At 46.2% G+C, this 72,089-nt stretch overlaps 1 protein-coding gene and 1 pseudogene across 1 annotated transcript; both read left to right on the top strand.

Annotated features, from left to right (window-relative positions):
- Positions 1-34,288: 34,288 nt before the first annotated feature.
- Positions 34,289-57,976, top strand: LOC125507347 (E3 ubiquitin protein ligase DRIP2-like; annotated as a pseudogene).
- Positions 57,977-59,652: 1,676 nt separating this feature from the next.
- On the top strand, positions 59,653-63,517 carry LOC147972861 (uncharacterized). Its single transcript, XM_087523796.1, has 6 exons — positions 59,653-60,029; positions 61,809-61,911; positions 62,272-62,415; positions 62,487-62,537; positions 62,706-62,778; positions 63,093-63,517. Exons 1-6 carry the CDS (start codon positions 59,888-59,890, stop codon positions 63,312-63,314), a joined length of 735 nt encoding a protein of 244 aa, XP_087379922.1. The 5' UTR covers positions 59,653-59,887; the 3' UTR covers positions 63,315-63,517.
- The last annotated feature ends 8,572 nt before the right edge of the window (positions 63,518-72,089 follow it).

Raw genomic sequence — 72,089 nt, 5'->3', positions numbered from 1 at the left:
ATCATATAGGTCGTTGATCCTGGGAGCGGATACTTGTTCTTTTTCGTGACCAAATTAATGGGACGATAATCTACAACCATCCGGTCCGTACCATCCTTCTTCTTGACGAAGAGGACGGGGTAAGCCCAGGGAGAAGAACTAGGACGGATGAAACCCTTTTGCAAGGATTCATCGAGGTGTTTCTTAAGCTCAGCTAGTTCTAAGGGTGCCATCTTGTAAGGTCTCCTAGAGATTGGAGCGGTTCCTGGGATAAGATCTATGACAAACTCTACATCTCTGTCAGGTGGAATACCTGGCAGTTCCTCTGGAAAGACATCCGGAAAGTCATGGACTACCGGGATATCTTCAAGGTCTGGAAGAGGGTTGGCATTAAGAGAATAGAGTTGGCGCTTTGCAACTCTAGTGGAGACAGTGACTATCTTGCCAGATGGGTGTGTAAGCTGAACAGACCTTGTGTAACAATCAATCTTGGCATAATGAGCTCTCGTCCAGTCCATACCCAAGATGATGTTAATATCTGTAGACTTGAGGGCTATAAGTGATGCGAGGAATACAAGTTTGTCAACAAGGATTTCATTACCATGGCTTATTCTGGTGGTTTGCCATCTAGACCCTGGAGTTTGGATTTCAAGTGGAGTTGGCATGTCAAAAAATGACATGTCGTGCAAGCGAGCATAGCCTTCAGATATGAAGGAGTGAGATGCTCCGGTATCGAACAGAGCCGAAGCTGGATGACAGTTGACAAGGAGTGTACCAAGAACGACATCCGGATCATCATGAGCGTCTTTAGCTGAGACGTGATCCACACATCCACGTTCAGTGGGAGCTCACTTGACACTGATCATCTTGCGTGATGGCTTACCACGGCCAACAGACTTGTCAGGCTGGGGTGGAGCATAATTGGTTTGAGAGCAGTCGTGTGCATAGTGTCCTGGCTCTCCGCATGTGAAGCAAGTCCCTGATGTAGGACGTGGACCCACATTGACAAGCGGTCTACCGATAGGCCTGGATGGAGCATATAGTTGAGCTGGGTGAGGCGTCACATAAGAAGGCCTCGGTGTATAACCGGGTGGAAGAGAGGAGTTCGGAATCCAAATCCGGCGCTTCTGCGAAGTAGAACCGGAAGAAGAACCCAAAGGTGTGCTTACGAGACTCCTCGTAAGTGAGTTGAGCTATCTCCGCATTAATGGCCTTGTTCACAAGATCCTAGAATGTATTGCAATGATGCAAGTGGAGATCACGACGCAACTTGGGGTTGAGACCCTTCCGGAACCTAGCCTGCTTCTTGGCGTCGGCGGACACTTCTTCTGTAGCATAGCGAGCAAGGTTCTCAAACTCTGTACTGTAAGCATCAACAGCCATTTACTCTGGGTGAAACTACAGAACTCTTCTCTCTTACGGTCAATGAGAGCCTGAGGAATGTGATGCTCGCGAAAAGCCTCAGTGAAATCTCTCTAGGTGGTTATCTGGCCAGCTGGAAGCATAGCCTCATAGTTCCGCCACCAAATACTAGCAGGACCTTCCAGATGATAAGCAGCGTAGGTGACCTTGTCATTTTCAGCTACGTTCTTAGAACGCAGCTTGTGTGTGATACTACGTAGCCAGTGATCTGCATCGAGTGGTTCAATGGAATGATGGAAGGTAGGTGGTTTCAGACAAACGAAATCATAGATGGACGCTGACTCTTTGTGCTGATGGGAGGTGTTCTCCTCAATACGTGCTAACAAGCGGTTAGACTCTCGCTTGTTCTTCTCCATCTCTAACATGAACTCTACCAACGAAGACTGGTTGGGAGGATCCTCATCCCTACCATCTCCGTGGTTCCGACTACAAGCAACAGAACTTCGGTTTACCGGTAACATCTTGAAGAACAAAACCAAGGAAAACAAGGATGGATTCAGCATCAACTATAGGATGCAGAAGGTAGCACAAGAAATTAGTATCTCTCGAACTCCTAGGACAATTCCAGCAGCATAACGGCAGTAAAATGCTCAAAATGAGACATTCTGCAAAAGACGGGTAACACCAAACTCAACATCAACACTCAAGGTTCTAAGATATTACTAAACAGACTACATCGGAAGTACTCGAACTGGGATATGACTCTAATCAACCAATCCTAAGAGACTACAGAGTAGTAACACGTGATCTTAATAGACAGAAGAAGAAGCCTAGTTCCTTAACCCCGTAGGAAAGATAAGATGACTCAGATCAGAAGGCCATGAGGTATAAGGAGTAAAAAGAGCCTTACGTTCCCTTCCACAATCAATTCCCCTATATAGCTAAAGAATTTCTAGACGCAACTTCAACCAGGTTGGCTTGTTAATCCTATAGGCGGTCAGGCTCTGATACCAAAACTGTCGAGACCCCGATTCCAAGTCACATCGATCTAGCCGGTAACACTAGCTCATATCACTTTGCGGCCTCATGCACGGTATTCCCACGGGTGTCGCCTTACCCTGGCCCGGGACCGTTTGCGCCTTTGGGCTCACGTATATGATTGTGTCGCTAGCATCCATATGATAGAGAACCCGGGCGGACATGGCTAGTCGTGAACCCAAAGCGGCACTAACCTATGGGGATAGGCATACATGATTCACATCGAGCATGTCGGTCAGCAGCATGTGAATCCGGGCTGTAGCACTAGGCTAACAGGACTCTGGGGAACCCAGGCTGTAGAAGGCTAGGCAGGACTCCGGATGTCACCGTGTGACATTTCCCCGAAGGGACAGACACAGGAATGAAGTGAAACACATGCCGGCCAGTCAAGTGTCCTGAGCAGTAGTGCTGGGCTAGCAGGACTCCGGTGAACCGGGCTATAGCGGACTATTATGGCTCAAGGAAGCACTGGACTACAATTCCCCATAAGAGAAGCTGTCAAGGATAAACAACTAGACTGTCGGATCCCACACATAGGAATACACGTCACACCTACGCATAACATGCAAGTATGTGTTGTACAACATGGCATCACAACATAACGCAAACTCATATAGATAAAGGCCCAGAAGAGCCAGATAGCATTAATACAAACAGGGGTCACATGACCCATCATTCAGAGCATACAAGCAAAGGAAGAATTACATGTTTGAGTACAGACAACTACAAAAGAAAAAGGATGGGAAGCCTGACTATCTACAAGTCCCTCCCAAGGGAACAAGATCGTAGCTGAGGTAACAAGCTACTCGTCGAAGTCCAAGCGGTACTACTAGTGAGACAGATGTCTCACCTGTAAAATATAAATAAATCAAATGTGAGTACAAAGGTAATCAGCAAGACTTACATCAGATCCTATCATGGATGCATTTGTATCAAGAAGGTAATGTGGGTTTTAGTTGCAGCAAGCCAGCTTTGACTCAGTGGCTATCCTGTTCTACAACAACGAGAAACTTCTTTGAGGTGAGGCAGCGCAAACGAGTCCACTAATCACCACATCAATACACTACTATGGATTCATCCTCGTCTCCTTACGAGAATGCCATCCATAGCACTCACACTTGTCTTGAGCATTTTAGAGTATCCACTTTAAGTTGTCTATGTACCATGTAAGCATCCAAGAAGTCCATAACCGAGGACACAGTTATTCGAATAGATCATGATAACCCTGCAGGGGTGTACTTCTTCACACACGCTTTCACCACTTATCACCATATACACGTCATGTATCTCGGCAACCTTCAAGCAGAAGCCTGCTGAGGGTGTCGGCCATGACCTGACTAACCACACAACACTCTATTCCAGGTTTATTGCCTATTCGAGTTCCATCCATAAGGAGATCCGGCCGGGGTTTCGCTCACGGCCCCAAACGATGTGTACAGGGTTCCCGAGCCCACCATGCCGGGTGCCACTCGGTACACCGGGCCACGTCTGCCTAGTCTATCCCAACTCCACCCTGCCGGGTGCCACTCGGTAGAAAAATAGCACTACCTACAAACACCAGAGACTATTTGCTACTCCTGGATAGAGATCAAGGGGGTTAATAAGTCGAGAGAGCTTGGAGCACCCAGAGCCCAATGTGTGGTAGTAGCTAGTCATTGGACAACTTACATAGAATTCATTCCTTAAGGACGGTCCCAATGAGACAACCCACCATGTACTCCTACATGGCCTCTCACCGCTACCTTTTACCAAATCATGTTCACACTCCAATTCATTCCCGATGAATCAGACCTGACATACTCTAAGCAATAGCAGGCGAAGCAAGTTAGGAACACAACATGGCTCAATCAACTCCTACACATGCTAGTGGGTTTCAACTATTTACCGTGGCAATGACAGGTCATGTAGAGGAATGGGTTCAACTACCACAGCATAAAGTAGCAGTTGAATCGTTGTTGTCCTAATACAATAAATGAGAGCAGGAGAGAGAGAGTAGGATTTTATCGGAATGAACAAGGGGGGTTGCTTGCCTGGTAGATCAACAGGGGGCACTGCTCCACTGACAGGTACTCTAGATCGGTCTCCGGAGCAGGACCTATCGAGAGGGAACGTTCTCGGAAATTAGTACACAAGCATATGCAACAATATGATGCATGAACATGGCATGAAGATGTGATGTTCTTTGAGTTAATGCAACTAGCATTTATTTGGTTGAGGTCCATTTGAACCAAGGGTTCAAATGCAACTCCAAATTAAGCTCTTAAATATGCCCTTTATATGTTTCCTCATATACAGTATGTATAAGTTGGTTTTTCATGCATGAAAATGGTACAAATGGATATATTGAATTTTTCTGATCATTTTTCATATATAAATTATTTCAATCTGAGCTACGGTTGAATTTCTATGAATTTTTGAAGTTTATAACAATTTCTGGAATTTTCTGATTTATTTTAAAACCAGAAAAAAAATATTGCGTCCGCATGACAGCAACATTGCGTCAACAGGTCAAAGGCGGCTGACCAGGTCAAATCTGACGTGTGGGCTCCACACATAAGTGTCACAGGTTAAACAGGGGGTTATTTCTAATTTAACTAAAAGATTAAGGCACCAGGGCCCACTGTTAGTGTCACTAATGGGGGGGTTAGTCCTAAACTAATGTTGCCACGTCAGCCCGCCGGAGTTTGGCCGGCAGCGACTATTCCGTGCGGCGGAGGGGCTCGGGATCGCTTCACCGAGGCCCAAACGAGTAACCGAGGGCAGCTACGGGGAGCTGGAGCTCACCCGCATCTAGCGCGACATGTGGTGGCAGCGGGGACGGCCGGAGCTCGCCGGAATGGAGCTCACGGCGGTGGCCGGAGTTCGGCCATCGACGGAGTCGACGCTATGGAGGTAGGAGAGCGAGGTAGTCAGTGATATGGCCTCCTGGGAGCACGCTGAGCACGACTATGTGCTCGGTTGGGTCACGCGAGGTTGCTAGCTGCGGCAGCAACGAACGCGGCGGCGGTGAGCTCACGGTTGCGGCGGGGGTTGCAGATAGGGGCCGAATTTGCTCGCAAGAGGAGAGGGGAAAGATGGCGTGGCTCACAGGGAGTCGGACGAGGTGCTCGGCGGGCTCGGGGACGGCTTGATGACGGCGAATCGACGTCGGCGGTGACCGGATGCAGAGGACGAGGACGACGGTGTAGTTGGCATTGCAGCGTGTTCGGGGCCTCGTGGCTCGTCGAGGAGGTCGGGGAGGTCGAGACGGAGCTCGCAGGCACGGCGAGGGGTCGAGAGAGAGGCGATGGCCACGGCAACGATGAGCAGCGGCGGCGGCTGCGTTCGGTGCGTGCGAGGGAGAGAGCCAGGGGAGGGGATGGGGACGAGAGAGAGCGAGAGAAAGACAGGGGGTAGCGTGGCGACGCCAGAGGCATCCAGGCCACCGAGGGGGCGAGGCAGGCAGGCAGGAGGTGGCCGGCGTGTGCTCGCGCGCCGCGGCCACACGCGCGCGTCCTCCTGGCGGGAGGTGGAGGACGACTGGCACTGGCCAGTCGGCTGGGCCGGCCTGTTGGGCCACTAGGCCAGGCCGGCTGCACAGTGCCTGGCCGCGGTAACCTAGGTAAGCATTTTTCAATTTTCGTTTCTTTTCTATTTTCTGACATTTGTTTCTGATTTATTAAAATACTAAATCATTTTATTTTCTTCTGACAATTTTTGAAGGGGCCTAAGGGATTATTCCAAACCCCCTTACCAAAATTCAGAATTATTGGACAATATTATATATATAGATATATAAATATTTATCCAATGAAAATAATTACTAGATTAATTCCAAATGTCCAAAATAAATATTTATGAGTTCCTAAAAATATTGGTTTGATTTTTATCTCTGTCCAATATTTTCAGAGAGCAACATGAGCATTTTCTTGGACCATTTTGGAGCAATTTTTACTTGGGTCATTTTTAGAAATGATTTCTAAGGGTTTCACAAATCCCCATTTCAATTTTTAAATGGAATTTAAACATGATGCAAACTTGAAGGCTAGCCTAGGTCATACCATAACTAGGGATGTGACATGACATATCTCCTGTCCGACTGATTTCAGGACCAGCTCCTGATTTTTAACGGCTTCCTTGAAGGCACAGACTGCTTGATGGTGGGATACATTTTCCACTGTGTGATGCAAAGTGGTCCACCTCTGAATGTAATCTCTCAGAGTTTCATTCGGTTTTTGCACGCAATGCTGCAATTCCGTTAACCCTGCTGGCCGCTTGCAAGTACCCTCAAAAGTTTTAACAAACACTCAGGCAAGTTCTTCCCAACTGAATATACTGCCTCGCGCTAACTGAGTCAACCATGCTCTTGCTGAACCATCCAACATCAGAGGAAGATGCTTCATGGCCACTTCAACATTGTCACCACCGATCTGTATAGCCACTCGGTAATCCTCAAGCCAAGTGTCAAGCTTGGAATCACGAGTGAACTTGCTAACTCCAGTCACCAACCTGAAGTCAGGAGGAATCACCGCGCCTCTGATGGCTCTACTGAAACACTCTGGACCTGAAACATGAAATCTGCTGCTTGTCAGTTGATCTCTGTCAAGGCCCTCCCTGTGTGCCCTGTTCCTGTCAACTAGACCTTGAATGAGAATAGATCTCGCATCAAAGCATGTCTCCCTTGGGTCGACTGGTATTCTTCGCTCGCCACTGTGAGGGCGTCTGTCATCATATTGTCGGCGCACATATGATCCACTCCTCGGAGGAGGTGTGGGCACTCGACGACGGTCATCACGACTGAGTCGGTGATCATATTGCTCATGGTTTCTGTACTGATCCTGCCGGTGCTCATGTCCCTCATGCCGCAGCGGTGATCTCGGGCTGTGGGCCGACTGAACTGTATCTGCCATCACAGATCTGCTATGAATACTATTCAGTGACCGAGACACTGATGTGTTCTGCTCTCCTGCTGCCCGGAGTAAGGCACGGATCTGCATCAAACCTCCACCAGCCTCCTACTGGGAAGGCTGAATTGACTCTGCTATACGGGATGGAGCTATAAGATTTTGAATCGAAGTGTGGTATACCTGAGGTTGAGGCAGAAAAAGTTGTCGTCGACTAGACTTAGGGATCCGTTGCCGAGCACGCTCGTTGAGTGCACACTGAAGGTTATCCACTCGAGTGTGCTCAGCCAAGTTGGCCAGGCGTGCCTCCTCCAAGGCCCGGGCCTCGGAGGTTTCCCCAACGATGGGCGTGTGAAGCGCAAACATGTTGCGGTGGCTAAGCTCTTCCCTCTGCTGTGCAGAAAGAGGCTCGGGGCGGTATTCCTCGTGGGCGTGTGACGGATCGCTGCCACCATCACCGCCGTCGTCATGGCGGAAGCCAGGAGGACTATGTGGTCCGTCGACCATCAAGACTTCAGCCACAGGATCGCTGCTGTCGCATTCGGATGCGGTCTCGACGGAGCCAGTCAAACAGGTCGTATAGAGTTTCGTCGGGCTCAATTGCCGCGAGTTGTGGGGTGGCCGACTGGCGAGCCACCGCATGTTTCACCCACCGCTCAAGCCGCAACCGACCGGATTGCTTGCGTCGGCGAACAGTGGGCAGTAGAGACACCATGGGAGCCGACCGATACTGGGTCGACGGCTGCCGGAGAAGGATGCCATGAGCGCACGTGCGAAAGTTCGTCGCCTCGCGGACGGGGAGTACCTCGACGTCAAGGGGAGCTTCCTAAAGCCAGGCGGAATCGTTGGCAACAAAGACCAGCGCGCCGAGACGGATCTTGCGGCCCTCATCCAATCCACCGCCGGAAACCATGATGATGTGAATCGGAAAAATCACAACTTCACCAAAAAGTCGCTAAGACACCTGCCCCATGGTGGGCTCCAACTGTCGTGGTTCTACTGAATGTAGAATGGGGGGTAGGTATGAGGAGGCAAGATCCCAGCTATGTTGAAGCTATACACACAAGATTTACAAGTTTAGGCCCTTCACGCTGGAAGTAATAGCCCTACATCTCGGTGCCCGGTGGCAGTCGACTGGATTTTATGTGTGTGATGTTACAGAGGGTGCGAACCCTTGTCCTTGAGGAGGGGGTGGCTTATATAGAGATCGCCAGACCCCTCCCGCCCTTAGTTGCAAAGGGTTTAAGCTACATAAAGATGGGGCATTTCTGGTAATGCTAGTAATAAAGTGACATAAATGACCATTAAGTCTACAGAATAAACGACCGACCATTGCTTTTCAGAGTGGCTTTCGATCTTCTGTCTGTCGAGTAATCATTGCTATGGTCGAGTGACATAGAGTCTTCCGAGTGGAACATTTCTGGTCGAGTGGATGATGGTATCCCTTGAATGCTTCTGACTTCATCTATGACCCTACCCTAGGTATATAGCTTCATCAATGACCCCACTATTTTGGAGGATGTTGAATCTTATTGTGATAATTATAAAAGTGGATTTGGAGAGGTCATGACTTTATTTAGTAATGATTCCACTATTTCGAAAGAGGTTCCAATTGATTATGAGAACAAAGTTGTTATTTATGATGATTATTGTGATGACTTGTATGCTATTAAGAATAATGATAACCATGAAACTTGTCATCATGAAAACTTGTCATCATGATTTTAACATTCAATTGGATTATGCCTAACATGATAGTTATTATGTTGAGTTTGCTCCCCCTACTATTCATGAGAAGAAATTTGCTTGTGTGGAGAGTAATAAAAATTATATGCTTGTAGATCATGAAAAGAATGCTTTATGTGATAGTTATATTGTTGAATTTATTCATGATGCTATGGAAAATTATTATGAGGAAGGAATATATGCTTGTAGGATTTGCAATAATATCTGTTGAAATCTTGAAGATTTGCTTGTTTTACCTTCCTATGCAAGTTGATTCTTGTTCCCACAAGTTGTTTGCTCACTAAATACCTATGCATAGGAAGTGGGTTAGACTTAAATGTGCTAGTTATAATCTTCATGATGCTCTCTTTATGTTTCAATTCTTATCTTTTATGTGAGCATCATTGAAATCATCATGCCTAGCTAGGGGTGTTAAACGATAGCGCTTGTTGGGAGGCAACCCAATTTTATTTTTGTTCTTTGCTTTTTGCTCATGTTTAGTAATAAATAATTCATCTAGCTTGTGTTTAGATGTGGTTTAATGTTTTAATTAGTGTTTTTTTCCAAGTAGAACCTTTGGGAAGACTTGGGTGAAGTCTTTGTGATCTTACTGTAAAAAACAGAAACTTTTGTGCTCACGAGATTAGCTGCCATTTTTTTACTGGAGAGTGCGTTTAGGTTGATTATATTTGCATATGATTAATAGACAAATTCCTCAGGTCCACAAATTTATTTCAGAATTTTTGGATTGACAGAAGTATTCGAAACCTCCAGATTGCTACAGACTGTTCTGTTTTTGACAGGTTCTGTTTCATTGTGTTGTTTGCTTATTTTGATGAATCTATGATTAGTATCAGAGGGTATGAACCATAGAGAAGTTGGATTACAGTAGATATTACACCAATATGAATTTAGAATGAGTTCACAGCAGTACCTAAGTGTTGATTTATTTTCTTATACTAACGGAGCTTACGAGTTTTCTGTTAAGTTTTGTGTTGTGAAGTTTTCAAGTTTTTGGTAAATATTCGATGGACTATGGAATAAGGACTGGAAAGAGCCTAAACTTGGAGATGCCCAAGGGACCCCAAGGTAATATTCAGGGACAACCAAGAGCCTAAGCTTGGGGATGCCCCGGATGGCATCCCCTCTTTCATCTTCGTTCACCGGTAACTTTACTTGGAGCTATATTTTTATTCACCACATGATATGTGTTTTGCTTGGAGCGTCATTTTATTTTGTTTTGTTTGTTGCTTGAATAATATACTAAGATCTGAAATTATTAAATGTTAGAGAGTCTTCACATAGTTGCATAATTATTCAGCTACTTATTGATCTTCACTTATATCTTTTGGAGTAGTTTGTCATTTGCTCTAGTGCTTCGCTTATATCTTTTTAGAGCACGCCGGTAGTTTTATTTTGAAGAAATAGATGAACTCTCATGATTCACTTATATCTTCACTTTCATATAGAGTGCATTGAATACTATGAGAAGTTTCACATTTGATGATTGATTTTAGATATGAAGATGGTGATATTAGAGTCATGCTAGCTAGTTGAGTAGTTGTGAATTTGAGAGATACTTGTGTTAAAGTATCTGATTCCCGTAGCATGCACGTATGGTGAACCGTTATGTGATGAAGTCGGAGCATGATTTATTTATTGATTGTCTTCCTTATGAGTGACGGTCGGGGACGAGCGATGGTCTTTTCCTACCAATCTATCCCCCTAGGAGCATGCTGTAGTACTTTGTTTCGATAACTAATAGATTTTTGCAATAACTATGTGAGTTATTTATGGCTAATGTTGAGTCCATGGATTATATGCACTCTCACCCTTCGACCATTGCTAGCCTCTCTAGTACCGCGCAGCTTTCGCCGGTACAACATATCCACCATTTACCTTCCTCAAAACAGCCACCATACCTACCTATTATTGCATTTCCATCGCCATTCCGAGATATATTGCCATGCAACTTTTCACCGTTCCATTTATTACGACACGCTTCATCATTGTCATATTGCTTTGCATGATCATGTAATTGACATCGTATTTGTGGCAAAGCCACCGTTCATAATTCTTTCATACATGTCACTTTTGATTCATTGCACATCCCGGTACACCGCCGGAGGCATTTACATAGAGTCATATTTTGTTCTAAGTATCGAGTTGTAACTCTTGAGTTGTAAGTAAATAAAAGTGTGATGCTCATCATTATTAGAGCATTGTCCCATGTGAGGAAAGGATGATGGAGACTATGATTCCCCCACAAGTCGGGATGAGACACCGGACGAAAAAAAAGTGAAAAAAAGAGGCCATGAAAAAAGAGAAGGCCCAAAAAAACAAAAAAAAGAGAGAAAAAGAGAGAAGGGGCAATGCTACTATCCTTTTACCAGACTTGTGCTTCAAAGTAGCACCATGATCTTCATGATAAAGAGTCTCCTATGTTGTCACTTTCATATACTAGTGGGAATCTTTCATTATAGAACTTGGCTTGTATATTCCAATGATGGGCTTCCTCAAAGTGCCCTAGGTCTTCATGAGCAAGCGAGTTGGATGGACACCCACTTAGTTTCTTTTTAAGCTTTCATGCACTTATAGCTCTAGTGCATCCGTTGTGTGGCAATCTCTACTCACTCACATTGATATCTATTGATGGGCATCTCCATAGCCCGTTGATACGCCTAGTGTCGGTGTCAAAACCGGCGGATCTCGGGTAGGGGGTCCTGAACAGTGCGCCTAAGGTGGATGGTAACAGGAGACGGGGGACACAATGTTTACCCAGGTTTGGGCCCTCTCGATGGAGGTAATACCCTACGTCCTGCTTGATTGATCTTGATGATATGAGTATTACAAGAGTTGATCTACCATGTGATCGTAGAGGCTAAACCCTAGAAGCTAGCCTATGATTATGATTGTTGTTGTCCTATGGACTAAGCCCTCCGGTTTATATAGACACCGGGGGGCTAGGGTCACACAGAGTCATTTAAAAGGGAGGGGATCTACATATCCGAACTGCCAAGCTTGCCTTCCACGCAAAGGAGAGTCCACCAGGACACGGGACAAAGTCTTTAATCTTGTATATTCATAGTCCAACAGTCCGGTCGAAGTATGTAGTCCGGCTGTCTGAGGACCCTCTAATCTAGGACTCCCTCAGTAGCCCCTGAACCAGGCTTCAATGACGATGTGTCCGGCGCACAGATTGTCTTCGGCATTGCAAGGCGAGTTCCTTCTCCGAATACTCCATAGAAGATTTTGAACACATGGATTGTGTCCGGCTCGGCAAAACAAATTCCACATACCACCATAGAGAGTATAATATTTCCACAAATCTAATCTGCTGAGAACTTTTCACAACGTGACATCATGCCATGGCCCGGTCATTTTGCGAACCGTTTTTCCCAACTAGCTACTACACATATCGCGAGGCGGTTTTCATGGCACGTCTTGTCGAAGCAGAGATCGTGTCCCCTTATCACGGGATCCTCATCAATACGGGTGTGGGTAACCCAACCGCGCCATCAATTACGGCGCTTGGGGAATAAGCGAGTTTACCAGGCAAGTGGGGAGGCACATAGTTTCTTCTGCCCTTATAAAGGGACAAGGACTCCTCCTTTTCACCCATGCCTTCTTCTTCCCGATCCATTCCCCCTCGCCCGAGCTCCAGCACCCGAGAGTTCGTCTTCTCTGCCCACAAAGGCCTTCCGAAAATGTACGGATCTGGAGCAGGAGGCAAGTGGATGGCCTCTAACATCCAGGAGAAGCATATCAAAAAGCTTCGGGAGGCCGGGTATCTGGCCAAAAAAATAGGCCACCGTGTCCCGACAGCAGGACGGATCGTTCCCACTCCGGAACCCTAAGAGAGGGTTGTATTCCTCCTTCACTTCGTCCGCGGGCTAGGTTTTCCCCTTCACCCGTTCATCCGCGGCATCATGTATTATTACGGGATCGATTTTCATGATCTATCCCCCAATTCCTTCCTCAACATCTCGACATTCATCGTCTTGTGCGAGGCTTTTCTCCGCATCTCGCCACACTTTGGCTTATGGCTAAGACCTTTAATGTGAAGCCCAAGGTGGTGGCGGTGAGCACGCCGAGTGCGGGGGCGCCATGGTGAGCAAGATGCCCAACATCACATGGCCAACAGGTGCCTCTAATGATTCTGTCAAAGAGTGGCAACATCAGTGGTTTTACATTACTGAGCCTCGCGGCGTGGAATGGGCCGCTGCTTCCAGAGTTCTGATCCGGAGCCCCTCTGCGGCTTAAGTCCGGGCCCAAGATGGGCCTGAACTGGTCTTCGTCCGACGAACTGTCTATGCTCCAGACGCGCGTTAAAGATATGGAAGACAAGAAAATCGAACTTGTCAATGTAGTCCAGGTGATGATAGTTCAACCGATCCTGCTTTGTCAGTACCGGACTTGCAATCTCTCGGTATTCGATCCGGCCTAGCACCAGACCCTGCAAAAGCTCTTTGGCTCCTCGCACGAAGACATCTGGAAGGTTCTTTTCAAGTCCGACAAATCATGGCCGGACTCGGCCGAGGACCGCGGGTATCAACTGTACCGCCCTGCATGCTCGGTAAGTTTTTACACGTTTTCCCCGCATAACCCAAGGGAAATGCTCAATGTGTTTTTCTCAACTCCCCTAGGGCTGGACGAAGAAGGCGGGGTGGATCCACTGTCCGGCCCCGTTGCCCGAAGAACCGGCCCTCCCACTTCTGACGAAGATGCTGGTCTCAGCGCCGTACAAGGCGCCAAAGAAGAAGGCCGAGAAGGAGGCCAAAAACACCCGGGACGGCCTTCGTCGCCGCAGCACTTCATACACAATATCCGGAGGCTCCAACGTCCATTCTGCCTCCGATGAGGACGAGGACGAGGAGGAAGACGAATCCCCAAAGTGGAGAAGAAAGAAGAGGGCAGCCTCCATACACTTGGAGGCCGAGTCGCCTAAAAGGGGAAAAGCTCCTCTTCCGGAAGAGTCCACTACCGCAGCGGACAGCAGCCTGGTGTGGGATCCCAGGGCCCAGCCCCTGGTGATTCGTGAGTATAAGATCCGAACATGCTTATGCGTCCAGACTCATCACGGGATAATATTTTAAGTTGAGCTATGTTTTCTGTAGTCCGGCGAGGTCGCTCACCGAACGATCCTCATAAGAGGATTCGCTGAGCTCGGATGCTGTAGAGAGCGGGACGCCCCCCAAGGCCCCTTCCCCCAAATATGTGCATAACACTAAGGCTTCGTCCCAGAGGTATCCCGGCCAAGGAGGGGGTGAAGAGATCGTGAAAGCGGCGCCTAGAGGCAAAACTTCGGGGGCCGGAGACATGGGGGAGAAGAGTCCCATGGAAATCGACGGTGGGAGCCATCTTGAATTCGGCTCCCAGCCATACGCAATTCCGGAGACCAATACGGCTCCAGCATCAAGCAAGCGACCTCCCTCGGCTGGAGGGGGCGTGCATGTTCCACCGGCAATCTCTGTTCAGTGAGAGGTGCCGGATGTTTTGCTGGCGGCGCTGAAGAGTGCCTCCATCGTCGATGAACATCGTGCCCTGATGGGTGCGATGATTAAGGAGATTCATTCTGCTGAGAGTGGACTGTATGATGCCTGTATCAGCCTTATAAGAGGCTTTGAGGTATGTTTTATGATGTTTCGAAGAGTGTCATAGTATGGATAGTAGCCCCCGATACACTGTTCGGTCAAGACAGGACCGGACAGATGAGCAATTTTATTTTCGCAGGAAGACTCACTTAATGACATCTATCTCTCTTGTTTTATAAGCAGGCGTCTGCAGCGGCTATTGCCTCTCATGCTACGGAGGTCTCCGGACTGAATAAAAGTCTGGAGCGGGCCAAAGAAGAACTTGGCCAGTTGAAAAGGCAGTTGGAGGATAAACAACGTATGCGCAAGCCTTGTTTGAGATCAGCGGGAACAAATTTTCAGTATGATAACATATGTTTCATTATTTGTGCCAAAGGCGATGACCGAAGTCAAGGCTCTGAGGAGGGCTGTTGCTGAGGCCGAGGAAAAGGCAGCCGCAGAGCAGGCCCTTCGTGAGAAGCACGACGCCAGGGTTATTAAAGCTGAGCAGGAGCTTCAAGAGTTCGTGAAGAAATGCGAGACCTTGGAGCTGAGTTTAACGAAGAAAGAATCCGAACTCGCCAGGGCTCATCAGGCCGCACGTGATGCCCAGGGGGAAACCCAAGGCGTCCTGCAGGAGATCCAAGAGGCGAGGATAATCGCGGCGGGTAAGGCTTTTTTCCATGTAAAGCAAGTATTTGAGGAGAAAATCATGTATCTAATTTTGAGTTCAAATTTCTCCAGGGGTATTTGCGGAACTGCCCCGCAGCATATCGGATGCCGCCCAATTCTACCGAGCTGAAGAAGGGAACACTTCGGATAAGCTCTTCTGGTCACAGTATCTAGCACCGAATTATCTGGTGCCTTTTGCCGACCAACTGAAACAGCTGATCGAACTGCATAGGGCAGCCGAACTAGCCATGAAGGATTTTATTATCCGGCTATGGCCTGCCGAGCAGATTCCAGGCAGCTACTTCGGGCTCGTGAAGCGGCTGTTGAGTGCCTGCCCTCGACTTGACGTCATCAAGCAGTCAGTCTGCATAGAGGGTGCGCGAATGGCCTTCGCCCGTGCAAAGGTGCACTGGGGGAAGATGGATGCTCAAAAGCTGATGACCGAGGGACTGCCAGAGGGGAAGGAGCACCGCAAGCCCGAATTATATTATGAAAGTGTCCTAAAAGGATCCTGCCTAGCGGCAGAGCAATGCACCAAGGATATTATATTTCCATGAATACAATCATGTTGTCCATTGTAATGTTGAACGAGGTCCTTTCTATTATGTATTGCCTATTATATAAAAGTTTATCCTCCTGCGTGGCCGTCTTATATATTAAACCTGTGAGTTGGCCAGTCGTCGGCTTCTGCCCCCACGTAGGAAGTACGGGGGTCTTCGGGATAAACCTGATCAATCTTTATCCCAGTTTTGGGTCCTTCGAAGGAGGTGTTCAGCATAACGAACCAAGCAATCGCAGACTAAGGCATAGCCTAGTGGTGGGAAGGGGTTGATGCCTTCCCACCCACCCAGGTTCAAGGCTTGGTACTTGCAATTTTGGTTTGTTGCACCAATTATACTGTAGGGGGTTCCCTTATAGTCTTTCTATCAAAAAAACGAACCAGGCAATCGGACTATAGGGCTTTATCACTCTCACTTAGCCATAGGAGCTTTATAAAAGGAAGGTAGGCGCAGCCTCTGGTGTTCGGAAGACCGTACGAGGGGCTATATAAGCATGCTGCATTGGTTATGGCATTATGCGGGAGAAATCCTTAAATATTTTACATCCTCTCGAACACCTAACCAGCTGTCGCCGTATCATGACAGTCAGTTTTCGGCTTTCTCTACTGAGGTGCTCGTCCGGAAGAACCGGGACACAATCGCAGTAGTTCTCCATGTGCCACCTTAGGCGATATAGCGGAACATAAGGCAGCAAAACATGGGAGCCGGGCAAACCCAACATTTGACCCAAGACATGATTCGGAGCTGATGCATATAATGCTATAAGTTTGGGGTGCCGAACTTCCATGCAGGTGTTCAGACTTTATTGCCGTATTATGGGTAACGCGAAGCCCCTAGCATATTTAAAGCATATCGTGGTGTATAGATACCACTTGATAAAAGAATTTCAATAAGAAATAACAGTAGATAAGCGTTATATAAATCCACATGTTGTATTTGAATAGTAGATCGATGCGTGTGAGTACAGGTAATGGAAGAAGCCGTGTGCGGATCCGGAGTATAGTCGGATGGTCATCGCGGGGAATATCTAAGGATTCCCTTGTGCGTTCGAGCTTCATCCATATTGCCAGTCCTGGTCTGCGCAAAGTTAAACTTGCAAACGAAATGTAAGAAATGCTTGTGTGCCGTATATCGGTTGAGCCGCGGTATGTGGCTTGTCCTGGCTTTCGCTGGAGTGTTTAATTGAGCTATGGACGAGCCGGGCTAGCCTACCGTGAAATATTTCTAAGTCCTTTAGCGGTGTCTTGGAGTCGGGCCATCGATTCGAGCTTCTGTAGGAAGGTTCTACTTGTAGCTTCTACTGTTAAATCAGCGGTATACTCCTTGGTGCCGAGGGAAAGTTCGGCCTTGCCATTAACCGTGATGACGCCGTGCGGACTGGGCATCTTGAGCTTATGGTAGGCATAATGTGGTATTGCGTTGAATCGAGCGAACGCGGTTCGTCCGAGCAGTGCCTGATAATCACTGCGAAAGGGGACGATGTCGAAGATTAACTCTTCGGCACGGTAATTGTCTGGTGATCCGAAGACTACCTCAAGGGTGATGGAGCCTGTACAGCAGGCCTCCGCACTTGGTATAGTACCACTGAAGGTGGTTTTACTGGGCTTGATCACCGAATGATTGATGCCCATCTTGCGCACTATGTCCTGATAAAGTAGGTGTACTGCTACCTCCGTCCATAAGGACTCGCGTGAGGTGGAACCCGTAAATTATTGGGTCGAGGACTAGTGCGGCTGGATTGCCCTGATTAGTGTTAACCGGACGATCCATGCGGTCGAAGGTGATCGGCCCTAGTTTAAATTGTGGGACGACTGGTTCTGTTAGGTCGACATCCCTAAGGATGTGCGTCCGGTCCGGGTTGGGAGTGTAGGTGTCGTTTACCACGTTCACCATTTGTATTTGCGGGGGAAATTTCGTTTGCCCTCCTGTACTCGGTGATCTGGGCTCCTCGTCGCCATCGTCGCTTTGAGACCCCTTATCTTTGTTTTTGGCACCTGACCTGCCGGCTTGCTTGAAGAACCAGCATTCTCTGTTTGTATGATTGGCTGGTGTTCCTGGGGTGCCATGAATTTGGCATGGGCGATCGAGTATGCGGTGCAGACTGGACGGCCCCGAATTGTCATTTGTGAGTGGCCCGTTCTGCTGACTGGATGTAGAGCCCTTAAATCCGGCAATTACTGTCGTATCTTCGGCGTTTCCACCATTTTTGCGGCGCTTGTGTTTGTTGCGTCGGGATTTGCCGTTGCTATCTCTAGCTTCTGATGTGCCGGGGTTGCTTGTTGTGTTGTTGCTACGGGCCAACCAGCTATCTTCGCCCGCGCAAAAGTAGGACATGAGTGTCGTGAGGGCTGCCATGGATTTTGGATTCTCTTGGCCGAGATGTCGGGCGAGCCACTCATCACGGATGTTATGTTTAAAGGCTGCTAGGGCTTCGGCATCCGGACAGTCAACAATTTGGTTCTTTTTAATTGGGAACCGAGTCCAGAATTTCCTGGCTGACTCTCCGGGCTGCTGTTTTATGTGACTTAAATCGTCAGTATCCGGCGGCTGCACATAAGTGCCCTGGAAGTTGTCCAGGAATGCGTCTGCCAGGTTCTCCCAGGTTCTGATGAAGTTTGTTGGCAAGCTATTCATCCAATGCTGACCCAGCCCTTTGAGCTTTAGCGGGAGATACTTGATGGCGTGTAGATCATTCTCGCGGGCCATGTAAATGTGGAGGAAGAAATCCTCTATCCATACCACGGGGTCTGTGGTGCCGTCATATGATTCAATGTTTACGGGTTTAAACCCTTCTGGGAATTCATGATTCATTACCTCATCAGTGAAGCATAGGGGGTGTGTGGCGCCTCTGTCCTGGGCTATATCACGACGCAGTTAATACGAGTCTTGTCTGCTGTGTTCAGCCCGGCCGGATTTGCTTTTAGTATATCCGGTGTGACGGTTGTCATCGCGCGTCGGGGCGCGCCCCCGTGATCCGTAGATCAATCTTTTATGTCCCGATTTGTTTTCCAATACTTCTCGCAGGTCCTGCGTGTTACCCCGGGCCTTGGTATTTTTGTTTGACTGGCGACGAGGTGCGGTCTGGACTTTGAGCTGATATGCCGCTTTGTCTCGGCCATGAGGTGGCCGGTCAGCCGCATCATACGCTGGTGGTGTAGGCTTTAATGCTTCCTCCTCGAGTTGGGGTAGCAACCTGCGCTTTGGGTAACTTTTGGTTGGGCTCTCGAGTCCGTATTCCTCAGCTGCCAATACCTCGGTCCATCTGTCCTCTAGCAAATCTTGATCAGCTTGAAGCTGTTGTTGCTTTTTCTTCTGGCTTTTTGTTGTGGCTATAAGCCGGTGCTTGAAGCGCTCCTGTGGGATCCTCAGGAAAGATAAATTATTCGTCGCCGAGGCTCACCTCGTCATTGGAGAGGGGCATGTAATTGTCATCCTCTGATTCTCCGTCTGCCTCCTGTTCCTTGGGGCTAGCATGCCCATCCTCCCGCTCAATGGCTGGAGGGGATTGTCTTCGTCTTCGTCACTGTCCGCATCGTTATTGTGTCTTGTGTCGGTATCGCTGCTTTTGTTATGGCGGGGCTTAGAGCTGGGCCGATGACACCGGTTCTTAAATTGCTTCTCGAGGGGATTATCCTCCGTTGCCTTATTGCCATCGCTTTCTTTGGAGGTGTCCACCATGTATATATCATATGATGAGGTGGCTGTCCAGCACCCTGTGGGTGGTCGTTCCTATTCTTCTCCTGCATCGTCATCCATAAAGATGTCTTCGGAGCCGACATCAAGCATGTCAGTTAAGTCGTCGACAGTGGCTATTAAGTGGGTGGCGGGTGGGTAATGAATTTCTTCATCGTCCGCTTCCCACTCAAGCTATACATAGTTCGGCCAAGGGTCTCCTGACAAGGAGAGAGACCTCAATGAATTTAGTACGTGGCCCAAGGGCGAGTGCTGAAAGATATCCGCGGAGGTAAACTCCATGATCAGTGCCCAATCAGATTCGATAGGCACGGATGCAGGCGGTTCAGAGCCTGTGGCCGGGGACGAATCCAAGGGTCCAGCAACACAGGTCTCATAGGGGATGAAGTCAGTATTTGGCTCTATCGCCGCTGGGTGTACGGCCTCCGTGGCGGGGTCCATCTGCTCGTCCTCAGACGGCACGAGCTGCTCCGGATTGAGGGCCAGAGTAGCCACAGGTGTAATCTCCCGAACACCGTCCGGCAGCAGAGCTAAGTCATGCTCGTCGTGACTATGCAGCGCACCTGACACGGGCTCGAATCCGTCAAAGATCAAGTCTCCACAGATGTCGGCAATATAGTTTAAGTTTCCAAACCTGACCTGATGGCCATGGGCGTAGCTCTCGATCTGCTCTAGATGGCCAAGCGAGTTGGCCCGCAGTACGAAGCCGCCGAATAAGAATATCTGTCCGGGGAGAAAAACCTCACCCTGGACCGCATCGTTGTCGATGATCGAAGGAGCCATCAAGCCTTATGGTGACGACACACTGGAGCTCTCAATGAAAGCAATAATGTCGGTGTCAAAACCGGCGGATCTTGGGTCGGGGGTCTCGAACTGTGCGTCTAAGGCGGATGGTAACAAGAGACGGGGGACACAATGTTTACCCAGGTTCGGGCCCTCTCGATGGAGGTAATACCCTACGTCCTGCTTGATTGATCTTGATGATATGAGTATTACAAGAGTTGATCTACCACGAGATCGTAGAGGCTAAACCCTAGACGCTAGCCTATGATTATGATTGTTGTTGTCCTACGGACTAAACCCTCCGGTTTATATAGACACCGGGGGGCAAGGGTTACACAGAGTCGGTTACAAGGGAGGAGATCTACATATCTGAACTGCCAAGCTTGCCTTCCATGCAAAGGAGAGTCCCACCCGAACACGGGACGAAGTCTTTAATCTTGTATCTTCGTAGTCCAACAGTCCGGCCAAAGTATATAGTCTGGCTGTCCGAGGACCCCCTAATCCAGGACTCCCTCACCTAGTTGATGTGAGACTATCTTCTCCTTTTTGTGTTCTCCACAACCACCATTCTCTTCAACCTATAGTGCTATGTCCATGGCTCACACTCATGTATTGCGTGAAGATTGAAAAAGTTTGAGAACATCAAAAGTATGAAACAATTGCTTGGCTTGTCATCGGGGTTGTGCATGATTTAATTATTTTGTGTGATGAATATGGAGCATGATTACTTTGTTAGTATGCTTGAACTAGTATTATTTTTATGTCAATATTAAACATTTGTCTTGAATCTTTTGGATCTGAATATTCTTGCCACAATAAAGAGAATTACATGGATAAATATGTTAGGTAGCATTCCACATCAAAAATTCTGTTTTTATCATTTACCTACTCGAGGACGAGCGGGAATTAATCTTGGGGATGCTTGATACTTCTCCAACGTATCTATAATTTTTGATTGTTCCATGCTATTATATTATCAACCGTGGATGTTTTATATGCATTTATATCTATTTTATATGATTTTTGGGACTAACCTATTAACCTAGAGCCCAGTGCCAGTTTCTATTTTTTCCTTGTTTTTGAGTATCGCATAAAAGGAATACCAACTGATGTGCCAATTTTTGATATTTTTTATGGACCAAAAGAAGCCCCCGAAGTAAAAGAGTTGGGCCGGAATAGTCTCGGGCTGTCCACGAGGTAGGGGGAGCGCCCTACCACCCTGGGCGTGGGCCCCTATCTCATAGACGATCTGGAGACCCCCTGACGTGAGACCTACGCCAAAAATTCCTATAAATACAGAAACCCCTAGAAATAAACCTAGATCGGGAGTTTCGCCGCCGCAAGCCTCTTTAGTCACCGAAAACCAATCTAGACCTGTTCCGACACCCTGCCGGATGGGGAATCCCTCTCCGGTGGCCATCTTCATCATCCCGGCGTTCTCCATGACGAGGAGGGAGTAGTTCACCCTCGCGGCTGAGGGTATGTACCAGTAGCTATGTGTTTGATCTCTCTCTCGTGTTCTTGATTCGGAAAATCTTGATATATCACGGGCTTTGCTATTATAGTTGGATCTTATTATGTTTCTCCCCCTCTACTCTCTTGTAATGGATTGTGTTTTCCCTTTGAAGTTATCTTATCGGATTGAGTCTTTAAGGATTTGAGAATACTTGATGTATGTTTTGCATGTGCTTATCTGTGGTGACAATGGGATATCACGTGATCCACTTGATGTATGTTTTGGTGATCAACTTGCAAGTTTCGTGACCTCGTGAACTTATGCATATGGGTTGGCACACATTTTCGTCTTGACTCTCCGGTAGAAACTTTGGGGCACTCTTTGAAGTTCTTTGCGTTGGTTGAATAGATGAATATGAGATTGTGTGATGCATATCGTATAATCATACCCACAGATACTTGTGGTGACATTGGAGTATCTAGGTGACATTATGGTTTTGGTTGATATTTGTCTGAAGGTGTTATTCTAGTATGAATGCTATGATAGATTGAACGGAAAGAATAGCTTCATGTTATTTTACTACGGACTCTTGAATAGATCGATCAGAAAGGATAACTTTGAGGTGGTTTCGTACCCTACAATAATCTTTTTGTTTCTTCTCCGCTATTAGTGACTTTGGAGTGACTCTTTGTTGCATGCTGAGGGATAGTTATATGATCCAATTATGTTATTATTGTTAAGAGAACTTGCACTAGTGAAAGTATGATCCCTAGGCCTTGTTTCTTAGCATTGCAATACCGTTTACACTCACTTTTACCACTTGCTACCTTGCTGTTTTTATATTTTCAGATTACAAAAACCTATATCTACCATCCATATTGCACTTGTATCACCATCTCTTCGCCGAACTAGTGCACCTTTACAACTTACCATTGCATTGGGTGTGTTCGGGACACAAGAGATTCTTTGTTATTTGGTTGTAAGGTTGCTTGAGAGAGACCATCTTCATCCTACGCCTCACACGGATTGATAAACCTTAGGTCATCCACTTCTGGGAAATTTGCTACTGTCCTACAAACCTCTGCACTTGGAGGCCCAACAACGTCTACAAGAAGAAGGTTGTGTAGTAGACATCACCAAGCAACACAACGTAAATAGCCCCTGCACAGAAATAACAGATACTCGCAACCCGACGTGTTAAAGGGGTCACTACTAGGAAAAGGGCTATAGATGGAAATGACACTAATGGCGCACCAGACATGTGGTGCTCCATTACTATATACTAATGGCGCACCATCTGCTGGTGCACCATTAGTGTGGAAGACACTAATGGCGCACCAGGCACACGGTGCGCCACTAGTAACAAAATGTTTTTTTTCATTATTTCAAACATACTAATGGCGCATCCGGGCAGAGTGCGCCATTAGTAGTTAGAACTACTAATGGCGCACCAGCCATAGAGTGCGCCACTACTGTACATTTTTTACTTTTTTGCGCCATTACTAGTTTAAACTAGTAATGGCGCACTGTGCCACGGTGCGCCATTAGTATAAAAATTATTTTTTTTACTTTTTTGCAAAACTACTAATGGCGCATGTCTGTGTGGTGCGCCATTAGTATGTTGGGTTACTAATGACGCATGTCTCTCTGGTGCGCCATTAGTAACCTGGGACCAGCTAGATATTTTTGGACAGCCACACCTACACACTCACTTTCCCCACTTCATTCCCCCACCTCCTTCTCTAAGCTTGTCGGCTGCCTCCTCCTCCTCACCTCATCTCGATCGCTATCCCACCTCGCCAGATCCGGTCCCCCTCGCCGCCGAGCACCCCCCGCACCATCTCCCCCGCTCCACCGGCCGCCGCCGCCGACCCCCTGCACCCTCCCCCACTCCACCGCCGCCGACGACCCACCGCACCCTCCCCTGCTCCATCGGCCGCCGCCGCCGACCCCCGGCCCGCACCCTCCCCCACTCCACCGTCACCGACGACCCACCGCACCCTCTCACCCACACCCTCCCCGGCCCGCTCCACCGTCACAAATGAATGCAACTAAAATTGCAAAAAAAACAAATTTGATTAAATTTTTTCATATTCATAAATATTTTCAAATAACAAATTTGATGATATTTTTTAAAAAATTATTTCTTTTTTTATAAAAAATATTACTGTCATCTCGATCGCTATCCCACCTCGCCTGATCCGGTCCCCCTCGCCGCCGAGCACCCCCCGCACCATCTCCCCCGCTCCACCGGCCGCCGCCGCCGACCCCCCGCACCCTCCCCCACTCCACCATCGCCGACGACCCACCACACCCTCCCCCGCTCCACCGGCCGCCGCCGCCGACCACCGGCCCGCACCCTCCCCCACTCCACCGTCGCCGACGACCCACCGCACCCTCTCCCCCGCACCCTCCCCGGCCCGCTCCACCGTCACAAATGAATGCAACTAAAATTGCAAAAAAAACAAATTTGATTATATTTTTTCATATTAATAAATTTTTTCAAATAACAAATTTGATGATATTTTTTAAAAAATTATTACTTTTTTTATAAAAAATATTACTGTCATCTCGATCGCTATCCCACCTCGCCAGATCCGGTCCCCCTCGCCGCCGAGCACCTCCCGCACCATCTCCCCCGCTCCACCGGCCGCCGCCGACCCCCCGCACCCTCCCCCACTCCACCGTCGCCGACGACCCACCGCACCCTCCCCCGCTCCACCGGCCGCCGCCGCCGACCACCGGCCCGCACCCTACCCCACTCCACCTTTGCCGACGACCCACCGCACCCTCCCCGGCCCGCTCCACCGTCACAAATGAATGCAACTAAAATTGCAAAAAAAAACAAATTTGATTATATTTTTTCATATTCATAAATATTTTCAAATAACAAATTTGATGATATTTTTTAAAAAATTATTAGTTTTTTGTAAAAAATATTACTGTCATCTCGATCGCTATCCCACCTCGCCAGATCCGGTCCCCCTCGCCGCCGAGCACCCCCCGCACCATCTTCACCGCTCCACCGGCCGCCGCCGCCGACCCCCCGCACCCTCCCCCACTCCACCGCCGCCGACGACCCACCGCACCCTCCTCCGCTCCACCGGCGGCCACCGCCGACCACCGGCCCGCACCCTCCCCCACTCCACCGTCGCCGACGACCCAACGCACCCTCTCCCCTGCACCCTCCCCGGCCCGCTCCACCGTCACAAATGAATGCAACTAAAATTGCAAAAAAAACAAATTTGATTATATTTTTTCATATTCATAAATATTGTCAAATAACAAATTTGATGATATTTTTTAAAAAATTATTACTTTTTTTATAAAAAATATTACTGTCATCTCGATCGCTATCCCACCTCGCCAGATCCGGTCCCCCTCGCCGCCGAGCACCCCCCGCACCATCTCCCCCGCTCCACCGGCCGCCGCCGACCCCCCGCACCCTCCCCCACTCCACCGTCGCCGACGACCCACCGCACCCTCCCCCGCTCCACCGGCCGCCGCCGCCGACCACCGGCCCGCACCCTCCCCCACTCCACCTTCGCCGACGACCCACCGCACCCTCTCCCCCGCACCCTCCCCGGCCCGCTCAACCGTCACAAATGAATGCAAATAAAATTGCAAAAAAAGCAAATTTGATTATATTATTTCATATTCATAAATATTTTCAAATAACAAATTTGATGATATTTTTTAAAAAATTATTACTTTTTTTATAAAAAATATTACTGTCATCTCGATCGCTATCCCACCTCGCCAGATCCGGTCCCCCTCGCCGCCGAGCACCCCCCGCACCATCTTCACCGCTCCACCGGCCGCCACCGCCGACCCCCCGCACCCTCCCCCACTCCACCGCCGCCGACGACCCACCGCACCCTCCCCCGCTCCACCGGCCGCCGCCGCCGACCCCGGACCCGCACCCTCCCCCACTCTACCGTCGCCGATGACCCACTGCACCCTCTCCCCCGCACCCTCCCCAGCCCGCTCCACCGTCACAAATGAATGCAACTAAAATTGCAAAAAAAACAAATTTGATTATATTTTTTCATATTCATAATTATTTTCAAATAACAAATTTGATGATATTTTTTAAAAAATTATTACTTTTTTATAAAAAATATTACTGTTATGATTTAAACAAGTTTGAACATATTTAAACACAAATAAATATCAAACAGCATTTTAAATGCATAAAAACAAAAATTGGGGAGCCTGGGAATCGAACCCAAGACGTCCTAGTGTGTGTGCTGCGTGCTGACCAGTCGGGCTAGTGGGCGTGTTCTGATGGAGTAAGGGTTAGGTGGAATATAACCTGACCAGTCAGGCTAGTAATTAAAACAAAATTCTAATGGCACACCAGGGGGAGGTGCGCCATTAGTATCGTCGTCCTTATGGCGCACTAGGGGGAGGTGCACCATTGCTAACCCTCCCCCACTCCACCTATTCCCCTCGCACTGTGGCCTCCCTCCCTCGCCAGATCCCCCACTCGACCCCAAACATACGCCGCCGCCCCCTTGCTCCGCCCCCTCCGTCCGCCGCGCGTGCACTCCGTCGGCGCCACCACCGCCGTTGTGGTGTTAGACTGCCCCGACGGCGCCGCTCCGACCCCCACGGGACTCCACCCCCGCCGCCCCCGCACCCCCCGAACAGGATCGGCCGAGCGCGCGCCGCCCTCTCCTCTCCTCCTCCCTCCGATGAGCGAGGGCCTCCTCCGGCCCCTGCAGCAGCCGGCGAGCGCGGCCCCGACGCACCCACCCCGCCTGCCCCTGCCGTCCTCCGCCACCGGCCCCTGCTCTCCTTCGACTGCGGCGAGCAAGGACCCGGACGAGCTCGGACCCCGACCCCGACCCCTTCACCGACCCCGACCCGAACCCTTCACCGACCACGACCCCTTCGGCGACTAGGTACCTCTCCTCCTTCCTCCTTTCTCCCTCTCTCAACCATTCCCCATTCCCTCCCTACCTCCCCTCTCTTCGCCGACTGCTTGCTGCTACGCGCTGCTACTGCGGTGCCTCGCGCGCGAGCAGTCGCGTCCGACGCAGCTCCGGGCCTCCCGCGGTGGCCTGCTGACGCTGCTGCCTCCGGCGGCCGCTCGCTGCCTTGCACACCCGCGCACGCACCTAGCCGTGCCGGCCCTGCTTGCCGTCCCGCGCGCGAACATGCGCCTGCCTGAGCTGCTTCTGCTGAAGCTCTTGCCCTGCTGCTACGCTAATACTGTTGCTGCTTACTGTACTGCTAGCTAGCTTTTCAATTTTTACATTGACTAACCTCCTAGACAGACCCTAATCTGTCGTTAAACAACTGGTAAAATGACTGAATAAAATATGAGTAGGTAGTATATGATCAATAGGCAATATTAGTGGATATTAGGCCTTTTACAGGCAATAATAGTGGGTGATGTACCTGGATGTCTGTCGGCGATGCTCAGTTGGTATGTATGATGTCTCCACTTTTTTTGAGATTGCTGCTGCTATCTCACCAGATTATATGTAGTGTGTCATTCTTGCTATGGTCATGTAAGAGAAATGCTTTGCCTTGCTAATTTTACCTTGAGATTTGGGGTAATTAGCTAGTTCTGGTCAAAGCAAGTGGTTTTCCTGAGCTATGCCTTGGTTAGAAAATGATGCATGATGGTTTGTTCAGAAGAGGAATAATCCCAGGATAGCACGTATCATGGGGTCAAACCTGGGACCCCTATTGTAATTTGATTTTGATTATTAATTTTTCTGTGAGCAGATGAATTACAATGTTTGTGTTGTAATGAAACTTGAGCTGAAATAGAACTTGACAGCCTGTACAGTGAATATATACAGTCATTGTAATTTTTGGGAGTAATTTTTGGTGTCAAATCACTCAAGCAGTAACTGAATTTTTAAACTGAACTTGACACAATACTATTCAGTTAATTTGCGTGGACAGTAGTATGTATGCTCATCACTTTATGTATGGTGTTATGCCCTGTTATCTCTGTTCAGTTGACTAATGAAGCACTAGGCTCATCCATGGTAAAAGTTCACCTGTGAACACTTAAATTAGTCAGGACATCCCGTACTGATAGATGTAAATTATGTCCAGTAGGCTTTGAAGCACCGGTTTTTCCTGTTTCTAACTCTGAATCTGATATAAACCATACTGTTGGCATAAGTGGTGTCTTGTATATGTGCTGATGCTTTGTTAATATAAAGCTATAGATGATGTTGTACTTGTGATGATGCTACTCGTGATCTTTTGAAATGACCCATTGGCGACTTCATTACGCGTGGATAATGATATTGCAGGTACCCCGAGAGGCCCTTGAGTTTCCTGGAATGTCAATTAGCTTCCGTTTCGGCAAATTTGGGTACTCCATATGTCCTATTTTCAGCAAAGGTCATGCTGAAATTTTCCGTGAATTTTAGCATGACTTTGCTAAAAATAGGACATATGGGGTACTTGCGACTAATGCATGGGCCGGGGTACCTTAGTACTTAGTTAAGTAGGATCAACTACCCCGCCATTCTTGCTGCATTAAACCATAGGTGGCAATAGAGCCAAGTGATTAGGCCTAACTTAGAATTCTCCTTAGCATCGATAAACCCTAGATGATAAACCGAACATAGGTGGCAATAGAGCCAAGTGATTAGGCCCAACCTAGGGTGCCTCGGCATCGATAAACCCTAAATGATGAAAACTTAACTTGGCTTCTATAGGGTGCCTCGGTGTCGATGAGAACCTAAATGATGTACGCTTATGCTTTTAGGGTGCCTCGGTGTCGACAAACCCTAAATGATAAAAGCGTAGCTTTTAGGATGCCTCGGTGTCGACAAACCCTAAATGATGAGACCATGATCTTGTTCCTTGACAATAACCAACTTTTTTGACCAAACTTTTTTCCTATTTAGAGCGAAACATGGCCCACAACGATGAGGCCGGCGGTTCGGGCAGCAAGCAATTCTAGGAGCTGTCCCAGGAGTTGGAGGAAGACACCGATCCTGACTACACAAACCCTAGTGGCGTCGGGGATGACACCACTGATGATAGCGCCGCAGATGCCACCACTGATGATGGCGGCGCACGCACAGATGGCAGCCAACCGAAGAGGCAACGGAAGGACCGGCGCCCGAACATGCTCGGCACTGTCAGGGAGGAATTTACTGAAGTGAACTCCGACGGGCATCCCACGGCGCCCAAACACGTAGTCAAGGGGTACTCGATTCAGCTTGGGTGCATTCTCCGGAGCACCGCCTCGATCAACACCGAGAACCTAAGGCATAAGGACCGAGCGAATTTGCGCAGCCTCCTCTTCATGAAGCTGCACGAACGATACAAGTTCCCCGCTGAGTTCGCAAACACACGCCTCTCGGGTAATAAAGTGAACGATGCCGCCCTCACAACGTTGAGCACGGCCCTGTCTACTTGGAAAAGCACGATGAAGGCAATGATTGACAAAGGTGATAGTTATGAGAAGATCAAGGCGAAATATCCTTTGATTAGCGAAGATGACTACAAGGAGTTCAAGATCAAGTGCAAGAGCCCCGCAACCTCCGAATCAAGTCAGTGGGGGAAAGAAATGCGGCAGTTGAACATAGGGGTCCACCAACTCGGTCCCGGTGGTTACAGAGTGGCGGAGCCTGTATGGGACAAGGAGGACGCGGAGCGTGCCAAGCAAGGCCTACCGCCCCGCTTCGAGAAATACAGAGACAAGCAGACCAGGAACTTTCTCAGGGCCCGGTACAAGGAGGACCCGATAACAAAGGAGCTTCCCACGGATCCGAAGACCAAGGAGCTTGAGCTTGTTTTGGTAAGGAATACACCCCCGCGTAATTAGCTCCATATGGTTGCATTCTAATTAATCCCCAATATTTCTAAATGGTTCACATTCCTTCCGCAGGACAATGAAAGCAGTAGTGCGGGGTCATCACAGAGCTCCCCTTTCGACACCCCTTTGAATAGGGCGTTGAACGTAATGAAAAACAGGGATAAGCTCAATAAGCCGACGTCAGCTGGTCGTGTGGCCGGCAAAGGCTTGTCCACAAAATGGTCGTCATACTATGCTGCTGGTGGGCGAAAGGAGAAAAAGACCAGCTCGGAAAGCCAGTCGCGTGAGGTTGAAGCACTCAAGGCGCAAGTGGCGCAGATTCCGGAGATGGTCCAAGAGCAAGTGCAACAACAACTGGGATCGACGCTCACCGGCATTATGCCTACCTTGATTCATGGGATAACGACGTGGATAGCGGGTGGCCAACAGGGGCTGCCCCCGATTCCCAGCTTCACGGCCAGCAACTCGCACAATGCATAGGCGGCGCCATTGGTGTCTCCAGCGGCGGCTGTATTGGTGTCTACGGCGGCGGCGCCATTGGTGTCTCCTGCGGCGGCGGTATTGGTGTCTCCGACGCCGGCATGGGAGCTAATTAATGCACCTGGGTGTACGCCGGCCGGCACCTCACCAGCAAGCGGCCCCTCCGTCAGTTGCACGCCCGCCGTTGACGGTGCCTCGACATTATCCGAGCTCGACAGCATCACGATAACTAAGCCTCTCGGCCGAGGACTTCATGTCCTTGCCTTTGACTGGGCATCCCTGACGCCCTACATGTTTTCACAGGGCGCCACCGACATTCCTTGCAATCTCCTGCACTTCGTGGGCGGCAAGTTGGTCGATGTCGCCAAGGGCAGAATCGTTCAACCGGGCAACCCCGTGTTCCACGGTAATCGGATGCCACCCACAATGTATAGGGTTGAAGTGGTTCAGGTGCTACCAGGCTGTGACGAGCTGTTACCTCTGATTCGACCAGCTGGGGCCGATGAAGAAGATGAGATGACGCTTAGCGCCTGCGTAAGCTGGCCCCTGCTGTGGCCGAAGAGCCAGATTCGTTTGGGGGCGGGGGACACCACCCCACAGACAAGACCGCCAGTCGTGCCGGCGCCAAGCCATGGCAAGAATGCTGCAACGCTACCGGACATGCCGGACATCCCTATGGCACAGGATCCGGACATGGATATGGCACAGGATCCGGACGACGACGACAACGACGATGGTACATTTACCAACATCAATAAGTACTTTGCCGAACATGGGTACGGTGACGAGTTCTGCGGGCCTCCTTCTCAAGAACCCAAACAAGACGACCGCGATCTAGCTGGTACGGCGGAGAAACCCAATTGCAACAGGCGTCGTCTGGCGTTCAGTTCTCAGGAGACGCCTCTAGCTGGCGCCTTCACCGAGCCTCAGATAGCGGAGGTGCCAAATATTATCAGCCCCAACACGCTCAAGAAGGCGGTCTATGAGTAGAACTCGGTCCCATTACAGCAGATCAAGAAGAAGGGCCGGAAACGGCAGACTAAAAAGGCCGCCGGTGCAAGCCAGCCGGCACCGAGTACGATCCGTGCTCCGGACGGGCCACCTTCACCTAAGGATATCTCGAGGAGGGTGCATGTGGCGGGTAGGGCGATGCTACCAACAAATATGCTCAATGCTGCAACCGGTGCTATGCGGAGTCTGCACGATAGTGTTCTTTCTTTGGAGAAGCGGCGTCTCAGAGAGAATGATGTGGCATACCCGGTTTTCGTGGCCAAGGTGCCAGAGGGCAAGGGCTTTGTGGATGGCGCCATCGGGGGTACGATCGTCCTGCAGTTTGATGACATCTTTGCTATGTTCAACCTTCATCCGCTACACTACACCTTCGTTCGGCTGTTTTCGCTGAGTATGGAGATGCGGATCATTAGAGACAAGACCCCGGACATCGTGATTGTCGACCCCTTCTACATGCGTGCCAAGCTCTTGAGCAGCACTGGGGACCGCCAAGTCGCGAGTTCACACCTCGAAGACGTCATTCTGGCAAACCCAGATAAGGATAACTTCCTTGTGGCTTACTTTCCCGAGTAAGTCATCCCTTAACCGCCCCGTAACATATGATTTCTTAGATTTCGATCGTTCTTTTCTTTTCTAACATTCCGTGTTCTGTGCAGTGATACACATTGCACACTCATCCTCTTAAGCCCGAAATATTCCATGGCCACGTATTTCGACCCGAACCGTAACTCCAAGATAGACTACAAAAATATCAAGAAAGTTCTTGATGATGTTCTCCCCGGCTACGCCAAATCTGGAGGCACCTTCACCAGGGCAGTTCATAAGTACGGCAAGCACGTGTTCGCCCACAATACGACGTTCTGCTGTGTCAAGCAGCCGCCTGGAGGTCAGAAGGATGCCTACTACGCCCTCCATCACATGCGGGCGATCGTAAGGGACCATCATCACCTTCTACAACCAAATAATCTCAAAGATTGGGCCGCGAGCTTGTCGGCAACCCAGGACGCGGACATCAGACAAGAATTCTTTTGCATCCAGTCGGAGTTTGCGGACATCATCCATCAAGATGTCCTTCATACCTCGGGGCAGTTCTTCCTCAGATATCAACCGTCCAATATTGAGATAGACGGAATGCTACAAATGCAGGCTGACAACGCCCGCGATTTCATGACCATCACGACACACGGCGGCTTCATCCACGCTCCTGTCCATGAGTCGAGTTGAAAGTAGTGATGTGTAGTTCTGAAACATTGATTAGCTCATGTTGTAATTAAACTTTAATGAATTGTATGTCTCTTTGGTTTGGACAGTCGTTCAACTTAGATGTAATCGATGCTATTTATTAGTAGGACCATGAATCGTGCTATTAATGTCTTGCTTTTCTCTTCCGATCCTTTTGTTGCATACTTATATATTGCTTATGTATGTATTGTCTGTTGTTTGGCTTGTGCATAGAGATGCCGTCGTATGTCGTGTACAAGGGTAAGGTTCCCGGAGTCTACGACGACTGGGAGGAGTGTCGGAGACAGGTTCACCGTTTCAGCGGTAACAGTTACAAAGGGTACACCACTAGGGCGGAGGCGGAATCTAGATACGCCCGCTATCTAGCGGGAGAGAGGAGGGAGCGTTGGAGGAACCGGATGAAGACCAGTTTCATCACGATGATTGTCATCGTGATGACCGTAGCTCTCTTCTATGTGATGGTAGTTTAGATGATCGATATCGACTTGTAATGTGAAGACAAACTCGATACTCGCGGTCTCGAGACTTGTAATGTTTTATCTTTGTTCGGTCTTTTGAATTCGGAGACTAATATGATGAATTGTATTCGAGACTAATATTCTATTTTATTCGATGAATCTGATGTTGTTGTGTGCTACTGTCTATATTCTGCCAAATAATATATTTTGTAACCTGTGCAAAAATTAGAAAAGTAAAAAAAACCTAATATTCATACTAATGGCGCATCACTTCAGAGTGCGCCATTAGTATGCCAAAGTATACTAATGGCGCATCACCAAAGAGTGCGCCATTAGTATGCCAAGTATACTAATGACGCATCGATCCGTAGTGCGCCATTAGTGTGCCAAAGCACATGGTTAAATATGGCCCCTGGGAGGCATACTAATGGCGCATGGTGTTATATACTAATGGCGCACTGGGTGGTGTGCCATTAGTATACCAGTTACTAGTGGCGTGATACTAATGGCGCACCAGTGATGCGCCATTAGTAGGCAAAACTGGTGCACCATTAGTAGGCCTTTTCCTAGTAGTGGGTTGTCAATTCCTTTCGGGTAACGGCGCCAGAAATTGGTGCGTGGATGGCAGAAAGTTGTAAATATTGATAGATCGAACACCAAATAAAATAAATTGCAGCAAGGTATTTTTCTATTTTTGGTCTAGTAGATCTGAAAATAAAAGCAAAGGAAAATAGATCGCAAAGTCAAATAATATGAGAAAGAGACTCGGGGGCGGCAGGTTTCACTAGTGGCTTCTCTCGAGAAAAATAGCAAACGGTGGTTGAACAAATTTGTCACAACCCTGGCATTTGATTGCAATTAGTTTCATAAGCATCCATGGATCATGTCTATATTGTTTGAAATTTGAAATGGGGATGTTCAAACCCTAGCACCACATGGAATTCAAATAGGCTCAACTAAAGTTATTTTCAATGAACCCAAAATGCCCTTTGAAAATGTTCATGATTTCTGATAAAGGTGAAAACCTCTGCCAAAAATGATGAACATATTTCTAGGTCATTCTTGGATTTTTGAATTAATTCATATTGTATTTGACTTTGGGCATTTAAACACTATAAATAATTTAAATGCTCAGATAATGCTGAAATTAAATGTGGGCCACTAGAATAATCCAGAGAGTGTCCACAAATTATTCTAGCACTTTACAAAATGCTTTCGTATTTTTACTAAAGCCAAAACAGCAGCAGAAAAATAGAAAACAGAAACAAAATTAGAAAACTAGAGAGAGGCAGAAACTTACCAGGTCTACACAGTAGCGGCCCGGCACTGTTCCTGGCCCAGCCCAGGGACAGGGGCGTCTTCTTCCTCGTGCCAGTGGGCACGAGGGCATGTGACCACGACACACCGGCCACCTCCTGCTTACCTGCTCGCCGCTGGAAGCACCCGAGGGCGCCACGCACTCCCCCTCGACACCTCTCGACCCCCCTCGCTGTCTCCCTAGACCCCCTCCCCTTCCTCTACTCTCTCCCGCAGCACCACCGAGCGCGTTCGCCGCCGTCGCTCGCCGTAGCCATGGCCACCACCTCTCCTACGCCCCCTGAAGCTGCCCACAAGCTCCGCCTCGTTCCTCTCTTCCTCCTCACCGCACCAAGTGAGCCGGGAAGCCCTGCAACATCCTCACCACCCTCGTCTCCGTCCTTGGCCACCGTGGACCGTCGCTGTCGATTGGCTCCGTTCAGGCCTTCCCCGAGCTCACCGACGACTCCATCAGAAGCGATGTGAGCTCCCGCCCGTTTTCCCCCTTACCCCGTCGTCGCGCGCGAAGCCTAGCTAGTTTTCCCTCGCCGTCCCGTGAGCTTGCTGCCGCCGCGCCTATCGCCGCCGTCGTTCTAGGTCACCGACCTCGCGTCCGAGCACGGCCCCGAGCTCGTGGAGCTCCCAGGAGCCCGCCCAGCCTCTCAACTCACTCGCTAGCCAAGCATAGCCCCGCGCCCGTGCTTTCCCAAGCTCCAGCCGCCGCCAAAGCCACCATGGTCGTCTTCCCCGGCCACTCCATAGCCTCCCGAGCACTCCCCTAGTCGTGCACGAGCGTGAGCTCTCCACTGGTTCCCTCGGTGCATCGAACCGCTCCCGGAGCAGCGATTCCGACATGCCTCCGCCGTCGGATGAGGTCGCCGGCGGTGAAACCCTGTTTAGCTGATGTGGGAACAATTAGTTTAGGCTCTAATTAACACCCGCAGCCACTGACCGACGGGCCTAGCCCCTCTAACGATTTTGGTTAGGTTTAACTAAAATCACTAATTATAACTGAGCCTATGACATGTGGGCCCCACGTGTCAGGTTTGACCCTGGTCAGCCCCGGTTGACCTGATGGCGTCATCTTGACGTCATCTGATGCAGTAACTATTTTCTGAAATTTGAATAAATCAGAAAAGGTTTAGAAAATTTCAGAAAATAGTTAAAACTTCAAAAATTCATAGAAATTCAACCGTAACTCCAAATAAGATAAATTATATATGAAATATTATCAGAAAAATCCAATCTATCCATCTGTATCTTTTTCATGCATGTTTGAGCAAGTTAACCTCACTATTTAGGATGAAACATGATTAGGGCAAAGTTCATAATAGGTTTGGAGTTGGAATTTGATGTAGTTTTGAATTCCACTTCATTTAAAATGACTTTCTGTCGCATTAGCCCAAATCACAGCATATTGCCATGTCATGATCATGCATCATATTTTTGCATTACATTGATTGTATTCTTCCTTGTTTGCCGGTAATTGCCCCCCCTCTCAGTAGACGATGTTTCCAATGTTGTGATCGATGCCACCGATGAAGAGCTATACTATCTTTATAAGTGCCAGGCAAGCAAAACCCCCTTGTTCATTCCGATACAATCCCACTCTCTCGCTCCTGCTCTCTTTTACTGCATAAGGACAACACCATTTCAATTGTTACATGTTGCGGTAGCTGAAACCCTTTCCTCTGCATGACCTGTCATTGCCAAAGTAAATAGATGAAACCCACTAGCATGAGTAGGAGTTGATTGAGCTCTGATGTGCCTACTCATTCATGCTTGTTTGTCATGCCTGCTACTTCTTAGAGTTGAGTCAGGTCTGATTCATCGGGGATGAATTGGAATGGTGCTGAACATGTCCTACTGGGTGTGAGCTAAGTGTGTGAACACGATTTGGTAAAGGTAGCGGTGAGAGGCCATGTAGGAGTACATGGTGGGTTGTCTCATTGCAGCCGTCCTCAGGAACTGAGTTTTGTGTTTGTGATCCATGAATAGTTACTACCACACATTGGGTTCCGGTAACTCGGGCCCTCTCGGCTTATTAATCAACTCGATCTCTGTCCAGGAGTTGCAATTAGTTTCTAGTGTTTGTAGGTAGTGTTAGTAGTCTACCAAGTGGCACCTAGTACAGGTGGGCTTGGGACAGACTAGGCACAGTGGCACGGTGTACCAAGTGGCACCCAGATGGTGGTCTTGGGAACCCTGCTCACATCATTTGGGGCCATGAGCGACACCCCGGCCAGATCTCCTTGCGGATGGAACCCGAATAGGCGATAAACCTGGACTAGAGACTTTTCGGTTAGTCAGGTCGTGGCCGACACCCTAGCCCGGCTTCCGCTTGAAGGTTGCCGAGGTACATGACGTGTATAGGCCGATAAGTGGCGAGAGCATGTGTGAAGAAGTACACCCCTGCAGGGTTATCATTATCTATTCCAATAGCCGGATTCCTCGGATATGGAAACTTGGACCCCTTGCATAGTTCATAGACAAGTGAAAGTGGATAATCTAAAACTCGCAAGATAAGCGTGAGTGCTATGGATGGCGTTCTCGCAGGGAGACGGGAGCGGATCCATAGTGGTGTATTGGTATGGTGAATTTGTGGACTCATGTGCGCCACATCAAAAGAGTTACTTGCAGTCGTAGTTCAGGATAGCCACCAAGTCAAAGCTGGCTTGCTGCAGTTAAACTCCACCACCCCCTTTGTAGATATCGATGCATATGTAGATAGTTCTGATGTAAGTCTTGCTGGGTACATTTGTACTCATGTTTTCTTAATTTATGTTTTTGAAGAGAGACTTTAGTCTCGGTAGTAGTTCCATGTGGGCTTCGATGTTTAGCTTGATACCTCAGGTACGATCTTGTGCCCTCGGCAGGATCTGGTAGATGGTCAGGCTTCTCAGCCTTCTTCATTTGTAGTTGTCTGTACTCAGACAAGTTAAGCTTCCGCATGTGCTTGTTGCTTGTATGCTCTGTATGTTGGGTCATGAGACCCATCTTTGTAATATCTCGCTCCTCGGAGCCTAATGAATAAATACCTGAGTCGTAGAGTTATGTTGTGATGCCATGTTGTATTTACACATGTTGAGCATATTATGTGTATGATTGAAATGCTTGGTATGTGTGGGATCCGACAACCTAGTTGTTTATCCTTGGTAGCCTCTCTTATGGGGAAATGTAGTCTTGTGCTTCCATGAGCCATAGTAGTCTGCTACAGCCCGGTTCACCGGAGTCCTGCTAGCCCAGCACTACTGCTCAGGACACTTGACTGGCCGGCATGTGTTTCACTTTGTTCCTGTGTCTGTCCCTGCGGGGAAATGTCACGCGGTGACATCCGGAGTCCTGCCTAGCCTGCTACAGCCCGGGTTACCGGAGTCCTGTTAGCCCAGTGCTACACCCCGGATTCACACGCTGCTGGCCGACATGCTCGATGTTGATTCATGTATGGCTGTTCCCGTAAGTTTGTGCCACTTTGGGTTCACGACTAGTCATGTCGGCCCGGATTCTCTGTCATATGGATGCTAGCGACACTATCATATACGTGAGCCAAAAGGCACAAACGGTCCCGGGCCATGGTAAGGCGACACCCGTGGGAATACCGTGCGTGAGGCCGCAAAGTGATATGAGGTGTTACAGGGTAGATCGGTGTGACTTAGAATCGGGGTCCTGACAAAATTACTGTTGGGCAATTGACAAAACTTCAAATAATCATGATGATATCCAGGAAATGATCATTATATAGGCATCACGTCCAAGATTAGTGGACCGACTCCTTCCTGCATCTACTACTATTACTCGACACATCGACCGCTATCCAGCATGCATCTATTGTATTAAGTTCTTGGAGAAACGGAGTAATGCAAAAAGAACGATATCATGATGTAGACAAGATCTATCTATGTAGAGATAGACCCCATGGTTTTATCCTTAGTAGGAACGATACATATGTGTCGGTTCCCTTTTTGTCACTGGGATGAAGCACTATAAGATCAAACCCACTACAAAGCACATCTTCCCATTGCAAGATAAATATATCAAGTTGGCCAAACAAAACCAAAATATCGGCGAAGAAATACGAGGCTATAAGCAATCATGCATAAAAGAGATCGAAGAAACTCAAATACATTCATGGATATAAAAAGATAGATCTGATCATAAACTCAAAGTTCATCGATCCCAACAAACACACTACAAAAGAGTTACATCATATGGATCTCAAAGAGACTATTCTATTGAGAATCAAGAGAGAGAGATGAAGCCATCTAGCTACTAACTACGGACCCAAAGGTCTACAAAGAACTACTCACGTATCATCGGAGAGGCACCAATGGAGGTGGTGAACGCCTCCGTGATGGTGTCTAGATTGCATCTGGTGGTTCAGGACTCTGCGGCGGTTGGAATTGATTTTCGTCGACTCCCCTAGGGTTTCAGGAATATTGGGGTATTTATAGATCAAAGAGGCGGTCGGGGGGCACCCGAGGTGGGCAGAACCCACCAGGGCGCGCCTGGTACTCCTGGCGTGCCCTGGTAGGTTCTGCTCTCCTCGGAGCACCCGCCCAGGCATTGCCAGGGCCCATTAGGTGTCTTCTGGTCAAAAAAATTATCTGTAAAGTTTCGTTGCATTTGGAGTCTGTTTGTTGTTGATTTCATGCGTTGTAAAAACATGCAGAAAACAGCAACTGGCACTTGGCACTATGTCAATAGGTTAGTACCAAAGATGATATAAAATGATTATAAAACATCCAAGATTGATAATATAACAACATGGAACAGTTAAAAATTATATATACGTTGGAGACGTATCACCCACGACCACGCAGGTATGAACATCAACACCCCACCAACCTAATTAGCATCGCCTGTCGTGCTAGGTGATAGAGGACGGGGAGAGGAAGAGGCTCCATTAGTCGCTGATGACGTTGCCATACATGAGGATGAGGATGACAATGACACTCAATAGTATCTCAATATTGCCCCTTATGATGATGGAGGATTGATGGCTAAGCAGTATGAGTACTCAGGGTTTGAGCGTCATGAGTCGGTGCCTGAATTGCCGCCTCTGGAGGCTGAACATATTATAGACAACCGTCCACCAAAGAAGCATAGGAAGAGAGCGAGGAATGGCAACAATAAAGCTGCTGCTATGATCCAGCCGCCTCCGCGGCCTCGGGTTCAGGATCGTATACCTGTCCCCGGTGCGGCGAAATACCATATCCCCGGTGAACCAATCCTACCTAAGGCATTGGTAGAGGCCATACACGGTGATCTAAGGAGACTTCATGATGATGTGCTGCAAAGAGAGAAAAGCCCAATCACCTTGGAAAATCCAGGATACCCAGTCTACGTGGTTAACATGTCGCGACAAAGGTTGTACAACAACACATTCCCCGCAGAGAAGTTCTTCCTTTGATTCGATTACATCTTCGACATGTTTCACTTGAAGAAACTGGATTTTACGTTTGTCCGCCTTTATGCCTTGTACATGAACTACATCATCAGGATTGCGCTGATTCCTTATATCTGTGTTGCTGACCGATACTTCATGCACGACGGCTTCTTGGTAGTCTGTGCAAAGCACTGTGAATACGCGAGGGACTACATCGTTGATTTCATGATCGCCAATAAGGACAAGGAGATGATTCTCGTGCCTTATCATCCCATGTAAGTCATCCGCGCGGATATCCTTCCTTCGATTCCAATCATTCATTTATATGATGGAGGCTAATTAATTGGAGGTGTACTTATTTTGCGCACCCATGGGCGCGCCGTCCTCATCATCCTTTACCCCTGATACTCCCACGCTCTTTACTTTACTACTACAGGATGCTGCTAACGTGACACAATGATCAGAGACCCTTCAATGAAACTGTGTGCGATGCCATAATCGCAAATGGTGGTGTAAAAAACCAACAAAAAATCTGCATAACGTTTGCGATGGCGGAGACATCAAACACAGTTTAGATTTTAGTTGCGTGTGCGATGTAGGGCATACGGTCAGTTCAATTAACTGTTTGCGATGAGGAGGAACAAAAGAAACGGGCAGCCAGATGGAGGTGTGTGCGATATACATCATACGGTTCGCTCGGATGAACTATTTGTGATTAGGCAACACAAAAGAAACGGTTAACCGGATGAAGGTGTGTGCGATATACGTCATGCGGTTCACTCAGATGAACTGTTTGCGTTGAGACATGAGAATAGAAACGGTTCAACTTAACAAGATGTGTGTGATACGTGACAAACAGGTCTATAATCAGAAATGTGTGTGAAGACCGATAATAGCACAGACGGTTGCTGCTAATAAGACGTGTGTGTTGTGCGATGGGATTGCATACAGAACAACAACATATATATATATATATATACACACACTTATAAGGACATGCTTGCATAACCAAATTAAACATCCACTTACATAGGTGGCTACTACAACCATGGCATTTGCACACACGAAAGTAAACTATTACATGCATAATTCCATAGGTGGCTACTAGGCACATGACTTTTCCACACACCAATAAAGTAAACTATATATTAGATGCATGATTAACTAGAAGAAACGATCATCTGATCATCATCTACTTCTTATGATACTTTCTCTGCTTGTGGCTCGATCCGGGCACGTCGATTTGGGTAACGAGGCACTTCCTCATGTCAACGATCCGCCTGTGCATCTCGTAGCATGTGTACACGCTCTTGGCCGTGAACCTGAGGTGAGGTTCATCCAGTTACCGCATGCAGGCACTGTTCCAGTATAGGGGTCTTGTTCTTTGGGCATCCTGCTTCATCTTTTCATAGTAGGGGTCGATGCTGGCCGAGGCGAGTTCGACCAGGGAGTCCTTGATGCCCCAGACCCTGTAGTGGTCACAGATTTCGACAAGGTTCTTGCAGGCCAAGCCCGTAACATTGAGCGCGTTTACATCGTCGGTGGTTTCCACCGTGGCGAACTTGTAGTTGGTGTTGTTGACAAACCTGTTGAAACGGTCGCAAGGCTCTGTGGCCATGCAATAGTGGTAGATGAGGACATGATGGCCGATACGTCCATTTTCCATCATGCTTTAATTCGATATTTATTGCATTATGGGCTATTATTACACATTATGTCACAATACTTATGCCTATTCTCTCTTATTTTACAAGGTTTGCACGAAGAGGGAGAATGCCGGCAGCTGGAATTCTGGGCTGGAAAAGGAGCAAATATTAGAGACCTATTCTACACAACTCCAAAAGTCCTGAAACTCCAGGAAGTCAGTTTTGGAATATATATAAAATATTGGGCGAAGAAAGCACCATAGGGGGGCCACCAACCATCCATGAGGGTGGGGGCACGCCCTACCCCCCTGAGCGTGCACCCTATCTCGTCGGCCCCCTGGCAGGCCTCCGGTGCCCATCTTTTGCTTTGTAAAGTCTTTCGCCCTAGAAAAAATCGAAAGGAATCTTTCGGGACGAAGCGTCACCGTCTCGAGGTGGAACCTTGGCGGAACCAATTTAGGGCTCCGGTGGAGCTATTCTGCCAGGGAAACATCCCTCCGGGAGGGGGAAATGATCACCATCGTCATCACCATCTATCCTCTCATTGGGAGGGGGTCAATCTCCATCAACATCTTCACCAGCACCATCTCATCTCAGACCCTAGTTCATCTCTTGTATCCAATCTTTGTCTCAAAACCCTAGATTGGTACCTATGCGTTGCTAGTAGTGTTGATTACTCCTTGTAGTTGATGCTTGTTTGTTTATTTGGTGGAAGATCATATGTTCTGATCCTTTATGCATATTAATACCCATCTAATTATGACCATGCATATGATTTGTGAGTAGTTATGTTTGTTCCTAGGGACATGGGAGACGTCTTGCTATAAGTAGTCATGTGAATTTGGTATTCGTTCCACATTTCGATGAGATGTATGTTGTCTCTCCTCTAGTGGTGTCATGTGAACGTCGACTACATGAAATTCACAATTATTTGGGCCTAGGGGAAGGCATTGGGAAGTAATAAGTAGATGACGGGTTGCTAGAGTGACAGAAGCTTAAACCATAGTTTATGCGTTGCTTCGTAAGGGGCTAATTTGGATCCATATGTTTCATGCTATGGTTATGTTTACCTTGATACTTCTTTTGTAGTTGTGGATGCTTTCAAGAGGGATTAATCATAAGTGGGATGCTGATGTCTACTACATAACCTTCTTCTTGTAGACGTTGTTTGGCCTCCAAGTGCAGAGGTTTGTAGGATAGTAGCAAATTTCCCTCAAGTGGATGACCTATGGTTTATCAATCCGTGGGAGGCATAGGATGAAGATGGTCTCTCTCAAGCAACCCTGCAACCAAATAACAAAGTGTCTATTGTGTCCCCAACACACCCAATACAATGGTAAATTGTATAGGTGCACTAGTTCAGTGAAGAGATGGTGATACAAGTGCAATATGGATGGTAGATAAAGGTTTTTGTAATATGAAAATATAAAAATAGTAAGGTAGCAAGTGGTAAAAGTGAGCGTAAATGGTATTGCAATGCTAGGAAACAAGGCCTAGGGTTCATACTTTCACTAGTGCAAGTTCTCTCCACAATAATAACATAATCAGATCATATAACAATCCCTCAACATGCAACAAAGAGTCACTCCAAAGTCACTAATAGCGGAGAACAAACGAAGAGATTATTGTAGGGTACGAAACCACCTCAAAGTTATTCTTTCTGATCGATCTATTCACGAGTTCATACTAGAATAACACCTTAAGACACAAATCAACCAAAATCCTAATGTCACCTAGATAATCCAATGTCACCTCAAGTATCTGTGGGTATGATTATACGATATGTATCACACAATCTCAGATTCATCTATTCAACCAACACAAAGAACTTCAAAGAATTCCCCAAAGTTTCTACCGGAGAGTCAAGACGAAAACGTGTGCCAACCCCTATGCGTAAGTTCAAGAGGTCACGGAACTCGCAAGTTGATCACCAAAACATACACCAAGTGGATCACGTGATATCCCATTGTCACCACAGATAAGCACATGCAAGATATAGATCAAGTGTTCTCAAATCCTTAAAGACTCAATCCGATAAGATAACTTCAAAGGGAAAACTCAATCCATTACAAGAGAGTAGAGGGGGAGAAACATCATAAGATCCAACTATAATAGCAAAGCTCGCAATACATCAAGATCGGGCCGACTCAAGAACACGAGAGAGAGAGAGAGATCAAAAACATAGCTACCGGTACATACCCTCAGCCCCGAGGGGTAACTACTCCCTCATCATAATGGAGAGCATCGGGATGATGTAGATGGCCACCGGAGAGGGATTCCCCCCTCCGGCAGGGTGCGAGAATGGGCCTAGATTGGTTTTCGATGGCTACAGAGGATTCTAGCGGTGGAACTCATGATCTAGGTTTCTTTCTGGAAGTTTCTGTATATATTAGAGGTTTTGGCATCGAGAACAAGTCAGGGGGGTCTCCGGGATGTCCGCGAGGTAGGGTGGCGCGCCCAGGGGGGTGTGCGCACCCCCACCCTCGTGAGCAGCCCGGGACTCTTCTGACCCAACACTTTTACTACATGGCCTTCTTTTGGTCCAAAAATAAGTTCCGTGAAGTTTCATGTCAATTGGACTCCATTTGGTTTTCCTTTTTTGCGATACTCTAAAACAAGGAAAAAACAGGAACCGGCACTTGGCTCTAGGTTAATAGGTTAGTCCCAAAAATCATATTAAATAGCATATAAATGCTTATAAGACATCCAAGGTTGATAATATAATAGCATGGAACAATCAAAAATTATAGATACGTTGGAGACGTATCAAGCATCCCCAAGCTTAATTCCTGCTCATCCTCGAGTAGGTAAATGATAAAAACAGAATTTTTGATGTGGAATGCTACCTAACATATTTATCAATATAATCTTATTTATTGTGGTAAGAATATTCAGATCCGAAAGATTCAAGACAAAAGTTTAATATTGACATAAAAATAATATACTTCAAGCATATTAGCTAAGCAATCATGTTTTCTCAAAATAACACGGCCAAAGAAAGTTCATCCCTAAAAATCATATAGTTTGGTCATGCTCCATTTTCGTCACACAAGAATGCTCTCATCATGCACAACCCCGATGACAAGCCATGCAATTGTTTCATACTTTAGTAATCTCAAACTGTTTTCAACTTTCACGCAATACATGAGCGTGAGCCATGGACATAGCACTATGGGTGGAATAGAATATGATGATGTGGGTTATGTGGAGAAGACAAAAAAGGAGAAAGTCTCACACCGATGAGGCTAATCAACGGGCTAGGGAGATGCCCAATAACTGTACCTATTTTTCAGGACCCACATGCAGCTCTCCCTTGGTTTCGGCATGTCAAATAGCCTATTGCTTATTGCACTACCTGTATCAATGCGCCTTGACATACTAATTAAAATACAATGAGAACAGTTTGCGGCTGGAGCTTTCAGACCACAACTTTTTACCTTTGTACCTTTTCTGTTTTCTTTCTCTTTTTTAGATCCCCTGTGGATAACCCTATCAGGTAGCACTCGTACACTTTGGTACGTTTGATGTTTGCCCGGGGCTTCATAGCACCCCACATTACGGCAACAAAAGTCCGAACACTTTCTATAAGTATAGTTCGGCACCCCGAATTTAGCATTATATGCATTGGCTCTGAATCATGTCTTTGGTCAATATTGGGTTGCCCGGCTCCTGTGCTTGCTACCTTACGTTCAGCTATATCGGTTAAGGTAGTAAAGGGAGAACTACTGCGATTGTGCCTTGGTTTATCCAAAGGAGAACCTTAGTATAGAAAGCCGAAAATTGAGTGTCATGATGCGGCGAGAGCCGGTCGGCTGTTCGGAGGTTACAAATCGTTGGAGATTTCTTTCGCATTACGCGAAGGATCGGTACTTCCCGATCAAACGCTTATAGCACTCTAGTTCAGATACTAGGGGATGCACCCATGTTTTTATTATAAAACTCCTATGGCTAAGTGAGGGCGTTCAAGCCACATAGTCTGGTTGCCTGGTTTGTTGCGCTAAACAACTCCTACAATGACCATATAATTGGATCAAGATTGTTTAGATTCCATCCCGAACACCCCCATACTACCTACGTGGAGGCAGAAGCCGACGACTGGCCAACCCTCATATTTCATACAACACGGCCGCACAGGAGGAAGAAATTAAAACATAACAAGCATTATATTACACAACATCGTTGATTCATGTTACAGAACAGGATAATATGAATATTTTCGTGGGAATATAACATCCTAAGCACATTGCTCCGCCACAAGGCGGGATCCCTCCAGGACACCATCAAAATATAACTCGTGGCGGAGGTGCTCCTTGCCCTCAGGCGGCCCCTCGGTCATCAGCTTCTTGGCATACATCTTCGCCCAGTGCATCTTGACACGGGCAAAGGCCATCCGGGCACCTTCAATATAGACCGATCGCTTTATGACCTCAAGCCGCGGGCAGGCACTAACAAGCCGCTTCACAAGTCTGAAGTAGCTGCTGGGTATCGGCGTGGCAGGCCATAGTCGGACTATCAGGTCCTTCATGGCTAGCTCGGCCGCCTTGTGCAGCTCGACCAGCTGTTTCAGCTGGTCCCTGAAGGGCACCGGATGTTCTGGTCCAAGATATTGAGACCAGAGCAGCTTCTCCGTAGAACTCCCTTCTTCGGCTCGATAGAACTCAGCAGCATCTGATACGCTGCGCGGAAAATCCGTAAACGCCCCTGGAGAGCTCCAAATTTGGGTAAGTAAAAGGAACCTTTCCTTCACAGTCTTGCTTTGCATAATGAAAGCCTTACCCGCCCCGATCTTCTTGGCCGCCAGGACTTCCTGAAGGGCGCTTTGGGCCTCGGCTCGAGCCTCTTGTGCGCTCTGGCGGGCCTTCGCAAGTTCGGACGCTTGTGTCTTAGAATCATGCTCCAAGGACTCATACTTCTTGACGGTGTCCCGGAGCTCTTGTTGGACCTCGCTAAACCGGGCCTCGTGTTTCTCGCACGTGACGCGCTCTTTGGCCGCTTTGTCCTCGGCCTCGGCTGACGCCTTCTTCAGGGCCGCCACCTTGGTCGTGGCCCCTAATATAACTCATGACACTTTAGTCAGCACGAAACATGCATCCTTCCTCAATTCACGCACAGGTCACTACATACCTTGGCTGTCCTCCAACTGCTTCTTCATGAGGCCGAGCTCTTCTTCGGCCCGCTCTAGGCTCTGCTTCATGCCGGAGACCTCCGCAGTATGAGCAGCAGTAGCTAGCAGCGACGCCTGTTTATTCGCATAGACATCTTATGTTACTCCTGCGAAAAAAATTCATCCTCTGTTCGGCTTTTTCTTCCCGAACACCGAACAGAGCATCAGGGGCTATTATCTACACTGTGATATCCTTTCTACAATTACATTACTTACCTCAAAGCCTATTAAAAGGCTAGCGCAGGCTTCAGTTAGTCCGCTTTTGGCGGATTGAACCTTCTCGATTACCGTGCCCATAAGGACACGATGCTCATCCACAATGGAAGCGCCTCACAACGCTTCCAGCAGATTATCCGGTGCCCCGGGTTGGACAGGGGTCATCGGCGGAATACGCATACCCCCTTCTTTCGAAGGAGGTTGCGTGCCGGATTCGGGAGCCGCATCGGTCTCCGGAATCGAGTCCGGCTGAGGGCCGGATTGAACACGGCCCTCCTCACCGCCAGTCTCCCTGGGGATGGGCTCCCGCCGGTGTCCGGCGACGGAGGCATTGCCTTCTCGCGCCTCTTGAGCCTCTTCCTGGCCGACAAAAGTCCTTCGGGACAACACCTCCGCGTCATCCTTGGCCTTGGGGGAGTAAGCGGGCGGCGGTGACGCACTGGCCATCTACTTTGAATCTAGCGAACCCTCTGTCGAGGATCGCAGGGAGCTGTCGCGGGCTGGACTGTGATGGCATAATTTAAATATATTAATGTTACAAAATGGAAAGGCCAGGCATTTGGACGTCCATAAGGTATTTGGTACTTACGAGGCGGCCCGAGGCTTGGTTCGGGGCATCCGCTCTGGACTGCTATCGACATCCCACGCGGAGTCATCCGCAAGGGAGCCCTTCCCCCTCTTGGGCGCCTTCGCCTCCCAATTTAGGGAGGACCCCCTTTTCTTCCTCCCCCCTTGGGGGGAGTCGCTTTCTTACTCCTCCAACTCGTCATCTTCGGCGGCCGAACAGCGAGTCCCGTCTTCGGACGTCACGTCCGAAGCGCCTTTTCGGCGAAGGCCACTCCGGGCCCCCTTGGTCGTTTTTCTTGGCCTTATTCTCCAGCACATCATAATGCGCCGGAAAAAAGATCTTTGTCAGAAGCGAGGTCTCTTGGTCTTTGGGCAGCAGAGCTGGACGGTTAATCTGCCCCTCTATGTCGATCCAGGCCTGAAAAAATTGATAGGAAGGCTTAGACTCTTTCTCAGAATATGTCAGTAAAGGCTATACCATGAAAACATGAAAGAACTTACTGAATTAGCGTGGCGTTTTAAGCTGAGCCCATGATCCTCGATCGTAGGTGGTGGTGTCTCGCCGGCCTTGAAGATCACTTTCCAGATGTCTTCGTGCATCGTGCTGAAGAGCTCTAGCAGCGTCTCGTGCTTGGCCGGATCAAACTCCCACAAATAGCAAGTCCGTTGTTGGCATGGAAGGATCCGGCGAATGATCATAACCTGGATCATGTTGACAAGTCTGATTCTCTTGGTTATCATGTTCTGGACGCATGTCTGGAGCCCAGTTAGCTCGTTCAAAGAACCCCAGGTTGGGCCCTTCTCTTGCCAGTAGATGAGCTGCAGCGGAGCTCTGGATTGAAATCCGGGGTCCGCCGCCCAGTTGGTGTCGCGCAGCTCGGTGATGTAGAACCACCTTGACTGCCACCCCTTCACCGTCTCCACAAAGGAGCCTTCGGGCCATGTGATGTTGGGAATCTTGCCCACCATGGTGCCTCCGCACTCTGCTTGTTGGCCTCTCACCACCTTCGGCTTTACATTGAAGGTCTTCAGCCATAGGCTGAAGTGAGGTGGGATATGGAGAAAGGCCTCGCAAACGACTATAAATGCCGAGATGTTGAGGATAAAGTTGGGGACTAGATCATGAATGTCCAGCCCACAGTAAAACATCAGTCACAGACAAACGGGTGGAGAGGGAATCGTAGCTCGCGGACGAAATGTGTGAGAAACACAACCCTCTCATGGGGCTCTGGGTAGGGACGATCTGTCCCTCGGTCGGGTGATGGTGAACGATCTCCTTGGCCAGGTATCCAGCCTCTCGGAGCTCGTTGATGACTTTCTTCTTAACAGAAGAGGCCATCCACTTGCCACCAGTTCCGGATCCGGACATGGTTGGAGTGCCTTCTCCGGCGGGGGAAGCTAGAGCTTGGGCGCTGGAGCTCAATAATGGATGGGCAGAGGAAGGAGAAGGCAGGGGTGAGTGAGGAAGAATCCTTATCCCCTTATAAAGGCCGCGAATGTCAAATGCCTTCCTACTCGCCTATTCCCAAGGGTTGTGTAAATGACACGGTTGGGTTACCCACGCCCGTATTGATGAGAATCCCGTAATAAGGGGACACGATCTCTGCATTGACAAGACGTGCCGATGGCAACCGTGTCTCAAAACGTGGAGCAGCAGACGAAAAACGGTTCGAAATTATGACCGGACAGATGTGATGTCATGTTACAAAAATTGTCAGCATATTGGACTCGTGTAAAATTATATTCTCTCTACGATTGTGTGTGGTGTGTGTTACAGGTACGGACACATCGATGCGTCCGAAGACTATTGTGGAGTTCGGAAGGAGGAACCTTCCTACAATGCCGAAGACAGGCCTACGCGCCGGATACCTTGTCATTGAAGACGGGTTCATGGGCTACTGAGGGAGTCCTGGATTAAGGGGTCCTCCGGTGTCCGGCCTGTTAGCCATGGGTCGGACTGATGGGCTGTGAAGATACGTAGACCGAAGACTACACCCGTGTCCGGATGGGACTCTCCTAGGCGTGGAAGGCAAGCTTGGCGACTAAATATGTAGATTCCTTAGTTTGTAACCGACCTTGTGTAACCCTAGATCCTCCAGGTGTCTATATAAACCGGAGGACTAAGTCCGGAGGACAGACATTATCATAGCCATACCAGCTAGACCTCTAGGGTTTAGCCATTACGATCTCATGGTAGATCAACTCTTGTAATACTCATATTCATCAAGATCAATCAAGCAGGACGTAGGGTATTACCTCCATAGAGAGGTCCCGAACCTTGGTAAAATATTGTGTCCCCTGTCTCCTGTTACCATCGACCTTAGACGCACAGTTCGGAAGCCCCTACCCAAGATCCGCCGGTTTTGATACCGACACCGGGCAGCAGAAGATAAAGATGGCTTAGTAGCAGCGCGAGTTGGGGACCAATGCTACTACTAAACATATTAGCAATAGTGTTGGTACCCGGCCAATGCTGCTGCTAAATGGGGACAAGTAGCTAGGACCGGGTTGGCCACAGTAGCAATGCGTGTAGTGTCCCAGCACTACTGCTAGTTGGCTTAGCAGTATCGCCGATCGGCCGCACATGCTGCTATAATGGCCATCCCGTGGAGACATGGCAGGGTCTACATAGTAGTAGCGCTGGTAGTGTAGGCTAGCACTACTGCTAAACGCCACCTGAAGCGCGCACTCCAGGCTCGCGCTACTTCTGAATAGCAGTAGCGCGTCCATTTAACCCGGGCTACTGTTAACCCTCTACCTATATATAAGGTATTTCTTAGTAGTGGGACGAATCTAGCAACCTTTTATACATACTTCCTCCACGTGATGACTACGTCGGGATGCCAAGTCAAGGTATGTTGCTTAGTGTAGAAATTTGATATGCTTAATTAGTAATCTTGTGATATACTTAGTGTAGAATTTGATGATATGCTTAGTGTGTGATATGCTTAGTGTAGCTAGTAATGTTTTGATTTACTTAGTGTGTAGTAATGTGATATGCTTAGTGTAGAATTTGAATATATGCTTAGTGTGTAGTACTGTGATATGCTTAATGTGGTAATGTTGGATATGCTTAGTGTAGAATTTGATGATATATTTAGTGTGGTAATGTGATATGCTTAGTAATGTGACATGTGCTTATTGTACTAATGTGACGTGCTGATTTATCATACTTTTTTTCCAGAAATTACCTAAGAGGCTAAGTGAGAGGTGTGGCATCGAGCTAGATGAAGCAGGCAATGCTAGATTGCACCTTACCGCAAGGGGCTCCATCAGAAACTGTGCTTACAAGGCGGACACAGACGGTCGCACTGTCTTCATCGTCGCGGGTTGGAACAACTTCCTTGCTGGCAAAAATCTCCAGGTTGGACATGTCATCTTAGTCACCATCAGGAACACCCGTCGTCATCGACCTCATTCAGAACTGTGTGTGTGTTGGGGCCGTAGATGCTAAGTGAACTGCTTTGTACCAGCGCTATCTACTAGTGTTTGTGAGATCTATCTAGCTACTACAACATCATACTATTTGTGAGATTGCCACATAATTATTAACTCGTAATGTTCTATTATCTGGTACTGTTGTAGTTTGTAATGTTATATATGTGCTTAATTCTAATGTGAAATTCTAAATGTTACATGGTGTTGAAAATATTTTTTTTTCCACACAAAACGTTCGCAGCATGCAAATTACATTGCGTGCCGCTAGGTGAGTGAATAAAGTGGTGGCATTGCAAACGTGGCACACTAGCACTGCATAGGATATTGCTGACGTAGCCTCCAACGCCATCGCCATTTATTAACAATGGCGCCATATTGGTGGCACCGACCATCCACGCCAGCAAGGTAGTTTTTGGCACGCCATAGCTAGGCTTTTCTGCACTAGTGAAAGTATGGTCTGGACCTGGTTGATTACATAGTCAGTCAAGAGGAATATTTTGGGACAAGAATTGCGAGAGCTAAGAAGGGGGGAACTTGATGAAACTAAAGCGGTTGAGTTGCTGAGAAGACCAGAATGTTGAAGCCATGGCCAGGGTGAGAGATGCTAGTAAGGATCAATATAGTGAATCTGCCATCCCTAGTATTATAATTGCTAAAAATGATAAGTTGTTGAATATTGCTTCTGGAGTAGGGATTTATCTTGGAAATCAAATTGATATAATTGACTATAATGTCAATCTTATTACAAAATAGAACATGTCATAATTGATTTGTGGCTGAGCAATAATTCTAAAAAAGATGTACCTCACATTGAGGAGGAGCTCCGTGTAATTGAAAAAGGAGAGCATGATATCAATGAGCCATTGGGAGACAAAGCGGATAGTGAGGAAGGGGATGAGGAAGATTGAGTATGCGAGCAGGCTAAACACCTGTTCTCACATACGAAAAGTAGAAAACAGGGCAAAACCTACCAGAATTCTTGGGGGGGGGGGGGTTTAATATTGTCAGTAAATCTTTCAAGAAAAAAATCTGACTTGTTGGTGTGTTTTGGAATACATACGAAAAGTAGAAAACAGGGCAAACCATACCAGAATTCTGGGGGGGGGGGGGGGGTTAATATTGTTAGTAAATCTTTCAAGAAAAAATCTAACATGTCGGCGTGTTTTGGAATATGAGAGGGTATGGTGAAGACTTTAAAAAATGTTTCTAAGGGAAATGGTCATGGATATGAAAGTTAACTTCTTAGGCTTACAGGAAACTATGAGACAAAGTTTCTCTAGAAATGACTTGCAAGCAATTTGTGCTGGGAGGGACTTTCATTGGCATTTTGTGCCTGCTAGAGGGAAATCAGGTGGATTTTGCTGGGGGTAAACTATACCACCCTATATGTGGTTTCTGAAGATGAGGGGGAATACCATATAAAAATGATTGTTCGGGATATTAAAACCAAGTTCATTTGGGACCTGGTGTTGATATATGGTGATGCACACAACGAGAGAGAAAGGCTAGGTTTTTAGTGAAACTCTGTAGAGTGCTACATGATTGCATAAATCATATACTTGTCGGGGGAGGTTTTAATACTATTAGAGAAGATTCTGATAAAAATAAACTTGAGACCCCTTGACATTTGAGCTTTATTTTTAATGCTATTTTCGAACAAGCTGGTTTGAGAGAGCTGGATCTACATGGCAGAATATTTACTTGGGAAATAATTTACCTAATCCCACTTTTTAAAAATCAGATAGATTTTATGTTGTGTTGATTGGGAAGAAAATTATCCTATGACTGGAGTAATAGCTTTAGTTAGGGAAAAATATGATCACCGCCCTTTTTTTATAAACACGGGAGATATGCCAAAAGCTAATCCTATATTTAGATTTGAAACTACTTGTTTCTAAGAGAGGGGCTACATAAAATTCTTGTGGATACCTAGAATGATCGTAGAATAGTGGGGTCCAGTATTGAGAGATGGCAATAAAAAAACGAGATTATTGAGACCCGGATTGAAGGGATGGAATAAGAATATGAATGCTTCGCATAGGGATTTAAAAAAAGTATATTAGGACAACTTAATGCAATTATAATAGGTGTGAAATATATGAATTAAATGCTACTGATAGATAGTAGGAAATGGGGCTAAGAGTTTAGATAGATAGATTTCTGAAACAAGAGGAACCTAAGTGTAAGCAAATAGCAAAAGCCGATGAACTCCTAGAGTAGGACAAAAATACCGAATACTTCCATGCTAAAGCAAATGGGAGGAGGGGGAAACAAGATAAACAGATTAGATCGGGATGAAGGGAATATTGAGGGAGAGTAAAACATCATGGAATAAATGACAAGTTATTATAGAAACCTATTTGGGCACCCAGAACAATGAACTATTGCATTCCAGGTGGATAATGCTAGAAGGATAACTAGCAGGGCTCGTGATAGTCTAATTGCGGAGTTCACAATGAAAAAAAAATAAAATTGTTGTTTTTGAAATGACACACAATAAATCACTAGGCCTGGATGGTTTTACTTCTGGATTTTATCAGCATTTCTGGGAACTGGTGAAAAATGACATCAAAGAACTTTTTGATGATTTACATCAGGGACAACTAGATATTGCTAGGCTTAATTATGGTAGCATTACTTTAGTACCTAAGACTAAGGAAGCTAATCAAATACAAACATTCAGGCCACTTTGTTTATTGAATGTTATATTCAAAATCTTTAGAAAATTCTTAATGGTGTTGCAGGTGAAGTTATTTCACTTCTACAAACTGCTTTTGCGAAAGGAAGGTATATTATGGAGGGAGTCATTATCTTACACGAGGCCTTGAACAACATACAAAAAATCAAAGTGCTTTGCTGTTCAAGGTTGATTTTGAGAAAGCGTAAAGGTGAAATGGCCCTTTTGCTACTAATGTTTTAAATGAAAGGATTTCCAGATAAATGGAATGACTGCATTATGTACACTAATAGAGGGGAAAAGTGTGTACTAAGGTAAATGATAACCTGGGAAAATATTTTCCCACACACAAAGAGCTGAGAGAGGGAAACTCTATTTCTCCTCTAATTTTTCATATGGTTACTGACACTCTGGCCAGTTTTTATGGATAAAACTAAAACTAATGGGCCTGTTAAAGGGGTGTTAGAGGACAATGTTGATAAGAGAATAAACATGCTCCAATATGCAGATGATACAATATTCTTGCTACAATATGATTTTCAAAGTGCTCATAATCTGAAATCTATACTTTGTCTTTTTGAAGAAATGTCTGGGTTAAAAATAAATTTTCATACAAGTGAGTTGTTTTTGTTTGGGGATGTTGTTAACAAAGCAGCAGAATATGCCCAGATTTTTACATGCCCTTTTGGGTGTCTGCCTATGAAATATTTGGGGTTGCCTATAGATAAGAAAATAAATTAAAATAGTAGCTGGGGCCTCCTGAAAATAGAATGGAGAAAAAGTGTAGTAACTCTTAGGGGGGCTTTTAGCGAGTGTTGGAAGAGTTACTCTAATCCATTCTTCTCTTACTAGAATCCCTTACTACATGATGTCCTCCTATGGGCTTCTTGTGGGGGTAAACAAGATAATGGATTACTTTAGGGCTAGATTGCTTTGGTAGGAAGAGGAGTGAAAAAGGAAATATCATCGGGTGCACTGGTCTGAGGTGTGTAGACCTAAAGACTTGGGAGCTTTGGGGATACAAAATTTATCTTTGATGAATAAAGTACTGCTGGTAAAATGGCGGTGGAAAATATTTAATAAGAAAGGCTTTGGCAAGATATCCTCCTTAGCAAATACTTGAAGGTGGGAAAGGGGCTGGCTGATATTAGACACAGACAAGGGGATTCCCAGTCCTATGCTGAGCTCCTCAAATATAAAGACCACACTCTGTCCCTGTCCAGGTTTGAGGTTGGAGATGGGAAGAATGTTTGATTTTGGGAAGATAGATGGATTAATAACAGAGCACTGAAAGATGAATTTCCTAGGCTGTATAGTATTTGTTTCGATAAAAACAAACCGGTTAAGAATGTATTTGATAAAGGTCTAGATAATGTTGATTTTCGATGAACTCTATGTGGAGATTCTTTGGAATTATTGGAGCATATTAAATATAGTTGCTCGGATGTGGTGTTGAATGAGGATAGAGATAAAATCTTCAGGACTCTTGATAAAAAAATGTTTTACAATGCTAAATCTTATTACAGATCCTTTATCGAAAATGCGGTTAAATATCCTCATAAATTTCTATGGAGAACTAAGATGCCCCCTAGGGTGAAAGTCTTTATGTGGTTAGTGTTGAGGAATAGCATTCTAACCAGAGATAATCGGATCTGTAAGAGGGTGGGTAGGAGAAAGAACCTGCCGTATAGATCATCTATTTTTTAAATGTTCCACGACTAAGATGATGTGGAATATTACTCAGTGTGCTTTTGACTTTAAGCAAGTACCTGATAATCTACATGTTTTCTTTGGGGACTAGTTGAAATAGTTTAATAAGGATGAAAAATCCCTTGTGGTTGTGGGGGTTGCAACTGTTTTTTGGACCATCTGGAAACTTAGAAACACGGTAGTTTTTGCTTAAAAAAGGGTATCTCACCCCTCTACGCCGCTGAATCTGATGATTAAAATGCTACATGATTGACTCATCTTGTAGATAAACCCAAGAAGACGAAGAATAATGAGGGAGGGCGTAAAAAATGTTGAGCAGATTGCAGGAGAGATATTCAGAGTAGTGTTAAGATGGAGGGATGCTCACAGAATCGTGACATCTTAATCTCTGAAGTTTCTCTGCCATGTGCCCTTGCTCTGGGAGCTCTTCATATCCTGTTTTGATCTACCTCTGTCTTGTTTCTTCAGTTGAACTTGCTTAGTAAGATATTAGTTGTCGCGTAACTTTTAGTAATGTCGGCTTGCGAAAATGTCTTGGAAAACCCGACTTGTGGGAAATTCTCAGGACTATGATGATGATCATAAGTGTTTGCGACTCAAGACTTGGTCTCTATTGCGGCTGGGAGATCTGTATTTTTTATGAGAAGAGATGGGGGATGTTGGCTCCTTCATCTTCAGAAAGTCTGCATCGTAGGATTTGTTGATGTAATATAGGGTGGCAAATATTATCTGTAGCTTGCTTTGGCTTGCAAGACTTGGTGATTTCTAATAAAAGAAATCGGAGAGGAAACTCTCTTTTTCGAAAAAAGAAACACTTTTTGGTTGTGCTCTCAATCTGGACGCAAGTCAAGTATGAAGTATCTAGTCTTATTGCATTGTTGCTACAAGCTAATTTACTACCAAGATTGTTTACATTTATCGAGCACATCGAATTTGAGTTTTAACCGACGTTATCTACAGAGGCTTTAGGGTGAGATACTCACTGGACGCGGGGGGTCGTTGCCGTGTAGGCGCCATGATAGAGTAGAAGGGTAGTGGGCGGAAATTGGAGAACTAGAGGGGTAGAAGAGAAGCATAGGTAGGAACTATATATTTTATTGTTTGCCTACTTACAAGGGGGATAGATACTTATATAGACTCTTTAGGTTACTTACTGTTCATTGCACAATAATTCAACACATCCTGGATACTTGTAGACTAGACTGGGTCAATCTAAGAGCTTTTACCTAGAAAAGACTCTTCTACTAGGAGACATACACCCTGGGTACTTCTAGAGAAGGTTGGATTCTAGGAGATAACTATACTCTTCCCAAAACTGAATCTTATGCCAGGAAACACACACTGCCTCACCCTCGATACTTCTAGAATAAGCTAATAGACAACTTGCTCTAAGATGCCACATTAATTCCGTTCTTTCAAATCTCTCTATGAAACTTGCATGACTGCCTTTAGAGTTCCTCTTTTTACCATATTTTTGAAGCAATTCTTCGGGAGTGTATTATGTGAAAAATAGATGAGGAGGAGATCGAATCCTGCCCCGTATGTGACAATACTCTTTGGATGGCTCCCGAAGAGAAACTCATGCAAGTAATTGTTAAAATACCAAGGTTATAAGTAGTTCTATTCAACATTGTTTTTTAACTTGTCAATTCTCACTTTCTTTAAATCTATGTATAAGTACCACTTGCATAGGGTTAAAAACATGAATCTTTTTTAGGTCTTCTTATAACTTTTTATTAAATTATGTCCTGTATTTTGTGCCGCCATCTTTTTTAGGTCTTTTGATCACTTTTGTTTAAATCCATGCATAGGTACATGAAGATATTTCTGGTGAACTTGGCAGTAAGGATGTATAGTGTAATATATGGTTAGAATAGAGAAAAAAAAGTCTAATAAAATTCACATTATTGGATAGAACTATTGTGATTCCGACAAGCAAACATGTCAACACATGTAGCTTGATCATCTTAGTTTGATCCTTAAAGTGGTAGGAGATCAAATACATTTTCATTATGTTATTACATTTTAAAATTTGTACCTTCCTGTAAATATGATGTTCACATGCACCATTTATTAATAGTAGCGACAGCGATTTGATTATGTGGACCCTTATATAGCAGAAAAGTGCACTTAACATTTTTGTGAAAAATAAGAGTATACGTACAACTCTAATATAGCAGAAAAAATGCACTTAACATTTTTGTTTAGAATGAAAGTGTCTCTACTGTTAATACCTCTATAAACACCTGAATAGAAAATAGTTTCTTCTGGTTATTAGTGGTGAGAGTTACTACCTTATAATTACACTTGTATAAATCTTGCATAAGTTGTAAACTGCTAGCTACATTGTTATCCTCTCTAATAATATTGGCTCAAACACACTCTCTTGCTAGAAGAAGTACATGTACATTCTTGTTTTGTGAAGCAAAATATTAGACGTCCAGCCACCTATTTTTTTATTTTCCTGCGATCTCTACTCTGGTACTCTACTATATGCCAGTATCTATCATGATTGATTTTTTCTTGCTTGAAGGTTTGATAAAAAAAATCAGGCTATCAGGGGCAAGGTGTTTTCACCTGAGACAGAAGTTGATACTTCAGAGGCTCCAACTAATGCATTGCCAGCAAAGATAGAAGAGAGCTCCATTTCTTCCTTGGTCGAAACCCCGAAGATAGTAGGAGAGCCTACTCTGACAGGACGGAGATTGGAGAACCAATGTTGCAAGAAGGACTATCACGTCCCATTTGTTTTATGTCGATAAACTAGCAGAAAAATCTAAAGACCGTGATCAGAAGACTGAGAAGGCCTCGACACCAAAATATACCAAGATAACAACATTTGCAAATAAAAAGAAGGTAGTATTAAAGTATTATCAGCACATAATTTCATATGAATGTTTGATGCCAATTGACTTGTAACATGTGCTTATTCTAACTACACTTCCATCCCAAACAGAATAGTACATATATTTCTGAAGATGGAAAGAATCGCAAGACGATTAGCGAGGAAGAACGTCATAAACCCATATGGAGTTTAGTCATGGCAAGCATGAAGAAGTTGCATAAATCAAGTTCTTGTCTGAGGGAAAGTCGCAAAAATAAAACAACCACAAAGGATGGTATGAGGGAAAGCCCAGAATCAGATTGCATTATGGAGTAACTACTCATGTATGGTTTTCACTAGTGACTTCACCGAACAAGTAAGATTGCAGCATATTCAATATTTGTACTGATTGTATTTTTTGTGTCCTCACATCAAAATTAAAATTGTTTTGCTATGTAGAAGCTAAAATGCTGCCTCAGCTAGAAAAGAATTTCTAGAAAATTAAGTGAGTTCCCATTTAATCTTCAGGTTTCTTTGACAATAATGATAGAGGCCTCTCATACTTTACTTAGCATCCTCTTATTTGTAGGATAGATTGCTCTCAAAACAGGCTTTCTCCATGCTTTATAGATAAAGCAAACCACCACAAGGTTGTGCAATAAGTTCAAGTACAGGAAAACATAAACATAAGTATGCTGGGGCAACAATACAACCATGCCCTAACAAAAAGAAGAAAAGCAAAAGATACCACCAAGTTGCTGGCAAAGCAACAACTATCAGTCGAAGCAAGGCGGTGTCCTGCTGCAATCTGCACATCGATCATCCCGCCTAACCGATCTCTATCCTGCTGCCTATAGAGCGGGTATCAGTGCTGCAAAATGGCCAGAAATTGGAATATAGACAGACTGGCCCGTCACAAGAAAACCCACTTTAATGAGGTTGCACCGAGTAAATGAGGCACCTTATTAAACGAGTACAACTTTTGCCGGAAAGAGATATACTACTATAAATTCACACTAATTGTATTGATTGAAACACGTTTGGGTCTATATTTGGCATGAATTAATTATAAATTTACAATTGTATGGTTATGTGTCATAGCTACACCTTTGTCGAAAAAAAAAGTGTCATAGCTACACAATGGCCTCGCCCAACCTCTACCCTCCATTTTCCGGCGTACATCAAGTGCACACGCTACATGCACAATGGTCTTGCCGGAACTTACTTCTCTCTTTTCTACATAATTTGTTACTAGCTCCTGCAAAATACAATATTGCTGCCTATTGCTTTATTAGAAGTCAATATTAATCCGCGCAAACAAATATTAGTCATTAATAACATAAAGTAATTATTGATGGAGTGGATCGAGTTCTCACATAATGTAACTGATTTAAAAGTTGGATTGGTACACATTAATTTTTCAATAAATAGCATGGTGTCACCAGCTTTGCCGCATATGAGGTTTTATGCTTCCAGATATCCCGTGTGAAAAAATAAACCGAAGAATTCATATACAAAACGGTTTCACCCGAGTTGTTCTCCCTTTCCCGCGAATTTCACATGTGCAACGGTCTCACCAAATTCGCTCCTCTCTTTCCCGCGTAATTCACATGCATAACGGTATCATCCGCGCTCCCCCGTTTTCCAGGTACTTCGCGTACAAGAACGGTTTCCCCACAAACTCACTTCTTTCTTTCCGCGCACTCCATCTACACCACAGTCTCGGTCCCCACCCTAACTCGTTTCTCACTTTACCATCTCTTGCTTTGTGAGAATTCAAGACTTACCCGCACAAAAGATGAATCTTATTTATCTGCAACATGGAAGCAATGAAAACTGGAATGACAAAGGTTCTGAACAGAAAGAAAAAATAATTTCTTTTTCTAAAAAGCAAAGACAGGAAGACAGTTCAGAATACACAATCCTACATAGCTCCGTGTGGATTTCTCTCGAAAAAAAAGTCGGTGTACATGTACGAGGAAAAGTACCCTGGACCAAGCGCCCCGGTCCGGCTGCTAGCGGCACCCCCCACCTCTCACTCTTCTATTTCTACGGGCACAATAGGAACGGCGTTGTTACGCCTCGGTCCCCCCAACCCCAAACCCCCAGTGACTTGCCCGAGTTCCACCGTAGCTTCTCCCTTCGCCCAGCTGACCAAGGCACTCGATTCCATCGCCCTGCGCCGTGCTCCGCTGAGTTCTAACGCGGAGGTCAACGAGGATCGACGAGGAGCAGGAGGTGGCGGAGATGGTTGTGGGCGGCGGCGAGATGGGGGACTCGCCGGGTGTATCTCGCGTGCCCCGCGAGGCGCTCGCCGCGTGCTTGACGTGCCAGCTCTGCAAGGGATACTTGGGGGAGGCCAGCGCCTTGGCCGAGTGCGGCCACACATGTGAGTTCCCTGTCTCTTTCTACGGTTTTGTTTTGTCCTCGCTCTCTCTACTCTTCCGTGTCTTCTCCGCACACGCTGGCGTCCCGCTCCGGTGTCCGTCTGTCTCTACGGTTCTGTTTTGTCCCCGCGTTGCCCGTCTGTCTCTCAGTCGGCGGTGGCGTTCTGATCGCAGAAGTGCGCCGGAGCCGCCGCCCTTGTCGTGCGAAATCCCAGAAGGCCTTTTTTCCAAGAACTAGCAACCACTGCTCGCGTGCTGCTGTCCCACTGGCATACCACTCGTCTTGCCCACGGGCATAGCTCTTCATAGCAAGCCTTGCCACCTGATCTGCCGGCCATATCATCCTCATGCCTGCAATTAGTAGGCATCGATATGAGCTTGCGCCGTCGGAGGCACACCTCTCCAACTCAACATACTTTGGATTTTGTCCCGGCAGACCTCTGCACACCTCTCCCGGCGTTCTCGTTGGAGCTCAGCCGTAACCGCGTGCGCTACTCTGGAGAAACCCCGTGCCGCCCGCCCAGCGAGGCCGTGGTTAGTGAGCGCATACAAACAGGCAGAGGCAGCTGGGGTCCTGCATGAACGCATGATCAGACGGCGCCTGGGCCGGCCCTGGGGGAGGGGGGCAGGGCATTGGGAGCGCCGAGCTAATTATGGGCCCACGCCCATTACATCATGTATTTTGTATAGCATGCACTGTAGAAATGAATGTTCGGGATAGCGAGCTCCGAGACGGGGGAGAGAAGGCGGCGGGGCCTTGGCCGAGGCGGGCAGCCGGGCACTGAGTAGCGCGCACCCGTGTACAGGCCATCGCGGCCGTGGAGCACAGCCATTGCGGCGGCGAGCTCGCAGAAAACCCGGTGGGAGCAACTTTGTCGTGCTCTCGGTCTGTTGTGCTTTCTAAGCCCGTGCTCTCACCGGTGCCAATACAGCAAGCATGCAGCCTTTGGCCATTCCGGTTGTCTTCCATGTCCTGTCACCCTTGCCGCATGCACGCTGCAGCTTACCAGCTGTTTGAAGCCAACACGAACTCTTGCATAACATACCAAGTCGTGTTTAACTCCACCAACAGGGCATGCGCCAGGGCTTTCTGCGTCATGCACACTTTCCCCGCAACCTGTGCAATCCATCCTCTTGGAACGGTGTTCGGTCCCCGTTTTCTCGTTGGCTAAACCACTTACAGTGCATGTTTTCCCCCGGAGCTTTGGGTGCTAGGAGCAAAACTTGCAAAGCGTTGGCCCCATTGCAAGGTTAATGGAACTGTGTGGTGCCGATGCACTCCAGTAGTTGTGAACTTGTGATTAGAAATGTTGTGTCAATTTGGTTATCCCATGAACGGGTATTCAGCCGCGTGTTGTCCGCTTCCTTGTAGTTACTCATTGGAGAGAATTGTTAATTGTGTTGGGAAAGTATTTCACTTCTGTGCTCATTCTTAACTAAAATGTGGATGCACCACTTTTACTTTGACAAAGTGGCTACACCATATTATGTAGAGGCGAGGAGTACGATCATTCTTAAAAAAAATGTGGCTGCACCACTTGATCGATAGGCCTGGCGCTACTGCTGCACCACTACTTGCGCTCTAAAATTTGATGCAAGTCAAGTATCTAGTCTTGTATCCCTAAAAAAAAAAGATAGTATCTAGTCTTCTTGCATTGTTACTACTAGCTAATTTACTCCTAATATTGTTGAGCACGTAAAATTCGGTTCTTTCAAATCTCTATATAAAACATGCATGCCTGTCTGTGGGGTTCCTCTTGTGACAGCTTTTTTGTAAGCAGTTTGCTGCAGGGAGTGTATCACGAAAAAAATAAATGAGGAGGAGATCGTATCCTGCCCCGTATGTGACACTGCTCTTGGGATTGCTCCTGAAGAGAAACTCGGGTAAGTAATTGTGAAAATACAAAGGTTATCTATATAGTTCCCTAAAACATTGTTTTTTCAATTTATCAGTTCTCATTTTTTTAAATCTATGTATAAGCACACCTGCATACTTATGCAATACAAGTGTAAATTATAAGCTAGTAAAATCTCACTAATAACCAGACGAAACTTTTTTTTGAAGCAAAAGCTTAGAATGTATCTATGTATAGAATAAACTATCTATGTATATATACATTTTTGTTTTGTCAAACAAAAGCTTAGAATTCCATCCACTTATTCATTTTTTTTCCTGCGATCTCGACTCAAGCACTATACTATATGCTGCTACCTAACATGATTGATTGTTTCCTTGTTTTGTAGGGCTGATGAAAAAATACAGGCTATAAGGGACAAGGTGTTTCCACCAGAGACAGAAGTGGAGGATAGTCGGGAAAGCCAAGAAGCAGACCTGCATGATGGAATAACTACCCCAGTCTGGTTTTCATTAGTGACTGCACCAAAACAGTATGTTTGCAGCATATCCAAGTGGACGATGTTTGTTTTGTCCTCAATTCAAAATGAAAACTGTTTTGCAGGGTAAAAGCTAAACGGCTGCCCCAGATGGAAAATAATTTCTACAGAATTAAGTGAGTTCCCCGTTAATCTTCAAGTTTTTTTGTTAACAATGATAAAGGTCTCTCATACTTTACTTAGCATCCACTTCTTGTTCAATATGAAAAAACTATGCAGAATTAAGTGAATTCCCCTTTAATCTTCACATTTCTGTTCAATATGGATTTTTCTTCTTGTTTCAGTGATGGAACTATGCAGGTCTCCTCCATCCTGAAGCTCATTATTAAAAAACTTGAGCTAGCAAGTGACGTTAAGGTGAGCTTTTTAGATGTCTTTGTGCTTTCATTTTTTATTATTGTGTTGGGCGGGCCTCTTGTCAAGGTGCTTGCTTCCAAGTATTAAAATTAGATCAGGAATAAATCTGCAGTTTGCTGCATTGTAGATTTTATTTTTCAGAAATAGTGAAGGGGCCGGTCTCCCTATCAATTTCCATTGAAAGGAAGCACCCTGCTGCATCTGTAGACTTCGATGGTGACCTAGCAAAATTTAGTTGCATCATTATCATTCTTCCTATTATCGTGCATGTAAGCCGAGAAAATGGCATAAGATCTCATATATTCTGTATGCAGGTGGAGATCTTATGCCATGACAAGTCGGTATGCCCCTCAACGACACTGCACGGCCTCCTCAAGCGATGGCTCAGCCGCAAACCGAAGGACATGATCCAGAGGCCGGCGGGGGCTCCGGCGGATGAGTTCGTTATGGAGCTTCACTACCGCCAGTGCCTGGGGTCCAAGTCTCTCTGCTGCAGGACGAAGACAGCCTCCCTGCCATGCTATTGCAGCAACTAAGCTACAAAGGGAGAACCTTTTGCTGCTAGCTCCTCCGTCTGCGTGATCAGCTCGTCATCGTCGTCCATTAGTCGGCATATTTGTCAATCTTTTTTTGGAACGTGTGAAGAGAGAGGAGGCATAAAAAGAGCTTAGTGATAGCAGCAGAGCTGCTTGACAAAAATCTGAACGTTTACATTTACTACATTTTGGTTTTACAGTTATGACAAGAATTTGCGGACAAAATTGCTTTTGTGTTTGTGGTGATTTTGCTTATTTTCTCATTGTACAAGGTTGTGCAGCAGCCATGATCTGGTCAAAAGACTAGTACTCTTCTCACGACGTATCTTGGGAGGTGATATTTTTAAAAGTTCTGGTATTTAATTTATACTTTGATCTGAGTAACGAATATCCCACTTTAGACACCTACCGTGGTGGGCTCTTGCAAGGTCTCTGAGAAGTAGGTATTTATCTCCATTTTTGTGAATAAAACAGTTACGTCGTCAGCTAATTTTTTAGAAAAAAACGTCTGATATATTCACCAACTGTTAAGGCAGTACAAAGCATACTAGAAGTAAATATTACATCCTGGTCCATCGACAACCTAGCGACGACTACCAGCATTGGAGCGAGCCGAAAGCGCACCACCATCATCGCCCATCCCTTACCGGAGCGAGACAAACCTTGGTGTAGCGGACAGTCTAGAAGTTGTCGTGCTAAGGCCCAGTAGAACTATCACGCCAGAACTGCAACCGCCGGCAATGAAGAGAGGTATAGATCGGAAGGATCAAACCTATAGACACATGAATGAAGACAAATGCCAAGAGAATCTTGCGATATCCGTCCGAGACACACCCTCACACGCCCTCCGATGCCAATGGACGCAACGCCAAAACGGGGGTAGGAGGGAAGAATCTTATTCCATCTTCAAGAAACCGCCACTGCATTGTCTTCCTGAGTATGAAAACTGAACATCCCTGGGAGAAGTTAAAGGCCGGGACAAAATCTGAAGTATGGTTTCTTGAAGATGATTAATGGTTTCGACACATTGATCGCCAGCATGGACGACCATGCGTTCCCAAGTGTTCAGCCGTCGAGCACCTGTCACATAGATCAATCCACGCAGAGTATTTCTCCTTAGGTGGCGCCCCAATTAACCAGAGCGTTGGCATAATATGTGAATTTCATACCGAATAAGAAACGTTTATAGGCTGATGTCGCTGAGTAGACACCATTAGATGTTAAAGGCCATGGAAACTCATATTGTTGGTCTGAAAGAGGGGGAACCATCTGGATATCATCCACCTCGGAGGTCTCGCTGACAAGTGCCTCGCCCACTGTTAAAGGAGTAAAGCTCAAGGCTGATATCATTAGCACTTCTGCGTGTTGCGGTCTGGCCATTGGACGTACCTCACATATACAACACGACCTCACTCGAACTCCCTTCATATTGTCCCGTGCATTTCACATGCACGATGGTCTTCTCCGAACTAGCGTCCCCATTTTACACGTACACGACAATCATGCATAATTTACATGCACAACAGTCTCGTTTGAACTCATTTACCTCTCTCCCACGTACTTCAAATAGAAAATTGTCTAGCCTGAACTCACTTTTTTTCTCTTCCCCGTGTATTTCGTATACACAACGTTGTCACTCAAACTGGCTTCTCCCTTTCCGGCATAATTAACATGCACAAAGGTCGCCTCCGAACTCGTGTCTCCCTCTCCCCCGTAATTCACATGCACAACAGCATCGTCCGAACTCGCTTCCTCCTTTTCCACATACTTCACATCCATAATGGTCTTACCTGAACGCACTTCTCTCTTTCCCGTGCACTTCACATACACAAAATGTCTCAGTCTCACCCGAATCAGCTTCTCTCTTTCCTATCTCTTGCTTTGTAAGAATTCATTAATTACCAAAAACGAACGTGTTCCGTACATTATGAAAGTGATTAATAGTGCAATAGCCTTGTTATGCACGTAAAATTTGAGAAAGTTAAAAAGGGAATTAAAGAAAAAAATGTTGAAAATGAAACATGAAAACAATTTTGGTTGGTTATTTCTCATGTGTGCATGTTTGTAATATCCACTCATTGTTTGCATCTAGCTAGCATAGGCGCCATTGGTCCCAGACCAGAGCCATAGGTTGCATGGTTGAGGTTCTAGAGAATAGCTAGGTCATCGAACTAATCCGGGTTTCCCTGATGCGGTTGTCAAGTTTGTACACATGAAGTGGCTTTTATTTTGACTTGTACAGAGGAAGTAGTCGTTGGATTAGTCAGCTGCCGCGATCATGTACAAAACACATAGATTTTGTATAACACCAAAGGACCTGATGGATGGTGCCATGCATGTGCCCATGTGCCAGTAATATCTCCCCCCATGCTGGTATATCTCTAGCAAAGTCGAGGCCCATTGTTTTCCTCCATGTGATGTTCTTCACTTTCATTTCTTTCTTTTCTCCAATGAGATTGCACCGAGTAAATGAGCAACCTCATTAAACGAGTACAACTTTTGCTAGAAAGTGGTATACTATTATAAAGTAACATTAATTGTATTGATTCAAACATGTTTGGGTCTATATTTCGCATGCATTAATTACAAATTTACAATGGTATGATAATGTCTCATAGCTATACAAAATGGTCTTGCCCAAACTTACTTCTCTCTTTTCTACATAATTCGTTACTTGCTCGTGCAAAATACTATATTCATGCCTTTTGCTTTGTCAGAAACCAATATTAATCCGCACAACAAATATCCGTCATCAATATCATAAAGTAATTATCGGTGGAGTGGATCGAGCTGTCACATAATGTAACTGATTTACAAAGTTGGATCTATTTTTGGTACTCATTAATTACAATAAATAGCATGGTGTCACCAGGTTTTCCACATATGAGGTATTTGCGCTTCCATCACCTGTCAGAAAATAAACTGAAGAACTCATATACAAAATGGTTTCGCCCGAGTTGTTTCTCCCTTTCATGCGAAATTCACATGTGGAGCGGTCTCACCGAATTTGCTTCTCTCTTTCCCGCGTAATTCACATGCATAACGGTATCATCCGCGCTTCCCCGTTTTCCACGTACTTCACGGTCTATCCCCAAACTCACTTCTCTCTTTCCCGCACACTCCACCTACACAACAGTCTCGGTCCCACCCTATCTCGCGCTTCTCTCTTTACTGTCTCTTGCTTTGTGAGAATTCAAGACTTACCTGCAAAAAGATGAATCTTTATCTAGAACATGAAAAGCAATGAAAACTGGAACGATGACCTGGTTCTGAACAAAAAAAAACTAAAAACAAAACAGGAAGACAGTTAAGAATATAAATTGTACATACCCCACGCGGCCAACCAATGCACTTCCGGAGCTCCGCCGCCGCTTCTCCCTTCTCCCAGCCGGCCAATGCACTCGATTCCATCGCCAGGCGCCGTGTATTGCTAATTCTTTGCCTCCCAGCCCCCGAGTTTGTGAGTTACTCTCCAGCCATACCTTCCTCATGCCTAGCCATCGATAGGAGCTTGTGTTGGGAAGAAGGCCTCTCCACACGATGATTAATGGTTTCGACACATTGATCGCGAGCGTAGACCATGTTTTCCCAAGTGTTCAGCTTTCCAGCACTTGTCACGTAGAGCAAGGCGCGCAAATTATTTCTCCTTGGGGGGCACCCCACTTGACCATAGAGGCTTGGCATAATAAATCTCTGAGTTCCATGCCGAAGAAGAAAAACTTATAGGTTGATGCTGCTGAGTAGACACCATTTGCTGTTAAATGTCATGGAAACTCATGTTGTTCGTCTAAGAGAGGAGGAATCTCATGCGAAATATCAAAATACTTCACAATTGTCTGAACTGAGGAAGCCCCTCTGATGTCTCTAATCCAATTCTCGTTGACAAGTTCCTCAGCCACTGTTATTTGCTTCACACCCCGAGCCTGAGCAAATTAGTAAAGCTCTGGGGCGATATCCTTGGCACTCCTGCCTGCTGCGGTCTGGCCATGTTCGCTTTCCATGGTCGGTGTTCTCGTTGGAGCTCAGCCATTCTCCAGAGAAACCCGGGCCACCACCGAGCGAGGCCATGGTTCCAAGTGAACACATACAAACCGGCAGAGGCAGGCATCCTGCATGAACTCTTGCAGCGTAGCCCAGGCGAAATTGTGATCAAGTGATCAGCGCCAGGGCTAGCCCTGGGGCAGGGGATTGGGTGGGCAGGGGATTGGGTGTGACGGCCCAAGACCCAAGCTAATTAGGGGGCCATACATCATGTATTTTGTATAGCAAGCACTATTGCATGCCAGTTCAGCCCATAGTTCATGGCATTAGCCTGTAAGGCTTTCATCTTCGGTTTCATACCTATAGTCGTGTTTAACTCCAATAGGGCGGGCTTTCTGCGTGGTGCACACTTTCCCCATGGTGACGGCCAGTGACATCCATCCTCTTGGAATGGTATTCGGTCCTCGTTTCCTCGTAGGCTAAAAAACTTATGGTGCAAGTTTTTCCGCGGGCTTTTAGTGATAGGAGCAAAGTTTGTCAAGTTGTAAAGCATTGGCACTCACGCTATTGCTGGCTGAATGGAACTGTGTGTTGCTGATGCATTCTAGTAGTAGCTATGATCAGAAATGTTGTGTCCATTTGGTTATGCCATGACCCACGAACTGGTATTCCTATCGCGTGTTGTCTGCTTCCTTGTAGTTACCGTTTGGAGAGAGTTGTGATTTGTGTTGGGGAAGTATTTCAGTTCTGTGTTATTGGTATAGCCGCGCTTCGCATTCTAAAATAAAATGTGGCTGCACCACTTTTTTCATTGACAAAGTGGTTGCACCACATTTTGTAGAGGCCAAGAGGATGATCATTCTTAAATAAGATATGGTTGCACCCCTTGATGGATAAGCCTAGCCATGGAGTCCTCTGAGCTTGCTCCGCGATGGCCGTTGATAGTCATGGGGTTGTGTCCCTCCCGGTCCATTGGGACTGGCTGGGGACGCAGGTGTGCTAGGAGTGAGGCGCCTTCTACTCTTCCTACCATGGTTGGTGCACCAGGATGTGGAAAGTTGGAGGTATCTCGGGCAAGGATGTTGGGGTGGCGGCGCTGGATGGTTGTCTGCATGGTTGGATCTCTGGCGGGCACCATGGCGGGGTGGTGGTTTTCCCTCTTGGTTGTGTGGGCGGCAAGAGGTATAGTGCCGCGCTTATCTTGGAGACCTTGTGGACTCGGCACCGCTGCCGCTTAGCATCGTTCTCCCTCCCGATGGCGTTGTTGTGGAGCCTAGGTGTTATAAGGCGTAGCGTTGCATTGTACTCGGATCTTCTTGTGTTCTCTTTCAGTAGCGTAGTCGCATGCATTCTACATGATTCGGTTATTCTGGGATCTGCTTTGTAAGAGTGTGACATCACCATCTTGTATCATTCGACCAAATCTGTGTTTTATCTATAAAGCAGGGCGAGCGTCTGGTTCGAGAAAGATCAGTAATCATAGCGCTACTGCTGCACCACTACTTGCGCTCTCAATCTAGATGCAAGTCAAGTATCTAGTCTTGTTGCATTGTTGCTACTAGGTAATTTCCTCCTAATATTACTTTCATTTGTCGAGCACGTGAAATTCGTTCTTTCAAACCTATGTATGATGCATGTCTGCCTGTGGAGTTCCTCTTGTGACCATCTTTTTGTAAGTAATTTGCCGGGAGTGTATCATGAAGAAAACAGATGAGGAGCAGATCGAATCATGCCCTGTATGTGACGCTGCTCTTGGGAGAAACTCAGGTGAGTAACTGTTAAAATACCATGGTTATCTATATAGTTCTATACAACTTTGGTTTTTCAACTTGAAAGTTCTCATTTTCTTTACATCCATTTATAAGTACAACTGCATAGTAATGCAATACAAGTGTACTCATAAGCTAGTAAACTCTCACTAATAACCATAAGAAACTATTTTATTGTGAAGCAAGAGCTTAGAATTTATCCATAGAAGAAATTTTTTTTTGCGAAAGATCCATAGAAGAAACTATCTATGTATATATACATTCTTGTTTTATAAAGCAAAAGTTTACAATTCTAGCAGTTTATTTGTTTTTTCCTGCGATCTCGACTGAGGTACTGTACTGTATGCTGCTACCTAACATGATTGATTGCTTCCTTGTTTGAAGGGATGATAAAAGAATTTAGGCTATCAGGGACAACGTCTTTCTAACTGAGATAGAAATTGATGCTTCTGAGCAGGTAGTATTAACGTGTTATCAGCACATAATTTCATATGCAAGTTTCATGCCAATTTTCTTGTAACCTATGATTATTCTATTTAGAATCCATCCCAAACAAAATAGTACTGCAATTCTGAAGATGGAAAGAATCGCAAGATGATCGACGAGGAAGAGCTTCACAAACCCTTATAGAGTTTAGTCGTGGCAAGCACGAAGAAGTTGCAAAACTCAAGTAAGGAAATCGCAAAAATAAAGCTACCACAGAGGATAGCTTGAGGGTAAGCCCAGAAGCAGACTCGGATGATCGAATAGCTACCCCAGTCTGGTTTTCACTACTGACTTCACCAAACCAATAAGATTGCAACATCTTAAATATTTGTACTGATTCTGATGGACTGTATACCACTCTTACATTGAATGTGCTTCTCGGTCCACATTTCTGGGTGCACTTTTAGATCAGTGTTTAATTGTGGATGTTTTCCTCGAGCACATGCATTATAGCATTTGGTCTAGTCATTGCTATTACCTTGTTCACATAATTATGGAAATCCATCCCTATTAAAATCTCGATGGATTGTTTCTGAGCCCATCAGCCACATCCTCATCTTATCCATGGTTCATGATGAACATTTAAGCTGAAGTTGGAAACTTCTGAAAGCATTGTCATGAGCCTAGGTCATGAAATATATGTTTGATGCAAGAAGTATCTTCTCTAAGTTCGCGTACATTGGATGCAAAGTTACTGTCGTGAATACGAGAAAAGTTGTTTCGCTTCCTCTGGAATCATCCCAATTCAATCATGCATGTGCGAAGTATTCTATGGTTTGATAGATTTGCTAACTTCACTGCATATGAATTTACTAACACACCAAGCCAATGATATATTTGTTCGAGGAAAAGAAGTTCATTCGTAAGAGAAAATCCGGACTTACACATGGACTTTGATATCCTCGATGATGGTTCCTAACCAGAACTCGGTTGCCTTTTCGCTGTAGGACTTCCATGTGGTCACAATTATCTTGGGCAGTGTGTGCATGTGTGCCTTGCAATCCAGGTCATGTTTCGTAACTTGCTTCCATAGTTCATTTCCCAAGAATCTTGCAATGTCATCTCGTCAATTTGTGTTGCACCCTTTTCTTCTCAGGCATTCTGAGTCTGAGGTATCCTGACACCAATCAGATCTGAATCTCGAGCAGATATGACGGTTTGATCATTTCCGAGAGTTATAACATTGGTCTCAATGTAACCCGGTAAGGTGATGTTATGGCTAGCACACATGTCCGGAGGACCTATTGTTATAGTATCTTGTTCAATAAGGCTAGCCATTCTTCCATGAGGAAATTGTAAGACTTATTCTAGAAGTTATTCCTGATGGATCCTTTGTGTTCCCAAAGTATGACCTTTGCCTGATGACCATGTCAATGCTACCCCAAAACATGACTGTGGTATCTCGAATACAAACAAGAACATTGGAAGCGCCATGTTATATGTTTCTTGATCAATTATCCAAACACCATTGTATGGGTAACAACATGAATTTCCTCACCCTTTACCTAAATGGTTTCATAGTTGGAGTCCTATCATGCATATCATGCTCTGCTTTTCCTTGGGGAAGATATAATCCTAATACTTGTGAATAAACACATTTTCCATTCCATTGGTCTGTTTAATCTGATATTCACATTTTCCTTTCCATTGTTTTGTTTAACCTTTGTTGTGATTTATATGATCTAAACATTAATAATTCCCTACTTATGTAAACACCTCGGTGTACAACTCTGTTAGTAAGATCATGTTACTATTGTTGATGACATTCCGGTACTCCTCGGTGGACGACAAGTTTGCCTATTGGTCCGCCTCGTTTCAACAAGCAGGAAAATGGTTCTTTCTATCATCCTATTGTTGACGACATAGCTGACATATTGTCCTATGACATGCCCTGCTATCATGACCGTGCAAGATGTCACCGCCCTTCCTAATTTTAATCCACACTAACCACAGTTCCACGAGAGCGAAACATGGCTCTTCTGTACAACCTTGATTCTGAAGTATCCTTTACACTTGGCTTCGTATGTAATTCACGACCTAATTTCCTCACCCTGTTTCATTTTGGTATCAGGTGCAACATTATTCTTCATTAGTATGAACCCCTTCATCACTTGTTTTAGGCACCAGCTGGATGCCCCCCTGGTTGAAACTTGTTGAACCTCCTTATATCACTCTCGATATGTTTGCTGGTGCTTTTTAAATCTCCTTCCTGGAGTTAATTACCGAATGCCAATCCTTTCAGACATCCGTCCTTATAGTTTCCCCTCTTACCCTATTCGTAAGTACCTGGAGTTCCCGAAGAAAGGATGACGAGTTCATCATGATGCCCTGATGCAGTGAATTGAAGACATCAATGTAATGGATCAACCACTTTGATGAGAGCAACAAGAACAAGAAGATCCGTTAGAATTTCGTAACCAGAACATTACCCTTACTCCACCTCTTAAATATCGTGACGAGATTTCTTGTAGTGAAGGAGATTTGTAACACCCCCAGTGTCATGCTATAGTAACCTCACACTAATGGTGCCATGTCATCA

The sequence above is a fragment of the Triticum urartu genome, chromosome 5A, assembly GCF_056163025.1.
Source record: "Triticum urartu cultivar PI428250 chromosome 5A, HENAU_Tu73, whole genome shotgun sequence".
Classification (NCBI taxonomy): domain Eukaryota; kingdom Viridiplantae; phylum Streptophyta; class Magnoliopsida; order Poales; family Poaceae; genus Triticum; species Triticum urartu.
Note: the sequence above shows the minus strand (reverse complement) of the source record. Positions and strands in the feature narration are given on the sequence as shown.

Coding starts and splice junctions, on each gene's coding strand:
- LOC147972861 (XM_087523796.1), top strand. CDS start 59,888: ATGGTTGTGGGCGGCGGCGAGATGGGGGACTCGCCGGGTGTATCTCGC. Junction 61,912..62,271: donor GCTCCTGAAGAGAAACTCGG/GTAAGTAATTGT, acceptor CTTGTTTTGTAG/GGCTGATGAAAAAATACAGG. Junction 62,779..63,092: donor AGCTAGCAAGTGACGTTAAG/GTGAGCTTTTTA, acceptor TTCTGTATGCAG/GTGGAGATCTTATGCCATGA.